General features: G+C 42.7%; 2 protein-coding genes and 1 non-coding gene across 4 annotated transcripts; 2 read left to right on the forward strand and 1 right to left on the reverse strand.

The window, feature by feature from the left end:
- Window positions 1-2,397: 2,397 nt before the first annotated feature.
- Window positions 2,398-50,394, forward strand: TWSG1 (twisted gastrulation BMP signaling modulator 1). 2 transcript variants are annotated; one of them, XM_049770144.1, is made up of 5 exons: window positions 2,398-2,556; window positions 5,877-6,028; window positions 35,919-36,018; window positions 45,355-45,621; window positions 49,720-50,394. In XM_049770144.1, exons 2-5 carry the CDS (start codon window positions 5,906-5,908, stop codon window positions 49,899-49,901), a joined length of 672 nt encoding a protein of 223 aa, XP_049626101.1. In that variant the 5' UTR covers window positions 2,398-2,556; window positions 5,877-5,905; the 3' UTR covers window positions 49,902-50,394. The 2 variants fall into 2 exon arrangements, with proteins under 2 accessions (XP_049626101.1, XP_049626103.1); XM_049770146.1 differs by lacking the exon at window positions 2,398-2,556 and adding an exon at window positions 2,738-2,794.
- Window positions 2,404-4,763, reverse strand: LOC126004469 (uncharacterized). The gene is made up of 2 exons (XM_049770893.1): window positions 4,749-4,763; window positions 2,404-3,429 (listed from the first exon to the last, which is right to left on the reverse strand). The coding sequence occupies exons 1-2, from the start codon at window positions 4,761-4,763 to the stop codon at window positions 2,404-2,406; spliced, it is 1,041 nt and encodes a 346-aa protein (XP_049626850.1).
- A 3,939-nt stretch (window positions 50,395-54,333) lies between the features above and the next one.
- Window positions 54,334-54,492, forward strand: LOC126005276 (U1 spliceosomal RNA). The gene has a single exon (XR_007494435.1). It is a non-coding gene; the product is annotated as a U1 spliceosomal RNA (small nuclear RNA).
- Window positions 54,493-71,658: the final 17,166 nt, after the last annotated feature.

A 71,658-nucleotide genomic window follows, 5' to 3' on the forward strand; every position in this document is an offset into this window, starting at 1 on the left:
GGCCCAAAAACCAAAAAAAAAAAAAAAAAAAAAAGAAAAAGAAACTAGTTTGCAATATTGTTACTGAAGGGGTATCATGAAGAGCACTTTATCTCCTTTCAGTGCCCAGTTCTTGTCCAAAATGATCATTCTCCATTGTCATGGTGGTCCCTCTGTGCCCTCACTCTTTGTGAGGAATCATCAATAATTTGCAAGATTGAAAAACGTGTCCCTGGGGGCCGGAGAGATAGCATGGAGTTAAGTCCTTTGCCTTGCTAGCAGAAGGTTGGTGGTTCGAATCCCGGCACCCTCATATGGTCCCCTGAGTCTGCCAGGAGCAATTTTTGAGCATAGAGCTAGGAGTAACCCCTGAGCGCTGCTGGGTGTGACCCAAAAACCAAAAAAAAAATGTGTCCCTGAAACCAAAACATTTGAGAACCTTTGGTCTACAATATTTTTAAGAGCTGATTTAATTAGTTGCACTGGAATGTCACAAACAGTATGTAATGCTGAGAGTAAGATCATTAAAATTAAAATTGAATGTCCTCATTTCTTTTATTGAAGCTTTTGTTTTGGGGCCACACCCAATTTGCTCAGTGGTTACTACTGGCTCTGTATTCAGAGCATCCCATATCACTCTACTATCACTCTGGCCCCAGATGCCCTCATTTCTATAGAAAATCTTCACAGAATATTTTATGACATACTTATCTGTTTATTGTACAAAAAATGTACTAACATTATAATATAGCTCACTCAATCAACCAATCTTTTTGTTTGTTTGTTTGTTGCTTTTAGGTTATGATAGGGCTATTTCCAGTCTCACTCAGTCACTCCTGACAAGTGCTCAGGATGGAATCAGGGCCTTCCTCTTCTTGCAGAGCCTATTCACAAACCCTTTGGATTAGCATCCCTCCTCAGTCCGTTTAACTACTAGCTTAATGCTATCAAACTGTAGAATCATTTCTAAGGGTTAAGTACTAAAGTTATCAGTGATCACCTATTCCAGTGGACCCCAAAAGAATCACTAGAATCTTTTTGTTTGTGTTTGTGTCTCACCTGGTGATGATGAGGACTGGTTGATTCTGCACGCTAAAATCAGTCCTGGTGTTCTCAGGGGACCATTTGGGATGCCAAGGATTGAACCAGGGTGGCAGCTTGCAAGACAGGTGCCTTATCCATTGTACTATTTCTCTAGCTCTAATCACTGGAATATTTTATGAGGTAGGGTCACAGTGGGCAGTGCTCAAGGCTATTCCTGGCTCTGGAGTGATCCTTGAATGCTAGGTACCCATATATTCTAATCAGAGTTGTAGGGTGCAAGGCAAGTATCTCAAATCCCATACTATCCCTCCAAGCCCCTAGAATCTTTGTTTTGTTTTCGTTTAATTTGGAAATCACACTTGGCAATGCTTAGGGCCTACCTTCTAGTTCTGTGCTCAGGGATCACTCCTGATGATGTTTGGCAAACCATATTTAGTAGTAAGGTCAGTGATATACAGTACATATAGTGACATACTAAGGTCAATGACATACAGTACCTTACCCCTGTACTTTCAGACCCCTAACCTCTTTTTAAGAAACAAATTCTAGGCCTGAGCTATATAGTACAGAGAGTAGGTTGCTTGCCTTGCACGGGGCTGCTCTGGGTTTGATCCCAGGCACTCCATATAATTCCCTGAATACTGCCAGAAGTAATTCCAGAGTGCAGAATTAGGAGTAAGTCCTGAGCTCTGCCAGGTGTAACCTCAAAACAACAGCAGTAAATGCAAATTCCCATGGTGTGGGAAAGCTCAGTTTAATTCCCAGTTGGCTTTTTCTATATGTTATTGATAAGAGGAACCTATTTTTCTCTAATACAGCGTAAATGAATCGTGCTTAGGTCATCTTCCCCTACCAAGACTGCAAAAGTGGCATACTGTAACCATTTGTCTAGCTGTCCATTTATTTCCTCCTCCCACTAATGAGCTTTCTGGCCAGGTCTAACTCTTCCTGCCCTCCATTCCTAGTTCTAAGCACAATGCTCTCTTGTACTCATTCGTTCGGGGGCACCAGATTTTAATGAACTGCTAAACAAAGATTAGAAAAAAAAAGACTCCATTATTGGGGATTCCAATTCAGGTCCTGAAAAATCTCGATCAAATAAAGCCTCTTGCCGAGATCAAATAACAAGGACTCAAGTGTCAGCTCTACTGGGAAACCTGAGTGATCCCTGGGAGTGCTGGGGCCCCCTATATTCTCCATCATCTTAAGCCTGCCTTGTTTCTCCAATACCTAATGAACCAGCATCTTGCAGGCAAGGAGCACGGGTCTAAAGAAGCTGCTATTTTGCTAGATTCTCGGTTCTGCTGCTTTGCAAGAGAAACCTTGAACGACCAAAGTTGCCCAAATGCAAGTGACAGTGGGGTCAGGTGGAAAGCAAGGTTAGCTGACAAAAGAAATGGCAAAGCGATGTGGCTTGGAGAGATGGGGCTGGGGGTCTGTTAGAAGGGTTTGACTTGCATTGGGTTCCCTGGATTCCATCTCTGGACACCCCAGACCCGCCAGAAGCCGGGGGGAACCGTTAAGCACCGCCAGGTACGGCAAGTAAACAGACAAACAAGCAAGCAAGCGAACAGGACGGAAGGCCAGGAGCGTAGACGGGAGTTGCAGCGGGCGGAGCGGCTGGGAGGGCGCGGCTAGGTCTGGGGTGTGGCGTGGGCCGGGCGGGCCGGGCCGGGCCGGGCCGGGGGCGTGTGCTGACCCGAGCGCGGGCGGACGGAGCGGCGCGAGCGGCTGCGGGACCCGAGCGAGGGAGGCCGGGCAGAGGCGGCAGGTGGGCTCCTGTCCGGGGAGGTGCCCGGGGCTCGCGGAGCGGCCGGCCGGCCGGGGCGTAGCGGCCCGCGCGCAGAGGGCTCTTCCCGGCCCGGCCCGGCCCGGCCGCCTCGGCGGGGAGCGAGATGATGCTGGCTCGGGCCCAAAGGCCAGCAGCGCCGCCTGCGAGGCCGAGGCCGGGGCCGGGGCGCGGGCGGCTGGGCGCAGCTCGGTGGAATGCAGGGTTGGGGTGGGGGGCCGGGGCCGGGCACAAAGGCGTCTGTCCGGGCATCGCCCTGTCCGACCCAAGGCCGAGGCTTTTGTTGCGCTGCCCGGCCCTGCCTGCACCCCGGTTCCCGCTTGGTGCGGAACAGCCAGCCTCTCTCCGGCTGGGGAAGGTTGGGGGGCGGTGTGGGTGGAGAGGCGGCCTGGAAAGAGCCCTGTTAGGCGCTGCAGGATGGAAACTTGGTCTGGAAAAAATCCGTTTCCAGATGCTTTCTTGGGCCTCGGAGGACAGGACGATGCAGCTGGACTCGGGGTGTTCCGTAGAGGAGAAGGGAAGAAATAGTTGGGGCGCCTCGGTGTGGGTGAGATGGCCTGGCCGGGAATTCGCTCCCTGGCTGCAAAAGGCACTTTCTCTTCACTTTCTTGTTGCTCCTGTTTTATTGTATTTAGCAAGACTTAAGGGTTTAAGGCTCCATAAACCCATCTTTTATTTCTCTTGGATAACCACTTGTTTCTTCTCTTCCTTAATTCTCTTTCTTTTTTGGGGAGGGGTGTAGAGATGTAAGTTTTAACGCCAAGAAGTTCTTTTATACTAAATAAATTGGGTTGATCACTGTAATCCCTTTGAGCTGGGCTTTTTGAGATTTTTTTTTTTGGGGGGGGGGAACCGTAATATCTTGGAATAATCTGTGGTACCAATAAAATTAAAATAATATCTCCACATTTTAATAAATTAATCAGTTTCTTAATGCAGTTAGCAGCTTATTGTTTTCTGTGTTAGTTGCAAAGGGATTTAAGAAATAATAGTCCATTCTTTGAGCTACTTTATTCTGGCATTTTTAGATTAAGAGGCAAGATGAAATCGTCATGAAACACACTAGAATACCGTGCATTTTGTATTGTCTGGGAAACTGCTTCAGGTACTAGGGTCCACAGGGTAGCTCTCCCTGGTAGGGGTGGGGGGTCAGAGCAGCTAGAATCCAGCCCAGGACTCACACATAAAAGGCACAGCTGAGCCACGTGTGACCCACTAGACTAATGTGCAGTTTGCTTTGTTAAATTTTTAGCTCACACCACGGGCTGTTCAGGGACTCCTCCTGGATCGTTGCTCTTTTAGGTGTTTGCAGTGGCAACGTAGGTCCAGGAATTGAACCTGGCTTCCTTTATGCAAAGCATGAGCCCAGCCCATCAGCTATTGTGTATTTTTTATGCTAAGAATTAAAATAGTCTTGTTTTGAAGCTATAATGCTGCAGTAGTGGTTTTTTGTGGATCTACTTTTAGTACACCTAAAAGTAGACTTGAATAGTAGCAATGAAATATTGAAATCTTATTGCAGTGCCCTCAGGTTACTAGTGGTCTATACATAACATATAATATCAATATTTGTAAAGTTAATAGATAACATTCGCTAATTTTCTTAGTGTTTCTGGGTAGTTTGAGGAGCTTTAATAGTCTTATCTTTGAAAATGGTTAAGACATAATCATATAAAATTGTAGTTTGTTTTTTTTTGTTTTGAGTACTTAATTTTTCACTGAGGATCTTTTGGTTTTGTTTTGTTTTGTTTTGTTGGGGAGCCACATCCAGTAGTGCTCAGGGGTTATTCTTGGCTCTGCGCTCATGAATTGATTCTAGCAGGCTCAGAGGACTACTATATTGGGATGCTGAGGGTCCTGCATGGATTATCCATGTGCCAGGTGACCTACCCACTAAAAATCTAAGGATTTTTTTAAATTTAATTTTGGGGTTCACCAATTTGGGGGTCATAGGGGGTTACCAACATGCAAGTCAAGTGCCTTAATCCTTATGTTATCCCCTCAGCTCTGAGATTTATCTTTTTTGTTTGTTTGTTTGTTTGTTTGTTTTTGGGCCACACACAGCCGTGCTCAGGAGTCTGAGAAGTCACTCCTGGCAGGCTCAATGCCAGGTTTTGAACCCGGGTCCTTCCTGGGTTGGCTACATGGAAGGCAAATGCTATTGCTTCAGCCCCCCTGAGAATTGTCTTTAAATGTTCACTCAAGTCTTTTTTTTTTTTTTTTAATGGTTTTTGGGCCACACCCGGTGACGCTCAGGGGTTACTCCTGGCTATGCGCTCAGAAGTCGCTGCTGGCTTGGGGGACCATATGGGACGCCGGGGGATCGAACCGTGGTCCTTCCTAGGCTAGCGCAGACAAAGCAGGCACCTTACCGCGCCACCGCACCGGCCCCTACTCAAGTCTTTTAATACAAAAAGTCTTTGCTTGTTGCTTGTTGCTGTTACTTTTGTTTATGTACATTACGTGGCTTCAGATACACATTCGCATCTAAATTGATGTGTTCCTACGGGATGATAGTATTAAAAAATTCGAGGTTTCTCAATGCAGTCACAGAGTCCAGGAATTCCAAGGTTATTGCTAACACCACAGCGCGCCGCGTGTGTGTGTGTGTGTGTGTGTGTGTGTGTGTGTGTGTGTGTGTGTATAGCTGTGTGGAACTTACTAAGTCTTCTGACAATGACTTAATGAAGGTTATTGCTAATACAACAGCGTGCGCGCGCGCGCGCGCGCGTGTGTGTGTGTGTGTGTGTGTGTGTGTAGCTGTGTGGAACTTACTAAGTCTTCTGACAATGACTTAATGACCTCATTGCAAGATACAATGATTTTCACAAATTTTCTTGTTGCTGTACTTTCTTCTTTTTTTCTTTTTTAATAAATTCACTACCACTTACCTGGAAACAAATGAATTATGATCAACTATAACAATTCTGTGATACTTGGTCTTTAAGCAAAGTAATTTATATTTTTAAAAAAATCTTGGCTTATTTTGCTGCTCACTTTTGCATTTATTTTTGCTTTAGCATTTGGGGTTAAAGTCTTTCTTCTTCTCTTTCTATTTATTTAGGTTCCTGGGAGTTGCTTATTTGAAGAACAATGAAGTCATACTGTGCTGTTATGCTTACTCTAGCTGTCCTGGTGTTCCTGCCATGGGTTCCTCTGTCACTGAGTTGTAACAAAGCACTCTGTGCTAGTGATGTGAGCAAGTGTCTCATTCAGGTAAGTTTGAATACTTTTAAAATTAATATTAAAGTATGTTTTAGAGTAGCTACAGAGCACATACATATAGATATGGTATGCATGTGTGGTCTAGGGCAGGGGTTCTCAAACTACGGCCCATGTGCCACAAGCAGCCTGCCAAGAACATTCATCCATCTCATGGAGTGTTTTTGTCACCTGATGCCTGTCCTGCTTTGCAGGACTTCTCCCAGGCCTGCAGTGCGCATGTGTGGGTTGTGCATTCCCAGTCTCCAACTCCCCTCTTTTTCTCTGCCTCTTGACTCCTCCTCTCACTCTGAGGCTGGGGTCCTCAAATTACTGCCCTTAGGCTGCTATTGTTCATAGTTGATTTTTTTTTTAAACTATAGTCCAGCCCTCCAGCAATCTGAGGGACAGTGAACTGACACACTTTAAAAAGTTTTGAGAACCCCTGGTCTAGGGCCTCAGTTTTAGATCAGGGACTGGGATATTAAGTTATGTGACTGTCTGGTCTAAATTGTTGTTTGTGTTCTTTTGCATAAAGCAAAGTCAGATTTAAGAAAATCAGTATTGAACATAATACCCTGTTTCTAATCACATTTACAGTCACACAAAGTGATGAGCAAACTCTCTCCACATGAATTCACAAGTTTGCTTATATAACTCAATTTGTATAACAGGAGCTTAACCTCTGTATTTAGAAAAATGTAAGACAAATGTCACCTTTAGTGTAATCTACCAGTTTTCTTTTTTATGCATTAACAATGCCAGTAATTTAGTGCATTTAATATGTATTTAGTATTTGCAGTGGCATTTTTTATATCATTTTGAATTTCAGATTATAGCATTATAATGTGACATTGTTTACATTACATGATCATCACCAAAAGTCTAATTTCTGTCATTATAAAACTGATCCCATTTACTTACCTGTTTCTCCTTTCCACACCAACCCCTTTCCCTCTGATAACCACCAACCCATTTTCTTTGTCTAAGAATTTTCTGTTTTGAGAATTGCAAACCTGGTAGTACTTGAACTACTATGTAATTCTGGTTCAGGGTCCTTCACAAGCCTAAAGGCAAGGCATTAGCTTGAACCAAATATTCTGCTTTCAAGATTCCTGACAGTTGCCACTCTCCTAAGAAAGGCCAGTGAGGGTATGGAGAGATAGCACCCGGGACAGACTGGTTCGATTCCTGGCATCCCAGATGGTCCCCTGAGCTTGCCAGGAGTGATTTCTGAGCACAAAGCTAGGAGTAACTGCTGAATATTGCTAGGTGTGGCTGAAAACCAATCGATTAATAAATAAATAAAATTAAAAAAAAAAGAAAGAAAGGCCAGTGATGTAGCTGTCACTTTTCTGAGAAGTAATGAGGTTAAGTAAGTAATTTAGCAGTTCATGTAGCTAGTTAAATGGCTATGAACCAATGTCTGTGTTTGACTCAAAGCTTATAAGCCTTTCCATTAAACATACTGGTAATTATTTCCATAAAGTTGTTTTAATTAGTGGCAAATGTCATGTGTTATATAGCGGTGTTCTCTTCCCATCCTCTTAAATTGTCAGTAGTCTTACGCTTTTTGTATGTGTCTTTATTAGCTGCTGTTTTGGTTATTAGTTGTTGGACAAGAAATTCACTGACCACATATATTAGAATTCTGTGTAGCTCTGAGTCAACTGCCTCTTGGCTGTAAAATCCTGGCATGAGAAGTGATCAGAATCAATTTACTTGTGACATTTTGATTTCTCTATTAGTCAATGACATTTTAGAAAACTTAGCCCTGTGGAAGAGTTTGACACCATCTCTGACTATTTGTGTACCCATATTTTGCATTTCTAGCTGAAATTTTTGGTGGTTTGTTTGTTGTTGTTTATAATTTTTGTTTTACTATGGCTGTTTTCAAGTATATGTTGGAGAATAGGGTGTCCTTTCATTAACAGTCTCTCTCTTTCTCTCTCTCTCTTTTTTTTTTTTTTAGTTTTCGGGCCACACCCGGCTGTGCTCAGGGGTTACTCCTGGCTGTCTGCTCAGAAATAGCTCCTGGCAGGCACGGGGGACCATATGGGACACCGGGATTCGAACCAACCACCTTTGGTCCTGGATCGGCTGCTTGCAAGGCAAATGCTGCTGTGCTATCTCTCCGTCATTAGCAGTCTCTTACATTGTCCAGCCCAGCTCAGTTTGAATCTAAAGCAAATTCAGATACTATTTGCAAATTCTGATCTCTATCTGTTAAAGATAAGAACTCTTTAAAACATAGTTATAGGCTGGAGAGATAGCATGGAGGTAGGGCATTTGCCTTGCATGCAGAAGGATGGTGGTTCGCATCCCAGCATCCCATATGGTCCCCTGAGCCTGCCAGGGGTGATTTCTGAGCATAGAGCCAGGGGTGACCCCTGAGTGCTGCCAGGTGTGACCCAAAAACAAACAAACAAACAAAAAACCATAGTTATTAGTGATTTATAAAATAACAAGTATTTATCACATGGGGGTTTTATATATGGGGGGTTTGATGGCACATGTCTGCATAGGCTTGTATTGACTGTGGTTTTTATTCTATGTACATGAAGTCCAGCGCTGTACTGTGCTCAGGGAGAGAGAATCTATGCCTCCTCCCAAGTTGCTTCAGGATGCCTTTGTCTTTTATTACTAGGCATGAGTATCATCACAATTTTAAGTTCAGTTAAGTCTCAAAGTGTGAGTGTGTGTGTGTGTGTGTGTGTGTGTGTATGTTTCTATAGGAAGCAGGGCTTCCAATCAGTGCCTTAATGACCCAGAAGCCTTTCATGTCATTCTCTGCTAACTTAGCCAGTGGTTCCATGAAAATGCTGTGCTACACTGGCTCAGTGGTGCCATGGACCATGTGGACCACCCTGCAATGCTCAGAACACTCCAGAGCAACTCTTGGCAGTACCTGTGAGCCTTCAGCACTGTACCCAGTGATGTTTGGCTCTGTGCTGCCAGGGATTGAACTGTGGTCAGTCACATGTAAGACATGTGCTCTAACTTCTGTTCTCTCTCTCTGATCCTTAAGTTATTTTAAATAGGGCCATACCTGTTGGTGTTTGGGGTCGAACAGATCCGCACCATTATTGCTGTCTGGGAAGTGAGTAGTGCCTGGGATTATACCCAGGTGTGTGTATTACCACTTGAACTATCTCCGCAGGCCCCCCCCTCTCAAATTCTTTTGGCTGTCTGAGTATATATATTTAGACAATTAAATTTAGACTTTATTTTAAATAACTTGCTTTGGAGGCAGGAGCAGGAAGTACTAAAGAGATAATGTAGCAGTTAGGATGCTTGCCTTGCATGTGGTCAATCCTGCCAACTCCATGTGGCCTCTCAAACATTACTGGTAGTACCCCTAAGTGCAGAGCTAGGGTAAACCCTGCATACTCCTGGGTATGGTCCAAAAAACAAATAAGAAGGCTTGCTTTCTAAGTAACTATTTAAAAGAGAAACCTTTTCTAAGGAAAATTTAAATATTCTTTTTTTATGGGGGGGAAGGAGGCATAACCAGGAATTCTTAGGTTTCTCTTCGCTCTTCACTCATGAATTACTCCTAGCAGTGCTTGGAGGACCATATGGAATGCCTGGGATCAAACCCATGTCATCTGCATGCAGACAAGAGCTTTACCTGCTGTACTGTCACTCCAACCCCATGGATATTTAAAATTTCTATTTGAAAAGTTAAATTTTGATTAATTCTCTCAATATTTGTTTTACAACTTTTACTTTTTTATGAGGAGAGGGGTTGAGACCACACCCAGCAGTGCTCAGGGCTTACTCGGGCTTTCGTACTCAGGGGTCACTGCTGTTGGTGCGCACAACCATATGTGGCTCTGGGGATCAAACCAGGGTTGGCTGTGTGCAAGACAAGTGCCCTGTACTGCTCCCCAAGGCTTCTAGTTTTTTATTGTTCATGAAAAAATAAAGACTTAAAAAAAGTGCTTCAGAAAGTAGAGTGTTATTTTATAAAGATGAAAACCAGAAAATCAGGTAAAGCTTTGCCTAGTATTCTAAGTAGCAATTCTAGTAAACTCACTGAAAGAAGGTAGGTTTTGAATTTATTTGTTTAAGATAAAAAGTGAGATTGTGGCTCTTCCAGGCCCTTGTTTTCCTATAAACACATATCTCTTACTCTCTGTTTTTCACAACTCTAGAGGAACAGATTTTTTTTTTCTATTTTTTTTTTTTTTTGGTTTTTGGGCCACACCCACTGATGCTCAGGGGTTACTCCTGGCTATGCACTCAGAAGTCGCTCCTGGCTTGGGGGACCATATGGGACGCCAGGGGATGGAACCGAGGTCTGTCCTAGGCTAGCGCTGGCAAGGCAGACACCTTACTTCTAGCGGCACGGCGCCGGTCCCCTCTATTTTTACTTTGGTTTTTGGGCCACACCCAGCGGCTGTCAGGGCTTATTCCTGGCTCTGCACACAATTGCCCTGACAGGCTTGGGGACCATATGGGATGCCAGGAATTGAATTCAGGTCAGCCAAGTGCATGGCAAATGCCCTACATATTATGTTATCGCTCTAGCCCCCACAGATGTTCTCTCTTAAACACATATTCTATTTCTCTCCCCTCATGTCTAAGTAAATTCATTGAATAAAATACTATCTTGCTTCACTCAAAATACTGAGAGACTTATTAGGTGTATACACCCAAGACATATATGGATATTCTCAAGGAACAGTTTTTGTGTGTGTGTGTGTGTGTGTGTGTGTGTGTGTGTGTGTGTGTGTGTGTGTGTGTTGTATTTTGTTTGTTTATTTTGGGGGAATCACTTCTGGCTTTGCCCTCAGGAATCATTCCTGGCAGTACTCGGGGAAACCATATGGGATCATATGGAATGCTTGGTATCAAACCCAATTCGGGCACATACAATACTTTTCTGCTATATTATTTTTTAATCTCTCTTTTTTTATTGTTTTTTTGTTTATTTTGTTTTGTTTTGGGGGTCACAGCCAGCAATGCTCAGGGGTTATTCCTGGCTCAGTGCTCAGAAATGCTGGGAATTGAACCACTGTTGGTCCTGGGTTGTCTGCATACAAGGCAAACGTCCTACCACTGTGCTATCATTCCAGACCCCTATTTTTTAATCTCTAATGCCAACAGATGCTCATTTCTCAGATGCCTCGTCCTTCAGAGACAGACGTTATCTCATCTTTTCCTACAATAGTAGAGCAACTCCTTTGGTACATAATAGCAGAATACTTGAACTTAAAAATATCAAGGGTTCAAATATTGAAGATTTTCTTGTTTGTATATTTACAAGTGTTGAGCATTGTATGAAATGTGATTCATCCTACCGTTTGACCGGTTTGTAAACTCCAGAACTGCAGCAGATTCTTTCATGTTCAGAGCTGTACTTCACATTCTCTTACTGTAGCAGTATAAGAAACCATCTCAAAGTACAGTGGCTGAAACCATAACAGCTCTTAGATTGAGCAGGAATGTGCAAGGGGTGATGGGATTGCTTCCCATTCCCTTCACCAAATAGCATTAGCGGTAGTGCCTGCAAGGTCGGTGCTGAGATTTTCAGAAGCAGTGTTGTTCACTAGGATTTCTTACATTGAGGAAAATGGTCTATGTCTCACCTGTCCAGCATTACCATGTACACACAGCCATGTGTGTATCAAGCACTTTAATATGATTAATGTGATAGAGCAGAACAGAAAGCTAGAGTCCAGAATGGCAGCCCAGTAACAGAGTAAATGCAGAGTAGGTGTGAGGTCCAGATTGGATCTCTGACACACACCATACCTTTCCCCAACCCCCTCAAAACCCCCCCAAATCTCAAATTTCTACATTTTATTTCAGGTTAGATCCTCTTGTTGCAGTGCAGAGACAGAGCCCAGGGCCTCTCACATTCAAGGCTTGTTACCCAAGGGCAGCTCGTGTTCTCCCTTGAATGTGTATTGCTTGTCTGTGTACAGCTTTTGCTTTTCTCTTTTCACTTGGGAGAACTCTGTGCTCTTTCTCAAACACGCATTTCTCTCTTTCTTTCCCCTCACTGCTCCTGCTGCTCCTGGCAGTGCTCTAGGAACCGTATGGGATGCTGGGGATTGAATTTAAGTCAGTGTGTACAAAGCAAAATGCCCTATCCACTGGGCTGTTTCTGTGACACCCAGCACAGTTTTTTGTTTGTTTGTTTGTTTGTTTGTTTGTTTTTTAAAAAAACTAATTTTCCCCATTGAGTTTCTTGCTACCCTTGTGAAAATAATTTTACTATATTTATTTATTTAATTTTGTGTTTTCATTCTTTTCCTTTGGGTTGCTAGAGTAGCCATGATACTGGTATCTCATCAGTAGTGAATGAGAGTTTCTGTGTCTCTCTTGTCATTAACACTTGGTTGGTGATTTGAATTTTAGCCTTTCTAGTATTTTATTGTTTTATTTAAAATTTTCTAATAGCATGTTGAGCATCGTTTCATTTTTTGTTAGTGTATCTCTTTTTTTAAAACTTGATTTATTCATTTTTTACTGTTCAGTTTTTGTTTCTTTGGGTCTTTTGGGGGAGGGAGGACACACCCATTTGGTACTCAGAGCCAGGGGTTACTCCTGGTTCTGCACTCAGGAAATCACTTTTAGCATGCTCGGACCATATGGGACACCATGGATCGAACCTGGTTTGGCTAAGTTCAAGGCAAGTGCCCTACCTGCTGTACTATACCTCTAGCTCTTTACTGTTCAGTTTTAAGAGATTTCTATCAGAATTTTTTTTTTTTTTGGTTTTTGAGCCAAAAACCCATTTGACGCTCAGGGATTACTCCTGGCTATGCGCTCAGAAATCACTCCTGGCTTGGGGGGAACCACATGGGACGCAGGGGGGGGGGATCAAACCGTGGTGCGTCCTATGCTAGCGCTTGCAAGGCAGACACCTTACCTCTAGCACCACCTTCCCGGCCCCAGAATATTTTTTTTAATATTTTTTTTTCAGTCTGTGATTTGTTTTTTTTATTCTCTTAAAAGTCTTTTTTTGCAGGGGTCAGAATGATAGCATAGTGTAGGGTTTTTGCCTTGCTCTCAGCCGACCCAGGACAGACCCAGGACGGACCCAGGTTCAATTCCTGGATCCCATATGATCCTCCGAACCTGCCAGGAGTGATTTTTAAGTGCAGAGCCAGGAATAATTTCTGAGTGCAGCCAGGTGTGGCCCAAGAACAAACAAACAAAAAAGTATTGTTTTCAGGGCAGAAGTTTTTTATTTTTATTATTTATTGGGTTTTGGGTTTCATTCAGCAATGCTCAGGTCTTACTCCTCTCTCTGTGCTTAAGTTACTTTTTTCAGCCTCTGGGTTTTCTTTTTTTCCAAGATTACTTTTTTCCTCTTTTATGTGAAGGCCTTCCCTTAAGCATATAGCACTTCCTTGGTTTTTTTTTTTTTTTTTTTCCATTACACTTAAGTGTGAGGACTGACGTGGGACTAAAGAGATAATACAGTAGGTAGGATGTTTGCTTTGCATGTAGCTGACCCAGGCTCAATCCCTGGCATTCCATTTGGGTCCTCCCCTGAGCACTGCTAGGAGTGATTCCTGAGTGCAGAGCCAGGAGTAAACCTGAGCACCACAGGGTGTGGTGGTGGGTGGGGGGAGTGAAGAATTAGGCTACAAAAACCTGTGTGTCTCAGAGAGGACAAGCCGAGGATCTCTTGAAGGCAACGATGTCAGAATGCCAGAATGTGGTTTCTGAGAAACCAGTCACTTCCCTGAAAGGTTTTTGGTTCTTTGCTAGTTTGCTTGTTCTGACTGGTCCCTGGTCTTGCTGGGAGTGGTTTCATAGATGAATCTTCTTTTCTTTTTGCTGTCAGGAAGAGAGTGATGGTAGTGGGAGAGGAAATGAGAGTTACCATTTGGTAATAGAAACTTGAACTTTTGGGGGGTGGGTGATAGCACAGTGGATAGGGCATTTGCCTTGCATGAGGCCAACCCAGGTTTGATCCCCGGCATCCCATATGGTTCCCTGAGCCTGCCAGAAGTGACTTCTGGGTGCCTCTGGGCATGACCCAAAAGCAAACAAAAAGATGAACTTGAATTTTAATGCCTTTTCCTTTTTTTTTTTTTTATTGAGACCATTGTGAATTACAAGTCCTGAAAGTTGGATTTCAGGCATACAGTGACAGTGAATTAGGGCCATCCCCTCCACCAGAGTTCCCGGTGTGCATCTCATACCTCCACCTCAGTCCCCTGGCTTACCAGTGTAATAGGTACATTTTAAGTTTAGATTGTTATAGTTTGGGTTCTATTTTCATTGACTTTGGCTTGGGTATTTATTTCTAACCTTTTTTGTTTTTTCCATCAATGCACCTAAAACAACTTGGACCTGGTAATACCCATTATTTGAGCCCTGTTCTTTTCAGTTACAGAACAGATTGGCTGGGCTGGAGTGATAGCAAAGTGGTAGGGCATTTGCCTTGCACGTGGCCAACCCAGGATGGACCCCGGTTCAATTTCCAGCATCCCATATGGTCCTTTGAGCCTGCCAGGAGTGATTTCTGAGTGCAGAGCTAAGAGTAACCCCTGGGTGTCGCCTGGTATGGCCCATAAAACAAACAAAAAAAGGAAAGAGATTGGCTTAGCCAGAAATATGGCCTAGTGGTAGAGCACCTGTCTTGCATGTATGAGGCCCCCAACACAGCAGAATAAAATAAAGAAATAGATATAGATCAAACAGGTTGGCTGGGCTGGTGAAAGATAGCTCAAGTGTCGGAGCACATGCCTGGCATACATGAGACCCTGAGCTTGATCCTAGTGATTATGTTCCCCTCTCACCACCTATCTGGTATATGCTGGGTGTATTCCTATTAAAAAAAAATTTTTTTTTAAAGAATAGATGTTGGCTATTGATATTTCATATGTTATGAATTATTCACTGGGTCCTTGGTCCATTTAAGGACTTTAAAAGCCTTAAAAATTACATTAAAACTTGTTAATGTGGGGCCGGGCGGTGGCGCAAGAGGTAAGGTGCCTGCCTTACCTGCGCTAGCCTTGGACAGGACCGCGGTTCGATCCCCTGGCGTCCCATATGGTCCCCCAAGCCAGGAGCGACTTCTGAGCACATAGCCAGGAGTAACCCCTGAGCGTCACAGGGTGTGGCCCAAAAACCAAAAAGAAAAAAAAAAAAAAAAAAAAACTTGTTAATGTGCAGTTCTGGGGTTGGGGAGAGTTCATAGTTTTTAAGGGGCTCTCAAAGTGGTTGATGGCCCTGAAAAGACTATTGTTGGAGGTAGAACTGGGTGTAGCTCAATAATAGAGCACTTACCTTGTATGTGTGGGGTCCTGAGTTCAGTCACCAACACCACCAAAATAAAGGAGTTGCCAGGTTTCTCTTTGTAAATATTGTCACTAAAAATTGGGCTTTCATACAGCTGACCCCAGCTCAATCCCCTGTACCACATATTGCCCTCCAGGTACCCTCAGGAGTGATCTCTGAGCACAGAACCAGGAGGAGCCCTACACCCTAAGTAAATAAGAATAATCATGACAGACTTTAATTTTATTAATTAATTTTATTAATTTTCACTTTTAGAAAGTCGCTGAATTGCTTCTTCCTTGAATGGTGATTGCAATCATTCCATCTGGTAGTTTTCTTTAAATCTCCAAAAATTCTTCAAAAATCCATACCTATTTTAAAGCTTCAAAAGCTAATAATAAATATCTTGCTTTTGTTTAGTTAGTTATTGGGTTTTTGGTTGGTGGTTATTTGTTCGTTTGTTTTTGGAACCATACCCAGCCATGTTCTGGAGCTATTCAGGGCAGTACTCAAGGGATTATGCAGTGCCACAATTGAACCAGAACTTCTTTTTTTTTTTTTTTTAAATATAATCTTTATTTTGATCATAGTGGTTTACATGTTGTTGACAATATATTTTAGTTAAATATTTACATAACATCAGGGGGGATTCCCATCACCAAATTGTCCTCCCTACACCTCCGTTTTTGTTCTATCTCCCGTATCCTCTTCCCTCACCCCCAGGGCTGCTAGAATATGTGGTCCCCTATATACCTATCCTACTACATAGTAGTCTTGCATCTGATTGGTCTAGGTGCCTCCCTAATTTCCCCCTCTAACTGGGAGGCAGGCCTAGCTAGTTCAATTTGCGTGGTTTTGTTTGAAGAAGAGAAAAGTAGTAAACTGGGGTAAAAGTCTAATACTCCGAAAGTGGGCAGAGTCCTTCTAGAGGCTCTTATCATCGATTTGAGGGGTGAAGGAGAAAAAGAAAATGAAACATTCCATCAGTACAAAAAAAAAAGTGTCCAATATCCAGTGAGGACTCCAACAATAATGGTAAGCACCACACACGCACACACACACAAAAAAAAACCTGCCGTGGTCTTGAGATAAGAAACATGACATAGCCCATAAAGAAAGAAAAGAAGAGAAAAAAATAGGTATAACTGGGGACAACAGCTTCAATAACCACACCCAAACAGAGAAATCGACCAAAAATAGTTAGGTAAGTAAAAATAATAATAATAATAAATGAAGGTAAAAAATAATATATAAAAAGTAAACAATGTTTTGTGTTTTTTTTTTCCCCCTCCTGCCCTGGCACAGTAAATATTGGGGTCATTCGAAAAGGAATTCACTTGGCCTAAGAGTTATGGGTTTCTCTGTCCTTGGAGTATATTGTCATGGGATCAACTATAGACTCTGTTCAGGATCATTTACTCTCCTGGTGGTCTTTTGTCGTGTTTGGAAGACTTCTGTTCTGTTCTGGGTGGTACAATCAGACCTCTGAGTCTAGAGATCTCAGTATCTGCACAGATTCAGGGTTGGGACTTATGATGAAGTCAGTCTTTGTTGAACCAGAACTTCTATGTGCAAAGCACAGGCTCTGTTTTTTTGAACTTTTTTTGAACTACCTCTTCAGCTCATGATCTTTAAATAGAAACTTAAACCAAAAAAAACTATATATAAAAACATTTATACCATTGCCTTTTGGGGATAAAAGGAGCTGCCCCTGGCTCCTCATACAAAGGCCATACCCCCTCAACTATCTCTCTGGGACCCTTGACTCCTGATTTTTTGTGTATTTTTGTTTTGAGGTCACACTCAGGGGTTACTCCTGACTCTGTGTTTGGAAATCACTCCTGGCATGCTTGGGAGACCACATGGGAATGCTGGGATCAGCAACATGCAAGGCAAATGCACCACCAGCTGTGCTATTGCTCCTTTACTTCTGTTCTTTCTTTTTTTTTTTTTTTTTTTAGCTGTGCTATTGCTCCTTTACTTCTGTTCTTTTTTTTTTTTTTTTTTTTTGGTTTTTGGGTCACAACCGGCAGCGCTCAGGGGTTACTCCTGGCTCTATGCTCAGAAATCGCTCCTGGCAGGCTCACGGGACCATATGGGATGCCGGGATTTGAACCACCATCCTTCTGCATAAAAGGCTATAACGCCTTACTGCTGTGCTATCTCTCCGGCCCCCCATTCATTTCTGTTCCTATTTAAATGAATGTGTATAAGGGCTGAAGTTATAGCACAGTTGTAGGGCATTTGCCTGGCATGAAGACGACCCAGGACTGACCCAGGTTCAATTCCTGGCATCCCATATGGTCTCCCATACCTGCCAGGAGTGATTTTTGTTTGTTTGTTTTTGGTTTTTGGGTCACACCCGGAAGCACTCAGGAGTTACTCCTGACTCTGTGCTCAGAAATCGCTCCTTGCAGGCTCAGGTAACCAAATGGGATGCTGGGATTCGAACCACCATCCTTCTGCATGCTATGCAAACACCTTACCTTCATGTTATCTCTCTGGCCCCCCAAGAGCGATTTTTGTGCTCAGAACTACCAGTTGTGCACCCCACCAAAAAAAATCATTGCGTATACGTACATATTGCCTTCATATTTTTCTGTGTTTTTAGATGTGTTTTTTATGTCTTGCTTTTATTCTTTTTGACTTGTTTTTTATATGTATCCCCAAGATCTCTTCTGGGCTTCCAGAAACCAAAAGTATCATCACCACTTTTTTGTGAGATTATGTATAAAACTATCTCCCTTGGTTCTGAGACCCGATAAAGATCCTGAGATCTCAACCTTATTCTTCGAGTTGCCTTTCCCTCCCTGGAGAGGAGCTACAGTAGCAGCACTCAGCTGACACATCTGCTACAGCATATTGTTTGGAAGCGGGTCTGGAAAGGCTGGGAGGATCCGCTGCCAGTACCCAAGGGAGGAAGTGGTCCTTTTGATTCCTTGCTTTGGCTTTTGCCCGTCTGTCTCCCCATCTTACGCATCTTAACCCTGAAGGAGACCAAAGCATGCAGTCTTGCCCAGAGCTGCCTCAGCAATCTTGAACTGAAGTGCACAAAGAAAAAAATATATATATATAGAGAGAGAGATTGCTACTACCCTCTTGGAGCGTTTCATTGTTGTTGTGGGTTTGGTTTGGTTTGAACATCTGTTCTATTGAAATAATGTACTAAGAAGATAAATTAGAACATTTGTTTATGTTGAGCCCCCCCCCCCACTCATGAAATAACTAAGTATGAAAAGTTTTTCCTGGAAGCTCATAGTTAAGTAAATATTTTGGACCAGCATAGTTGCAAGGCAGCACAGCCAGTCATCCTTGCCACTCCTCCAGGTTGCTATGCATAAGGGTGGTCCTTATATAAATATTGATCTTGTGCTTCTGACAGGAAAGAAATCTAACTTTAAACACCAAGAAAGTAAAGTTGCCATTTTGGTCATCTCCCTGATTCATTTAGTAGACGGTTTGGCAGTACTATTTCAGAGGAAAACATTGCTTTTAACAAGATATTTACTAGGATTTTATTTTGCTTCTGCGAAAAGATCTTTTAAATTTTGAATCAGAACTACCTTCCCAAAAATTGACTCATTTTTGTATTAATAACTGAAAAACATCTTTTTAGGATGATAAATAAACATATCTTATGAAAATGTCCCACTTTAGAATCATAAATTTATTATTATAATACTTGACTGGGTATCTGAATATTTAGTACTTTTTATATAATAAATCAGTAGTTTATTTATCTAAAATCTAACTGAACTGTTAAATCTTAGAGTTTCTTTCTTTCTTTTTTTTTTTTTTTTTTTTTGGTGGTTGTTTTGTTTGGAGCTGTTCTTGGAGCAGCTTGGTGCTGCTCAGGGGTTATTACTGGTATCTGTTAAGGATTCCTCCTGCCAGGCTCGGGACCATGTAGAATACTGAATCTCGGGCTGGAGAGATAGCACAGCGGTAGGGCATTTGCCCTGCACACAACCAACCCAGGATGGACAGTGGTTTGATTCTCGGCATCCCATATGGTCCCCTGAGCCTGCCAGGGGTGATTTCTGAGTGCAGAGCCAGTAGTAAATCTTGAGTGCTGCCAGGTATAACCCCCCCCCAAAATAAGAATGTGGGGTATTGAACTCTGGCTGGCCACATGCAATGCAAAATCCCTACTTGTTTTTTCTAACATTTCGGATCCGAAATCTTAGATTTTTCTTAAATAAGTTGAGATTTTAAAAGTAATTTTTCTTGGGGATCAAGAGTAAAGGTCAGTGATTAAGCATTCACTCTCCGTATATGTGTGAGGCCCTGGGTTCAATCCTAAGCATGATAAAAAACAACAACAACGGGGGGGGGGGGTTTCTAGTTTTTAGAGTGTATTTTATCTTTTATCTGTCTATTTGTTTTATTTAGAAGTATATTTTGTCTTGGGGCCGGAGAGATAGCATGGGGGGTAGGCATTTGCCTTTCATGCAGAAGGTCATCAGTTTGGATCCTAGTGTCCCATATGGTCTCCCAACCTGCCAGGAGTGATTTCTGAGCATAGAGCCAGGAGTAACCCCTGAGCAATGCCGGGTGTGACCCAAAAACCAAAAAAAAAAAAAAAAAAGAAAAGAAAAGAAGTATATTTTGTCTTAACTTGAAAATATAAATAGCAAGCCCGGAGAGATAGCACAGCGGTGTTTGCCTTGCAAGCAGCCGATCCAGGACCAAAGGTGGTTGGTCCAAGTCCCGGTGTCCCATATGGTCCCCCGTGCCTGCCAGGAGCTATTTCTGAGCAGACAGCCAGGAGTAACCCCTGAGCACCGCCGGGTGTGGCCCAAAAACCAAAAACTGAAAAAAAAAAGAAAATATAAATAGCTCAAGTAACTCAGCTTTCTCAGTCATCCGTATCTAAAAATTAATTTCTCTTTTTTCTTAATATTAATTTTCAAATTAGCCATAGTTTTTAACTGTACTAATATTTTACTTTATAATACAGTGTTTTCTCGTCAGTCTTACAACTATTTCCTCTTCATTCTGCTCCTCAAAGTATGACTCTATCTTGTCCTGTTTTGATTTAGTTATTACCTCGTAAAAATCTTTGAAATGAATCACCAAAAATAATGAGTTTGACCATAATGTAATTTCAGGGGAGATTAAGTCATAGTTAACCCTTTAAAGTCTTAATGCAATTAAAATAGCAGCTAAAATTTGTGACCAAAGACTAAACTTTTTCACAGGGGAAATTCACACAAGGAGATTTCATTGGAATACTTAGACTTTTTTTTGGGGGGTGGGGGGTACACCCGGCGGTGTTCAGGGTTTACTCCTGGCTATCTGCTCAGATATCACTCCTGACAGGCACGGGGGACCATATGGGATGCCGGGATTCGAACCAACCACCTTAGGTCCTGGGTCAGCTGCTTGCAAGGCAAACGCCACTGTACTATCTCTCCGGCCCCAAGAATACTTAGATACTTTTAATAATATATAAACTTAGGAGAATAATAAAATAAGTCTCTGTTTACCCACAACTTGATTGTTCACTGTGAACAGTCTGTGATCTGTCCAGTCTATTCCTCTATCTACCCCATTTCACCCAAGCTATGTTGTATTCTGCTGGACCTAGGATTGAGGTCAGGGCCTCAACACCAGAAGGTGTGAACTCTGTTACTTTAAAGGAAATATTGGGTACTAGTTTATATATTTATTTTAATTAATTGATTAGGGGGATCCCTTCTACGTACTCAAAGATCATGTCAGGGATGGAACCCAGAGCTGCTTCAGTCAGAGCATGTGTTTGTAACCCTTTGTTCCTCTGATCCTGTGCTTTTTTCCATGGTGAGGATGGATACTTTCAAAGAAAGACGAGTTAACATTCTTATTACTAAGTTTATATAAGAAATGGGTTTGATATATTTTGGTAGCACATATATATTTATACACTCTGTATGTATTACACACATTTATGTACTTGTATACTGATGAATTTTATCAGAAGGATAAATTGTTTTGGTTAGTCTTTTCACTCAAGTTTATTATTTCAGGAGGCAGAGGTTTACCCCCCAGAATTTGTAATTCTGCACCATGTTAATGCATTTTATTTTGTTTGGGGAGTCATATCTGTCAGTGCTCAGAGCTTACTCTAAGCTCTGTGCTCAGGGATCACTCCTGATGGGGCTTGGGAGGCCAACTCAGGTGCTAGGCTGGAGAGACTGTAAATAAAGTGGGTAAGGTATTCCATGCAAGGCAAGCACCTTACCCTCTCTGCTCTCTCTCCAGTTCCATCTTAGTTTTTTTTTGTTGTTGTTGTTGTTGTTGTTTTTGGGTCACACCTGGCAGCGCTCAGAGGTTACTCCTGGCTCTATGCTCAGAAATTGCCCCTGGCAGGCACAGGGGACCATATGGGATGCCGGGATTCGAACCACTGTCCTTCTGCATGAAAGGCAAACACCTTGCCTCCATGCTATCTCTCCGGTCCCATCCCATCTTAATTTTTCAATTGTGCATGGAAGTAGAGCAAGAAACAGTAATCAGTCTTATTTCCAAAGCACAGACTTTTCTTACTGTTCTTATTTTAAAGAAGATTTGGGGAACCATACCCAGTAGTGTTCAAGGCTTACACCTGGCTCTGTGCTCAGGGATTATTCCTGGCGGTGCTCAGGGGACCATTTGGGGTGGATGGGAGGGAATCCACATCAGCGTGTGCAAAGCAAATGCCCATTGTTCTTTTCTAGAATGTCACATAAATGGAACATACAGTCCATAATTTTCTATCTATGGATTCCTTTATTCAGATTCATACATATGATTATGTATATTCTTTCCTTGTACTACTGTTGAGTTCTTTGTGTGGTTTTACTGCAGTTTGTTTATCCATTCACTAGTGAATGGATGGTTGTTGGATTGTTTTTAGTTTATTATCTTATTTATAATTATGAATAAGGTTAATATTACTTCTCATATAGTTCTTTGTGTTGACATTTGTTTTCATTTCTCTTGAGTAAATACTTAGGGATCGGATTGCTGGGTCACCAAAATATTTTGATGGTCATTATTATCTTATTTGAATGCCAAATCTGTCAGGGAAACTCCAGGATTTCATCACCTCTTAATAACAGAGAAACTGAAACCTGTTTTTAAAAACCAAAGCTTATGAACTAGAACTTGAAACCAGATACTCTTGCATCCGAATCATTTACAGTCTTCAAGACTGTGCTACTGTTTCCGTTTCAACAATAGTGTTAATATCTCTTAGATCAATAATTAGGGCTTAGAGAGATAGCATTTGCCTTGCATGCAGAAGGACGGTGGTTCGAATCCCGGCATCCCATATGGTCCCTTGAGCCTGCCAGGAGTAGTGTCTGAGCGTAGAACCAGGAGGAACCCTGAACGATGCTGGGTGTGACCCAAAAACCAAAAAAAAAAAAAAAAAAAGAAAAGAAAAGAAAAGAAATACTTAATGATAACTAAGCAGCAAAATATTAGTAAAATTTATCTCATTACTAGTTTTCATGTCTGTCCTAGTAATTCAATAGTTTGGAGCTAAATTTTATTTGATTATATATAATTTTATTTTATATAATATATATTTATATAATAATATTAACATATAATATAATATATATTGTTTTTGGGGACCACTCCTGGTGGCACCCAAGGCTTACTCCTGGCACAGTGCTCAAAAATCGCTCCTGGCAGGCTCAGGGGACCATAGAGGATGCCAGGGATCAAACCCGGGTCCCTCACCTGCGTGTAAAGCAAATACCCTACTGCTGTCTCATCGCTCTGGCCCATGGATCTAAATTTTAATTTTTGTTGTTGTGCCATACCTAGTGGTGCTCAAGGCTTACTCCTGGCTCTTTACTCAAGGATCACTCCTGGCCTGGTTAAGGGGACCATATTGGATTATGGGGATCAAACCCTAGTTAGCTGAGTGCAAGGGAAGCATCCTCCATGCTGTATTATCTCTCCTTCCCCTATATTTTAATTCTTGTGGTCTAAATCTTAGTTTTAAAATATAAAGCCTCCCCCTCCCACTTATTTTGAATAGTAGCTTGAGATCTCACCAGAACCTGAGTTGCATAGGAAATAGAATTTTCTGGTAAAATTGGATAATAAAAAATTGTTCACAATTAGAAAATTGAAATCCTCTGTTTTATTTAAGATTTTCCTTAGTATAGATGTAAAATACATTAAAACCTACTGAACTTTCCCACAAAATTTTGCATCCTGGCAGTTTTTCATTTTATGTTAACTTTTAAAACATCAAATTGCCTCTTCCGTTTTCTGTTATTACCGTATTTTCCGGCGTATAAGACGACTTTTGAAACAAACAAAAAAAGTCAACCGAAAATCAGGGGTCGTCTTATACGCCAAGTATATCCCGAAAAATGTTTCAATATGCTGCTAAAGGAAAATTGTCTGAATATTGCCACAAAACGAATTTCCAACTCGATCCTGCACCAATCACTGCCAGGCTGCTCGGACCACCTCTCTAACTCAGCCAATCCAAGCAGGCTTTTGATGCATGCAAATTAGACAATGTCTGGACCCGAATCTACACTGTCAAAAGCCTGCTCAGATTGGCCAGAGTCAGAGAGGAAGTCTGTTACAGTATAACCGTTGAACCTTTGCTTGTTGTGATTGGCTCACTGTGGTACATACAGTTGCAGCACAGGAACGTTCTGTCTGATACAGTGAATGTAGGCCTAAACCTATGTTTTAACTGTAAAATTAGGGGGTCTTCTTATACGCCCATTCGTTTTATATGTCAGCAAATACGGTATGTATTTTTTTCTTGCCATCATAAAATTTTTTTGTTTTTGTTTTTTTGTTTTTTTTTGTTTTTGGGTCACTCCCGGTGTTTGTTTTTTTGTTTTTTTGTTTTTGGGTCACTCCCGGTGGTGCTCAGGGGTTACTCCTGGCTGTCTGCTCAGAAATAGCTCCTGGCAGGCATGGGGGACCATATGGGACACCAGGATTCGAGCCAACCACCTTTGGTCCTGGATCGGCTGCTTGCAAGGCAAATGCCGCTGTGCTATCTCTCCGGGCCCAGCCATCATAAAATTATTGAGCAATGTGATCAGTAGACTTTCAGAACATGCCACAAAGTGTTTCACAGAATACAGGTGAATAATTTTCCATTACCCTGGTCTAACAGGTAGCTTAGGGATGGTGTGAATTAGAAAACCTGATGGCGAAGCTCCTTTTGTGTGAACTCAGACAAATCACTAACCCAGTTATTCTCAGTCTCTTATCCAAACCATGAGTAACACCCACACTTTCTCTGAGCTTTGGAGACTAGGAAAGCAGATAAAATGGTTATTAAATGGGTGAAGCAACAAAAGAATTAAACATTAAATTCCAGCTCACTGGTCTTACATCTCTTGGCCAATGAGATTTATTTTTTTCTTTTACAAACAATGATTAAACTTGGGCAATAGAACTTCTAATTGTATTCAGGTACTAAGAGTGAAAGAGATAATGATACCTTTGATGAACCAACCTGAAGGATTATCTGGGTTTTAAGTATAGGTTCATTCTCTCTAAGAAAGTAATAACTATAATCACTGACAGGCTAAATTAATAATAAATAAGCTTTATACTTCTCATTTCAGTGTTTAAGAAGCCAAGATATATGGCCAAAACTAGAGTCACATCTTAACCACTTATCAGCTGAATGATGTGCAAATTTTATGGCCTTATTTGAGAAATGAAGATAGTAATTACTTCGAGGCTTTATGAGATTTAAGATAGTGTTAAGGTTAAGCAAAACCCATTTATGAATGTTGAGGGAGGGGTAGCAATAAATAAATGAAATAATCAAGGTAGTATATTTATTGGTATTTGGTATATTTATTGGTATTTTTATTTTTATGGTGCCTGCTTTCAGACCCAGGGGATTTACATAGGCAGGGCTTGAGTTTTGCTTCTATGCCATATCCTTGAGCCCTTGACTATGTTGGACTGCCATTAGCATCTGTGTTGGTTTGAGATCGTTTGTTCCATTCAACTCAACAGTAGTATTCAAATTTAGTCATACCTGGTTAGTAAAACATAAAAATAGCTGTATGGTTCCCTGAACATCATCAGGCGTGATTCTGAACACTGAACCAAGAGTAAGCTCAGAGCCAAAGAGATAGTGTTTACCTTGCATGCAGCCTATCTGAGAGGAACCCAATTCGATTCCTGGCATCCCATGTGCTCCCCCGAGTCTGCCAGGAGTGATTTCTGAGTGTAGAGCCAGGAGTGGCCCCTGAGCGCTGCTGGGTGTGGCCCCAAAACCAATAAATAAATTAATTAAAAAAAAAAAGAGTAAGCCCTGAGCACAGCTAGGTGTGGCATAAAAACCACATGGAGAGATAGCATGAAGGTAAGGCGTTTGCCTTTCATGCAGAAGGATGGTGGTTCAAATCCCAGCATCCCATATGGTCCCCTGTGCCTGCCAGGGGTGATTTCTGAGTATAGAGCCAGGAATAACCTCTGAGAACTGCCGGGCGTGACCCAAAAACCAAAACCAAACCAAACCAAAACAAAACAAACAAAAAAACCCACACAGTCAAGGGGCCAGAACAATAACGCAGGGGTATGGCATTTGCCTTGCACACACTCAGTTCCATCCCCAGCATCCCATATGGTCTCCCAAGCCAGGAGCAATAGCGCATAGCCAGTAGTAACCCCTGAGCATCATCAGGTGTGGCCCCAAAACAAACAAAAACCACACAGTCAAAACAGAAAATTCTGTATCTCAACATTATTTCCTATTTAAGTAATAAAGACTTTCTCATAATAGTAAGGGCTGGAGCAATAGTACAGCAGGCAAAATAGTTGCTTCGTATTTGGCCAACCAAAGTTTGATCCTTAGCACCATATATGATTCCCCAAACCCATCAGGAATTCTTAATTCTTAATTCTTGAGGAATTAAGGTTTTTTTCCCCCTTTTATTCTAGTAGATAATATTCACAGCATTGTGGGGGGAGTTGTCAGGATCATCTGTGTTGGAGGTGGCTTGATGCTGAGGGGTCACTTCTGGAGTTGCTGCAGTGAGGTAGGATATCAACCCAAACAACCTCCCTTTGGAGGAGGTAAAACCCCATTGAGTGCTTTATCCATTGCACCATCTTTTTTTTTTTTTTTAGTTTTTGGGCTACACCTGCCAGTGCTCAGGGGTCACTCCTGGCTGTCTGCTCAGAAATAGCTCCTGGCAGGCACGGGGGACCATATGGGACACCGGGGTTCGAACCAACCACCTTTGGTCCTGGATCGGCTGCTTGCAAGGCAAACGCCACTATGCTATCTCTCCGGTCCCTGCACCATCTTTTATTAGAATTAAAAGCTATGCTTTGTTGGGGCCGGCGAGATAGCATGGAAGTAAAGGCATTTGCCTTGCATGCAGAAGGTCAGTGGCTTGAATCCCGGCATCCCATATGGTCCTCCAAGTCTGCCAGGAGCGATTTCTGAGCATAGAGCCAGGAGTAACCCGTGAGCACTACCGGGTATGACCTAAAAACAAAACAAAACAAACAAACAAAAAAGCTATGTTTTATTATTGCCTAGGAATTATTAAGAACTACTTTCCAGGAGAGAGAGTACTGGGGCAGTGCACTTGCCTTGCATGGCCAGCCCTGTTCAAAACCTAGTACCACAATATGGTCCCCCAAGAAGCACCATGCAAGATCCCTGAACACAGAGAACAAAGAGCCAAGAGTAAGCCCTGAACACAACAGGCTGGGCCTCCTGCTCTTCCCTTCCCCAATAAAAACTAAAGGATTGGAGTGGCAGTTCAGTTCACTTAAAGTTTTTTTAGCTGTTGTTCTGTGATTCTTTTTTTTTTTTTTTTTTTAAGGTATGGGATGGTTGTTGTTGTTGGTGGTGGTGGTGATGGTGAGTTCTGTGATTCTTTATTCAGTACAGATTTGCATTTTGAGTAGTATTTTCTTTTGTATTTCTTGTACTTTTAAGTTCAAAGGACTTTAGAAATTATTTTTAATGAAAAAATTCATCTTAAAAGTTTGCTTGCTGTCAAAAAAATTAAAGCATACATTTTCAAATATGCTTACAACCAAATATTCAATAATGAGATTTTGAAAATCATGTACAGTGACTAGAAAAGAATGAATTATTTGATGAGCTATCTAAAACTCATATTCATAATCATTTACATTTGGAAATTAGTGTTGTCTTTCTTTTTTTTCTACTTTTTTATGTTTTTGGACCACACCCATCAAGTACTTAATAGTTATTTCTGGCTCTACACTCAGGAATCATTCCTGGCGAACTCAGGGATTGAACCCAAGTCAGCCACATGTGATTAGGACAAGTACCTGACCTACTATACTATCTCTTTAGTCCTGTTTCCAGTTTTACTTGACTTAGAAGTAGTAGTCAGAGTGATCTCCTTATGTTTTTGTTCTTCATTTGCAGTGAAGTTTTTTGTTTGTTTGTTTGGGTCATACTAGGCAATATTCAGGGGTTACTCCTAGCTCTGTGCTAAAAAATTGTTCCTGTCTGGATGGGGGAACCCAGGTTGAGCGCATGCAATGCAAACATCGTACCACTGTGCTATCACTAGCTCTGCAGTGAGTTTTGGTTTTTGTTGTTTTTTTTTGGTTTTTGGGTCACACTTGGCAGCGCTCAGGGGTTGCTCTTGGCTCTACACTCAGAAATTGCTCCTGGCAGGCTCGGGGGACCATATGGGATGCTGGGATTCGAACCACCATCCCTCTGCATGCAAGGCAAACACCCTAACCCCATGATATCTCTCTGGCCCCTGCAGTGACGTTTTTGAGAGCTTTTATGCCATCTATTAAATTTGCATCTATGGGGGCCGCCGAGGTGGCGCTAGAGGTAAGGTGTCTGCCTTGCAAGTGCTAGCCAAGGATCAGGACCGCAGTTCGATCCCCCGGCGTCCCATATGGTCCCCCCAAGCCAGGGGCAATTTCTGAGTGCTTAGCCAGGAGTAACCCCTGAGCATCAAACGGGTGTGGCCGAAAAACAAAAACAAAAACAAAAACAAATTTGCATCTATGCCATCTTTGTCTTGGACAGTGTGAAGTTAAGTGTGCTTTTAAGAATTAAAAGGGGGAGGGGCTGGAGAGATAGCACAGCAGAGTGTTTGCCTTGCAAACAGCCGACCCAGAACCTAAGGTGGTTGGTTCGAATTCCGGCATCCCATTTGGTCCCCTGTGCCTGCCTGGAGCAATTTCTGAGCAGATAGCCAGGAGTAACCCCTGAGCACTGGGGTGTGGCCCCAAAACAACAACAACAAAAAGAATTAAAAAGGCATGAAAAATGCTGAGTAAAAGAATGTTAACATCTTTGCTGGAATCATTTACATCCTGGATTCATTCTGTATACTTACTGAACCCGAGGGCAGGTTGCTTAAGAGAGTTCCACTTACCTCAGGCTAACAGTTGACTGTGTGCTGAGAGACAGTTATCAGTCCTTTCTCCTGGCAGACTTAAACTCAGCCCTGGCTAGTCCATATCTGACTGTTGATAAGCCAGGCACACCCCTGCAGACTGAAAATACTTTGGAGGGACATGCCAAAGCCTAGCTACTTTGCCAGGAGATGCCCTGTGCACTCACCATGCCCTCACCAGCTTTGGGCTTATTGCTCTCTCACCAACTCCTTTGAGCCTCTTCTTTGTTTTTTCGGGTTTTTTTTTGGGGGGGTGCTCAGGGGTTACCCCTGGCTCTGTGCTCAGAAATTGCTCCTGGCAGGCTCAGGGGATATGGGGTGTCAGAATTCGAACCACCATTCATCCTGGATTGGCTGCTTGCAAGGCAAAAGCCCTACCACTGTGCTATCTCTCTGGGCTCCCTTTTAGCCTCTTTTAGTCTACCCAACCCTGAGTTCTCCAGGTACTACCCAAGTATTTATGACCTAGAGGTTGCTGGAGACTGGTGACCCTGAACCTCTTGCCTAGGGTCAATACCCATACCTTCCAAACTCAAGACATAGCTGCTCCAGCATGCTCATGACCTTGATCACCTGCCTGACCTACTAGAACATGATATGGTGGGATTAAATTAATCTGTCTCTTTTTTTTTTTTTTTTTGAGTCACACCCAGCAGCGCTCAAGGGTTACTCCTGGCTCTATGCTCAGAAATCACTCCTGGCAGGCCTGGGGGACCATATGAGACGCTGGGATTCGAACCACCATCCTTCTGCATGCAAGGCAAACACCCTGCCTTCATGCTATCTCTCCGGCCCCAGTCTGTCATTTTTGAGCTCACTATCTCAAAAGGTGTCCAATCAAGAATTGATAAAGGGACGAGTGGGTGGGAAATAATAGCAGATAAAAGGAAGCCCTGGCCAAAAAGAAGAAAAACAATAAAAGTGAGAAAAAGAAAAGTTCGCATTCTATCTCAGTCTCTCTTCCTTTTTCTCTCACACTCCCTGTTCTCACCTATGCCTGGACAGGCAGCAGAACCAGGAAGGGATCTCACAAATATCCTGTACAGTAATCTCACGTATGCCCATGTGGCCATGGCCAGAAACTCAGGAAAGCCAGGATGACGGGTACAGTCCTAGAGAGGCCCAGCAGCAGAGGAGCAAGCCCCAACAAGAAGACACACACGGAGATGGAATTACTCTTGCATCTGAGTTTTGTATGCAAATTTTTCATTCAATTCTCAAGAACATAGTAAATCAGGAAAAATCTCTTTCAGGTTCATGAACATACCTTACCCCTTGCCCAGTCTTGTGTGAAGCAGCAGATAATGGGGAGGTAGAGGAATTCACCACTCACATGATGAATCAGAACCAATGTCTGGAAAAAGAACTCTTAATACATCAGAGCTATGCCAGCTAACTTGGAGAAGACTTCACAACTACAGTCCTAAAGATACTTACCAGAATGAAGAGAGCAACAGAAAAGAACTTTAGCAAAGAAAGAGATACTATAGAAGAGATTTGGAGGAGCTGGAGAGAGCATACAATGGTTAAAATGCTTGCTTTGCATGTAGCCTACCCTAGTTCAGTCCCCAGCACCTCGTGGTCACTCTGCACTCATGGGAGTGGCCTCCAAGCCCTTTGCTAGATGTGACCCAAATCCTCAATACATAAACTGAGGTGACTGGGTTTTGGGCTATACCCAGCATTTACTGGTATTGTTCCTGGCTCTGTGCTCAGGCATCACTCTTCTGGTGGTGCACAGACCACATGTAATGCTGGGAATCAAACCCAGGTCAACTGTGTGAAAGGCAAATGCCTTTCCTGCATAAACTCTTTTTGGTCTCAATAAGTAAAATCAAAAACTTGAATTAGGGGCTGAAGCAATAGCATAGTGGATAGGGCATTTGCCTTGCATGTGGCCAACCCAGGTTTGAACCCCGACATCCCATATGGTCCCCTGAGCCTGCCAGGAGTAATTTCTCATCATAGAGCCAGGAATAACCCCTGTACAGCACAGGGTGTGGCCCCAAAACTTAAAAAAAAATTGAATAAGTAAGAAAAAGTTGGAGAAAACTCCAAGCAGAAACCATAGAAATAAAGAATGTGATAATTGAGCTAGAATGCAGTAGAGGGGAATGGAGGAGCAGAATGGAAGAAACTGAAAACAGAATCAGCAAGCTCCAAGGTAAAGTAGGAAATCACCCACATAAAACAATGAGGATAAGAGCATAAGAGCTATAAGGGAATTTTCACCAAATAGAGGAAGTGGTTAGAAACTCAGGTACAGGATGGATGGAAACACAAACAATTCCAAACAAAATAAGCCTGAGTAGATACATACTAAAACACAATTAAAAAATGATCAGGGCTGGAGAGATTTACAGTACTTGTGTTACACCTAGCCAACCTGGGTTTGATCCCTGCCACCTTGTATGGTCCCTGGACTCCTGATAGGCAGGTTCACAGGGCTCAGAGCCAGGAGTAAGCTCTACATACATCCAGTTGCTAGGCCTTCTGAGCACCATTTGAAAAGCTAAATAAAATAAAGTAAAATGACACAAATCAAAGATGAGGAGAAAAATCTTAAAAGTAGCAAAAGTTAAAAAAAATCAACTATTGGAAGAGCCCAATCAGCCCCAATGTAGGCTGATACCTCTGGAGCGAATATTCTCAGACTCCCTTTCTTCGTGAACCATAGCAAGCCAGCCCCATACCCTACACTTTCACACAGAAATGGCCCAACTCCTCGACTTAACTTTATCAAATTGCCAAGCCACCATTTTTTTTTTTTTTTTTAGTTTTTTGGGTCACACCCAGTGGTGCTCAGGGGTTACTCCTGGCTGTCTGCTCAGAAATAGCTCCTGGCAGGCACGGGGGACCATATGGGACACCGGGATTTGAACCAACCACCTTTGGTCCTGGATCGGCTGCTTGCAAGGCAAACACCGCTGTGCTATCTCTCCGGGCCCGCCAAGCCACCATATTACTTCAGATCTATAAATCCTGAACTGTGCGACATTCAGTATCAGTATAGTAGTACTTTAGTAACACAATGGAGAGATATTGAAGTTATTTCAAGTTGACCTTTGTTGGCCTAAATTTTAATAATTTCATCTGTCTTTGTGTTATAACAAACAATAAGAAGTAAATTTGCTTGTATATGCATACAGGCAGGCTATGGTGGTGGGTGGGAAAATTGATGACAACAGTGAAGGAAGGGTCACACTGTTAGTGGCATTGGTGTCTGAACATGTAATGCCTGCAATGACTATACTATGAACACCTTGGAAAATCACAGTGTCATAACAAAAATTAAAGAAAAAAAAAGAGGGCGGTAGCAGTAGCACAAGCGATAGGGCATTTGTCTTGCACGCAATAACCTAGGGCAGACCATGGTTCAATTCCCCGGCATCCCATTTGGTCCCTCAAGCCAGGAGTGATTTCTGAGCACATAGCCAGGAGTAACCCCTGAGCATCACCGGGTGTCACCCCAAAAAAAGCAAAAAAAAAAATGAGTATCAGCAGATTTCCCCAGAGAAACTACATGCTAGAAGAGAGTGGTATTTCTATACAGTGCTTAGTGGAAAAGCTCTCCAGCCAAGAATAGGATACCCTTGGGACTAGAAGCAATAGCACAACAGGTAAGGTATTTGCCTTGCACACAGCTGACCGTGTTTGATCTTCCACATCCGATATGTCCTCCGAGCTGGCCAGGAGTAATTTCTGAGCACAGAGCCAGGATTAACCTTTGAGAGCCACTGAGTGTGGTACCCCCCCCCAAGAAAATGAGTAGCTACCCAACAAAATTATTCAAATTTGAGAAAGATAATTAAAAGATGATTGAGGGCTGGAGTGAGCAAAGCAGTAGGGTGTTTGCCTTGCACATGTCCAACCTTATGGACCCAGGTTCGATTCCTGGCATCTCATATGGCCCCCCCAAACCTGCCAGGACCTATTTCTGAGCGCAGAGCCAGGAGTAATCCCTGAGCACCACCCGATGTGACCCAAAATCCAAAAAAAATTTTTTTAATTACAGCAGCAGTTTATAATTGCCAGTAAAATCAGCAATCAGCAATAAAGTTTTCTTTCTTTTTTTTTTTTTTTTTTGGTTTTTGGGTCTCACCCGGCAGTGCTCAGGAGTTACTCCTGGCTCCATGCTCAGAAGTCGCTCCTGGCGAGCACGGGGGACCATATGGGACGCCGGGATTCGAACCGATGACCTTTTGCATGAGAGGCAAACGCCTTACCTCCATGCTATCTCTCCGGCCCCAAAGTTTTCTTTATGAACTTCTATAAAAGGAAAAGAAACCCCACTTGTAAATAATAGATTAAAATAACCTCAAAATATGGGAAAAGAAGATTATAACAGGGACTCTTCTTGTTTACTGATTATTTCTTGTTACCTCCACTCTGTTCAGAAAAATTTTAAGATACTGTATTTTTTCTGTTCTAACATTTTATTTGATTTGCAGAAAGACCAAATAAATTTTATTTCTCTTTCTTTATATATCATATATATATATATAAAGCATATTTTCCATACCATCGTTGAATAGTTATAATTGATGTTTGGTGGTTTTTTAAAACTCAGCATTTGGTTTAAGTCAGGGTTGGTCTATATTAATTTTCTTCTAAGAATGAATTATGTTTTACTAATTCTTTTCTTAAGTAATTTTGAATTATGTCCCAGATGTTTCATATCTTTTATTCTGAATCTGGGTTCTATTTTATTTCTCAGGAAGGGGGGTTATAGAGCAGATAGTTGGCTATCACCCGTTTTTAAGTGGTGATGCTTGAGAGCAGTCTTCTTCCTCTACCCTTTCCTTGCCTGTAGAGCTGTGATGAGCAGCACTGTATTTGGCTGTGGTGCTCAGAAATCTTGTCCATAGGGTTAAGCGTACATGCTCAACTGCATTGCAGGCTGGGCAATACACTCTGTTTCAGCTGCTGTGTTCATCCATGTTCCTTTGGGGGAGAGGGTGTTTCTGGACCACAGCCAATGGTGCTCGGGTTAATCCTGCTTCTATGGTCAGAACTATCACTCCTGGCAAAAGTCGGAGCAGTGGCACAAGCAGTAAGGCATCTGCCTTGCATTCACTAACCTAGGATGGACCACGGTTCGATTCCCGGTGTCCCATATGGTCCCCCAAGTCAGGAGCGATTCCTGAGCATCACTGGGTATGGCCCAAAAAGCAAAAAAAAAGAAAGGAAGGAAGGAAGGAAGGAAGGAAGGAAGGAAGGAAGGAAGGAAGGAAGGAAGGAAGGAAGGAAGGAAGGAAGGAAGGAAGGAGGGAAGGAGGGAGGGAGGGAGGGAGGGAGGAAGGGGAAGGGAAGGGAAGGAGGGAGGGAGGGAGGAAGGGAGGAATCATTCCTGACAGGCTCAGGGTACCATATGAGATATCAGGGATCAAACCTGGGTTGGCTGCATGCAAGGCAAACACCCTACCCACTCTGCTCTCTCTCTGGCCACTCAGGAATGTTCTTATTAGAGGTTAAGACTATGAAAGCAAGCAGAAACCTCTGGCTTTTTTTTTTTTTTTTTTTTTTTTGGTTTTTGGGTCACACCCACTCAGGGGTTACTCCTGGCTCTATGCTCAGAAATCACTCCTGGCAGGCTCGGGGGACCATATGGGATGCCGGGATTCGAACCAATGACCTCCTGCATGAAAGGCAAACGCACTACCTTCATGCTATCTCTCCACCCCAAACTTCTGGGGGGGGGGTTTAAATATAGTCTGGAGAAAATTCCTTTTTGTTTGTTTTGGGGCCATACTCTGTGATGCTTTCATGGAGTCTCAAACCTCTGCAAAAGTTAGTGTCTTAGTAAGTTACCATTTGTTCAGCTCTTTCATAAGCTAGCCTTTTGTGCCCATCACCCTTTGTCGAACTCTTTTGTTGGTTAGCTGTTCAGACTCATATCCACAGGGTGGTTTTTCTAGGTTCATTTCTGAGTCAATCAGCTACAGCTTTATGGGGATGCAGCTGTTCACGTGACCTTCTTCAAGGCATTTTGTCACAGCTGGGCAACTTTAAAAGGGTTCAGGCTTCCTAAAACCTGAACTCGGGACAGAGGTGATGTGTCTTCTTCTGAATTTTATGAACCCCAGCGAGTCTTGAGATCTCCTACAGTTCAGGGGCCTAGGAAGGTACCTCGTCTCTTATCACAGAGCTCTGAAGTTCCTTAAGCAGTGACGGGGGAAGTAATCACTACCTTCTTTGAGAGTACTGAATCTATTACAGAAGGCACACTGTATATGCAGGTTAGTGAAGAACAGTGTTTATTTTATTTTGTTAGACAGGGAAATCAAATCTTTACTCTTGAAACCAAGACTTACATCTGAATAGCAGTTTTTAAAAGACACTTTTATTGGGGCCGGAGAGATAGCATGGAGGTAGGGCATTTGCCTTGCATGCATAAGGACATTGGTTCGAATCCTGGCATCTCATATGGTACCCCGAGCCTGCCAGGAGCGATTTCTGAGCGTAGAGCCAGGAGTAACCCCTGAGCACTGCCAGGTGTAACCCGAAAACCAAAAAAAAAAGAAAAGATACTTTTATGGGGGCAGGACCCAGTAGGGTGGGTGCTTGTCTAGCACCCAAAACTTGGGTTTGATCCTTTGCATCCCATATGGTTTCCCAAGCACCATCAGGCATAATTTCTGAATAAAACACCAGGAGTAATCCCTGAGCACTGCCCAAAATCAAAAATAAAAAGATATTTTTATTTACCCTTTACATATCAAGAAACTGGAGTTTCCTATTACAGATGATCTCTTTTTTTTTTTTTTTTTTTGGTTTTTGGTTTTTGGGCCACACCCAGCAGTGCTCAGGGGTTACTCCTGGCTGTCTGCTCAGAAATAGCTCCTGGCAGGCACGGGGGACCATATGGGACACCGGGATTCGAACCAACCACCTTAGGTCCTGCTTGCAAGGCAAATGCCGCTTGCTATCTCTCTGGGCCCACAGATGATCTCTTATATTAATTTGGTAACTTACTGAGTCTACAAGCTGAAAAGTTTTTTTTTTCTGTACCGAATTATTTTCTAGAGGAGGGGTACAATTTTGCGTGTTAAATGGTATCTTTGTTGAAAATAAGCTAAAAGTAGTATCCAAGATGCCTTTACTGAATGTGCCCCATAAAAGTATTGTGTTGTAGATACTGATATTCCATCAAATTGGTTGTGCCACTGAGTGAAAACTATTTCAGGTAAATTACTAGAAATGCCAATAGTGCAAGGTTTTCGCTGTAAGTACAGTTGTTGAGAATCTAAATCCAGCCTCTGTCGTTCCAGGAGCTCTGCCAGTGCCGGCCGGGAGAAGGAAACTGCTCGTGCTGCAAGGAGTGCATGCTGTGCCTGGGGACGCTGTGGGACGAGTGCTGCGACTGTGTGGGTGAGCACGCGTGGGAAGCCAGGCAGCCTCTAGTGTGGCAATTGCCTTTGCTTCTGGCGAATAGTGGGCATGTGGAAAATTGGAAGTACTTGCTCTTGGGAGGGATTCTTTTACTTTTTTTGGTTTGTTTTTGGGTCACACCCGGCAGCGCTCAGGGATTACTCCTGGCTCTATGCTCAGAAATTGCCGTGGCAGGCTTGGGGACCATATGGGATACCAGAATTCTAACCACCATCCTTCTGCACACAAGTTTTTTTGTTTTTTTTTTTTTGGTTTTTGGTTTTTGGGCCATACCCGGCAGTGCTCAGAGGTTACTCCTGGCTGTCTGCTCAGAAATAGCTCCTGGCAGGCATGGGGGACCATATGGGACACCTGGATTCGAACCAACCACCTTAGGTCCTGAATCATCTGCTTGCAAGGCAAACACCACTGTGCTGTCTCTCCGGGCCTACCATCCTTCTGCACACAAGACAAACACTCTACCTTCATGCTATCTCTCTGGCCCCTGATTCTTCTACCTTTTTTTTTTTTTTTTTTAAATACTAAGTTCTTTGGTTGAGAAGTGTGCTTGAGATAGGGACCAAAGTGAGATTTGCCTTGCACATAGCTGACCTGGGTTTGATCCCAGCACCCCTTATGGTCCCTTGAGCCTGCCAAGAGTGATTCCTGAGCATAGAGACCAGAGTAAATCCTGAGCACAGCCAGGTATGGTACAAAACAAAACAAAACAAAAAGGGGCCAGAGAGATAGCTTGAAGGTAAGGCGTTTGCTTTGCATGCAGAAGGTCATTGGTTCAAATCCCGGTGTCCCATATGGTCCCTCGAGCCTGCCAGGAGCGATTTCTGAGCATAGAGCCAGGAGTGACCCCTGAGCGCTACTGGGTGTGACCCCCAAAAAAAATAAAAAAAGAAGAATGCATTGTATTATGGTTTTAAGTAAAACAAAAAAAAAGGTACCTAGTATATTCAAAAATATGTTCTTTCCTTTATAAAAGTCTTCTATAAGCACACGGGGAGGGAGGCATGAGGTATGATTTTGCCATCTCTCTGGTATCAGCTCTGGCCCGTCAAACTAACAAATTACATCAAACAGAATAGTAGGGAAAAAAAGAATGAATTGAATTCATGGAATCTATGGAAAATTTAATTTATAAAGCTATGAAGGTGACAATAAATAGAACAGACTGAGCAGAACTATCTTGAGCTAAGGAATGTGACAGGTACCTAGGACCTAAGGGGAGAGGCCTGCACCTGAAAGCTTTAGCTGTATGGAGGGCCAGACGACATGCCCAGTATGTATGAGACCTTAAGCTCAATCCCTGGAACTGCATGGCTTCCTTCCCTGAACACTGCTAACTGAGATCTGGTGGCCCCTGACTTGTCAGCTGGGCACTGCCAGGACAGCCATCTCTTGGAGTGGCCCTGACTTACCTCCTCACCCCCACTAGCCGCACATGTGGGTAGCTGGACTTTAATGATAATCATTTCTCTGGATGACCACAGGATCCGTTTATCTTAGTTTTTTGTTCCTTTTGTTTTTTTTTGGTTTTTGGTTTTTGGGTCATACCCAGCAGCGCTCAGGGGTTACTCCTGGCTCTACACTCAGAAATCTCCCCAGGCAGGCTCGGGGGACCATACGGGATGCCAGGATTCAAACCACCAACCTTCTGCATGCAAGGCAAATGCCTTAACTCCATGCTATCTCTTTGGCCTCGAGTTTACCTTAGTTTTTTTTATATCAAGGTGACTCAGATGGGTAAAAGCCAACTGAACATCTTGTAAAAGGCTACTTAAACAGTTTTTGGGAGACCTCTCACTAAAAAAGATCCTTGAGAAACTAAAAGCTCTTTTCAAGGTCATTCTAGGAGCAGACTTTAAGATGTATTAAGTAGGAAAAGCAAAGTACAAAGTGTATTTATAAAATATCATTTTGGACTGAAGCAATAACACAGTGGATAGACATAAGCATAGGCAATCCAGTTCAATCTCTGATATCCCAATATGGTCACCCAAGCCACCATGATTAATTTCTGAGGGCAAAGCCAGAAGTAAGCCCTGTGTGCTGCTGGTGTGGCCCAAAAACAAAACCAAAAAACTATCATTTGTGTTGATTTATTCACTTGCATATTTTTTGGGTTTTGACCCATACCAGAGGCACTTAGGGACTATTCCTGCTCAGGAGCAACACCTGCTGGTGCTTGGGAGACCATATGTGTTGCTGGGGATTGAACCAGGACCTGCAGGGTACCAGGCAAGTGCCTTACCTTCTCAGGCTTCATAACATACGTACTTTCTAACTTTAAAAATGTACTTGTGGGGCCGGGCGGTGGCGCAAGAGGTAAGGTGCCTGCCTTGCCTGTGCTAGCCTTGGACGGACCACAGTTCGATCCCCCGGCGTCCCATATGGTCCCCCAAGCCAGGAACAACTTCTGAGCGCATAGCCAGGAGTAACCCCTGAGCGTTACTGGGTGTGGCCCAAAAACCAAAAAAAAAAAAATGTACTTGTGGGCCGGCGAGGTGGTAAGGTGTCAGCCTTGCAAGCACTAGCCAAGGAAGGACCGCAGTTCGATCCCCGGCATCCCATATGGTCCCCCCAAGCCAGGAGCAATTTCTGAGCACTTAGCCAGGAGTAACCCCTGAGCATCAAATGGGTGTGGCCCAAAAAATAGAAAAAAAAAGTACTTGTACACTGCTGGTGGTGATTGTTGACTGATCCACCCATTTTGGAAAACAATATGTACACACTCAGACAAACTAGGAATAGAGCTTCATATGACCCAGCAGTTCTATTTCTTAGCATCAACTCTGGCAGTCCAAAAACTATTCAGAAAAGACATCTGCACTCCTGTGTTCATTGCAGCACTGTTCAAAATAGCCAAAATCTGGAAACAGCACATGTCCGAGGACAGGTGAATGGATAAGGAAACTGGTATAAATATACAATGAAATACTATTTGGCTATAAGAAATAATGAAATTATGCAGTTGGGGTGTGTTGTCAAAATTATGTGCAGAGGAAACCCCTGTTAATAGTACTGTAAACCACAGAATTTTTTTTTTTGGGCCACACCCGGCGGTGCTCAGGGGTTACTCCTGGCTGTCTGCTCAGAAATAGCTCCTGGCGGGCCCGGAGAGATAGCACAGCGGCATTTGCCTTGCAAGCAGCCGATCTAGGACCAAAAGGTGGTTGGTTCAAATCCCGATGTCCCATATGGTCCCCTGTGCCTGCCAGGAGCTATTTCTGAGCAGACAGCCAGGAGTAACCCCTGAGCACCGCAGGGTGTGGCCCAAAAACCAAAAAAAAAAAAAAAAAAGAAAGAAAGAAAGAAAGAAATAGCTCCTGGCAGGCACAGGGGACCATATGGGGCACCGGGATTCGAACCAACCACCTTTGGCCCTGGATCGGCTGCTTACAAGGCAAACACCGCTGTGCTGTTTCTCCAGGCCCAAACCACAGAATTTTAATAAAATGTTTTTAATAAAATAAAAATTAAAAGCATAGTCTAAATGTAAAAAAATAATGCAATTTGCTGTCATGTGATGGATCTAGAGTATCAAGTATCATGCTGCATGAAGTTAGTAAGATAAGGGCCAGATACAGAATGATCTTTCATATGTGCAATGTGAAAAGACATTGTAGGAGTATAACAAGTACCCAAAGGAAACAGAAACCAAGAATTTAGGTAGGAACCTTAAATCAGGGAACGGATGGAGAATTAGGATGAAGCCAGGACACTGGAACAAGTAGTGGAGGGAAATGATCATGCTCAGGGAGGTGGTGAAGGATTGTGCTCTGCAAGAAACCCTGCCATCAACAGTTTTATAAACCATGGTACCTAAAGTAGAATTGGAAAAAAATGTTTGTTTGTTTTTTTGTTTTTGTTTTTGTTTTTGGGCCACACCCTGTGACGCTCAGGGGTTACTCCTGGCTATGCGCTCAGAAGTTGCTCCTGGCTTCTTGGGGGACCATATGGGGCACCGGGGGATCGAACCGCGGTCCGTCCTAGGCTAGCGCAGGCAAGGCAGGCACCTTACCTCCAGCGCCACCGCCCGGCCCCGGAAAAAAATGTTTTAAAATAAAATCAATATGGGCTGGAGATAGTACAGCAGGTAGGCTACTACACTGTAGTCGACATGCTACATATTGTCCCCTGAGTCTTGCCAGAGTGATTCCTGAGAGCAGAGCCAGGAGTAAGTCCTGTGTATGACCAGATGTGCCCCTCCCACCAAAAAAAAAAAATACCCACAAAACTAAAAACAAAAAGTACCAGTAATTCAGCATAATAAGTATTTATTCTAAGCCCCAATGAAAGGACCAAGTGATGACATACTGAACATGTGCTCTAGAAGCAGGAGGCCCTGGTCAGGTCTCCAGCGCTACCTGATCCCTTGAGCACTGCTGGAAGGGACTGAATTCCCAGGCACCAATCTGGGAGTAGTCCCTGAGCCTATCAGGTATGACCCAAAAACAAAGAGCCAAGGCCCTAATGATGATCATAATTTTCCAGACTTTTTCCTTGAAAATAGTTTTTCTCTTAAGGGATAGTCTTCTCAAACTTAACCATTGTAAATGTTATATTTGGCTGAATATGTATGTCAGACTTGATAAGACAAAGGATATGTTTTTGTTTGTTGAGTTTTCATTTGCTAAATATGTTTGATTAATACAAATGTTTGTGATAGTTCTCCAAAAAGTACCTAAGGACATAAGAAACAAGAGTTGGGGCCGGGCGGTGGCGCTAAAGGTAAGGTGCCTGCCTTGCCTGCGCTAGCCTTGGACGGACTGCGGTTCGATCCCCCGGTGTCCCATATGGTCCCCCAAGCCAGGAGCAACTTCTGAGCACATAGCCAGGAAGTAACCCCTGAGTGTTACCGGGTGTGGCCCAAAAACCAAAAAAAAAAAAAAAAAAAAAGAAACAAGAGTTATTCATGCCTGTTTGGGGCTTACTTTTTTTTCCTGTTTTGTTTTGTTTTGTTTTGTTTTTTTCTTTCCATTTTTGGGACACACTCAGTGGCACTCAGAGGTTACTCCTGGCTCTGCACTCAGAAATTACTCCTGGCAGGCTCGAGGGACCATATTGGATGTTAAGGATTGAACCCAGGTTAACTATGTGCAAGACAGAAGCCCTGCCCACTGTGTTATTGCTCTGTGTTATTGCTCCAGCCCCCTTGGGCTTACTTGTAAAGCTGATGGTTTAATTTAGAAACATGATCAAATTGAGTTTAATTTATTCATTTGGTCAGATATCCAGTATTTAGTCCCAAAATGACCCGATTACAAATGCTTTCTACTACTAATAGTAGCTTTATTTCTTTTCCTTTTTCTTCCTCTTCCTTTGTTTCTTGTTTTTTTGGCCCACCCTGACTGCAGTCATGGCTTATTCCTGGCTCTGCCCTAAAGGATCACTCCTGACAGGACTCAGATTGCCATATGGGGTGCTGGAGATTGAATCTAGGTCAGATGTGTGCAGGGCACAGGCCTTACTCACTCTGCTATTCTCTGTAGCCCTAGTAGCTGCTTCTTTAGAGTGAATTTTCCTCAAGGACAATCAAAGAATCATGAAATTCCTTTTTTAAACATCCAAACTCTGTTATGTAAAATATGAGTCACAGCATAATGTTTAGGAACAATTCCAATAACCTTTTTCCCCATTTCAAACTATTAAGTAAGCTACATAGCTTAAATAGCATCCTTGTTTTTAAAAAAAAAACAACAGTATATTTGGTTTTAGGACCATACTTAACTATGATCACGGGAATACTTTTGGCTCAGTGCTCAGGGAGCACTCCTGGTGGAATTCTTTGGACCATATGTGGTGCTAGGATTGAACCTTGATCAGCCTTACACAGTACAAGCACTTAAACCCCTGTACTATCTCTCCAGTCCAGCAACTTTTAAGTTCTAAGGATTTTCACATATTAACCCATTAAGTCCTGATCATGAACTTAAGGAGTATAAAGATTTTATATCCGCCTGATAAGAAACTGAGGCATAAAGTTTGAACAACCTAGGACCGGCGAGATAGCATGTCCTCCGTGCCTGCCAGGGACGATTTCTGAGCGTAGAGCCAGGAGTAACCCCTGAGTGCTGCCCGGTATGACCCCCCCCCCAAAAAAAAAAAAGTTTGAACAACTTCCCTCAGCACCAACTTTTCAAGGAAATTCAGAACTCAAAAGCAGGCAGTCTGGCTTTTTAGGATCTTACATTGCCTCTGGCTCAGCTCTTTTTGACATTCTGCATCTACTCTGCTTTGAAAGGCTTTGTATAATGAGAATCACTCCAGAGAGGGCAGGTGGGAATGAGGTTTTTAGATTTGTGAAAACCGGCTGTGGGCTTTCAAAAAGGAAGGCAAAGCTGCTCTGGCTGGCTCTGTTTCTCAGTAAAAAGCTGTTATTTATCCCAGCAGTACTTCCTACCTCACTGCAGCTTCTACAGATTAGCAGAGGAATTGTCTCCTTTATTTTTGTTGGTAATTTATAGTTTAAAAATAATGGGAATTGTCTTGTTTCTTTCTCGATAAATTTTTGAGAGGGTGTAGGGGTGCCCACACCTGAGAATGCTCATGAATTACTCCTGGTAGTAGGATGAGGCTTGGGGTACCATATAGGGTGTTGGGGATCAAAACCAAGTCGGCTTGTATAGGACAAGCACCCTATTCCCTGTATTCTCTCCAACCCCTGTATTTATTTTAATGACCTTTTCAGATTGTGTATATTGTTTTTTGCTACTGCATCAAAACGGACAAGTGGTAGTTTCTTAAAAAGTCCCATTTAAGTAGAATTAAAACTAGATGAAATTCTTCATACTACTATGAACTATTTGATACCCTGTTACATAAGAATTGATTGGTGCAGGATGCCTGTCTGCAATACCTTCTGTCTATCCTCTGCCTTCCACCAGCTCTTCAAATTGGGAGCCATGCACCTGTACCCTCCAGAGCCAGCCCTCCATTCAGGGCCAGCGGGGGGGGGGGTCGGGGGGGGTACCAGAGACAAAGAAACATGCAGAGCTCAACTGACATACAGAGCTCAAAGTGAACAACCCGTTCCTGACTTATCCTCAGGTGTCTGCAGAGTACATGGCAGCTGGCCTCAGACCTGCACCTTGAAGCAGAGGGGAGGGGAGGGGAATACTTGTCTTGCAAGGTGAGGCTGTGAGCTTCATTCTCAGTGCCGCCCCTTGTGGCAGGACTTTGTTCTGTGACTGCAGGACCACTCAGGGCTGCAACAAAGCCTGAGGTCTCCAAGGGAACCATAGTTAGATGTGTTCGAGCATTGAGACTCTGATGTGGGGCCGGCGAGGTGGCGCTAGAGGTAAGGTGTCTGCCTTGCAAGCGCTAGCCAAGGAAAGAACCACGGTTCGATCCCCCAGCGTCCCACATGGTCCCCCCAAGCCAGGGGCAATTTCTGAGCGCGTAGCCAGGAGTAATCCCAAACGGGTGTGGCCTGAAAAACCAAAAAAAAGAAAAAAGAAAAAAGAGACTCTGATGTGTGATCCCCAACCAGCACTGAAACCACAATGACAAACACCTAACAAATGTGTGTGTGACATCTAACCACTGCAACAATAACAGTGCAAAGGAGACAATGAATAAATAGAACAATAAAATCCAGTACTGATAATGAAAATGACTCAAAAGGAATCTTGGGCTGGAAAGGCAATACAGTGGGAAAAGGTCACAAGTCTGACCCAGGTTAAATCCCCAGCACCACACATAGTGTCCTAAGACTCACCAGGAATGATTCCTGAGCACAGAGCCATAAGTAAGACTTGAGCACTATGAGGTATGCCCCACACAAGGGAACCTCAAAATTAAAACTTCCTGTCTTTCTGAGCTCTAGGAGGAGCAGAGAGGAAGCCACAGCCAGAATGTGGTTATGGGTGAGAATTGGGCAGGCAGCAGCACAGACCCATAAATCATCTCTGGGCTCCATCTTTGCTAGGCCGCTGCTGCAGCCCCAGCAAGGCTGGCAATAGGTAGAACTATAGAGGCTGTTCAGTGTCTCATCAAGTCATTTGTAGACCATGAACAGATGTATGCAAATGGGGGCCGGAGCGATAGTGCAGTGGATAGAATGTTTGTCTTGCAGTCAGCTGACCTGGGTTTGATTCCCAGCATCCCATGGCAGAAATAATTTCCAAACTCAGAGCCAGGAGTAAGTAACTGCTAAGTGCTGCTGTCCGGTGTGACCCAAAAATAAACAAACTAAAAAGAAACTTATACAGAATGAATAAACCAAACAAACCTTTAGCCCTTCCTGATTGTCAGAGAGGAAGACAAAGGGGTTGCTTGGTTGGTGTGTATTATGGTGATTTTCAGGTGTACAATTTGAAATCACAGTGTTGGAAGCCAATAGAAACTTGCTAAACTAGATGTGTAAATGTAAAAGAAGAAAGATAAAGTATAAAATAAATAGTTTATGTATATGGAATTCATACATTTGACTTACTTTCAGATTTTTTATTTTGGGGAAAATTATATTAAATGAGTAAATGCTAAAATAAAAATTAAATGAGTAGGGGTCAGAGCGGTGGCCCAAGAAGCAGAGCATTTGCCTTGCGTGTGCTAACCTAGGACAGAGCATGGTTCAATTCCCTGGCATCACATATGGTCCCCCAAGTCAGGAGCAATTTCTGAGCTCATAGCCAGGAGTAACCCTTGAATGTCACCAGGTGTGGCCCCAAGCCCCCCCTCCCAAATTAAATGAGTAGCTTTTAAAACTATTGTGCTAGATAGTAGCTCAAAAGAGTAGTATAGAGGCTTTGCATGTGGGAGTCCCGGTTACAATCCCTGAGCACCACTGGGAGTGATCCCCACTGGGTGTGGCCCAAAAAGGTAAGCAAACAAAGAAAACATACTGTTAAAATAAACCAAGGGAACACACAAAAGTATGGTTAAAAAGTTTAACACACAAAGCTTCTGGAAGTTCAGGGACTCTGTTTCAGTTATTGTCACTACTAAATAGGCTATATCCTTAAACCTGGTGATTTAAACAGTCACTAGCATCTCCTTGGCTTATGAACCTGAATTGGGAGTAGATGCTCTCTGTTCCATACTAGAATAATTAGCCTCTTCTCCCATGAGCCCTGGTTTCTCTCAGTGGAAGAGAGTGTTTAGGAAACAGAACCTGGGCTCTTGCAATGCTTCCTGCTACTATGAAATCACTTCACGTCCCTCTTAGCAGGGAATCTTGGGGAAATACCACCCTGAACTGTCAAAGCCACAGAATCTTACTTAACAGGTTGGTGCCGTGATGCTGGCAGTTGCTCTCAGTAACCTGTGATATTACAGTAAGAAAATGAAGTGTCATATCTTTGCCCTTTCTCCTTGCCTAAGGTATGTGCAATCCTCGGAACTACAGTGACACACCTCCGACATCTAAGAGCACCGTGGAGGAGCTCCATGAGCCGATCCCGTCCCTCTTCCGGGCGCTCACAGAAGGAGACACGCAGTTGAACTGGAACATCGTTTCCTTCCCAGTTGCAGAAGAACTCTCCCACCATGAGAATCTGGTGTCCTTTCTAGAAACTGTGAACCAGCCACACCACCAGAATGTGTCTGTTCCCAGCAATAACGTGCATGCACCTTATTCCAGTGACAAAGGTAAATGCTACCAGTTGGCTTTCTCCAGGTTCTGTGAAACCTGTATCAAGATTATCTTTCAGGGGCCGGAGAGATAGCATGGAGGTAAGGCGTTTGCCTTTCATGCAGGAGGTCATCGGATCGAATCCTGGCGCCCCATATGGTCCCCCGTGCCTGCCAGGAGCAATTTCTGAGCCTGGAGCCAGGAATAACCCCTGAGCACTGCCGGGTGTGACCCAAAATAAAGGATACAACTGCTAAAAAAAAAAAAAAAAAAAAAAGATTATCTTTCAGAACAGCTGTGGGTTTTAAGTTTGGGAAGGTCCCAAGTACAGTTTGGACTTTAATTACTTTAACCCCTAAACTGGCAAAGAGCCATGTCACCCATGCCATCACCATACTTCATATTTCTGGCAATAGAGCTATTTTGTAAAATAGGTGGTCTGCTTCCAAGTTTGATACTCACCTCTGATTGTTCTTTAGTTAAGAAATCAGCTGCAAGGGCTGGAGAGATGGCACAGCAGTAGAGCATTTGCCTTGCCTTGCACGCGGCTGACCCGGGACAAACCCAGGTTTGATTTCTAGCATCCCATATGATGCCCCCCCAAGTCTGTTAGGATCAATTCCTGAGCGCAGAGCCAGGAGTAACCCCTGAGTGCTGCTGGGTGTGGGCCAAAACCCCAAAAGGGAAGAAGAGAGGAAGGGAAGGAGGAAGGGAGGGAGGGAGAGAAGGAAGGAAAATATGTGAAAATCTGTGCTTTTTCAAACAGAAGATGTATTATACTGTGGAAAGAGTGAGACAGGAAAATTTATTTCTTAAAATATGAGGTGAATTATACATAAATATTATGGAATGATAATCATTTTATTGGACTTTTTTTTTGTTCTCTCCATCATTAATTACTTCTACCTGTCCAAAATAGTGTAAACTTTCGACATGAGTAAAAGCAATGGCCAGAGAATTAGTACAGCTGGTTGGGTGCTTTCTTTGCACATAGCTGACCCCCATTTGATTCCTGGCACTGCATATGGTTCCTTGAGCCCAAAAGAAGTGATCCCTGAGCACAGAAATAGGACTAGGCCTTAAGCATCACCAGATGTGACCACAGACCTTGCCCGCCCTCCTACCCCCAACCTCTCCAAAGAGAGTAAAAGCAACTTTTGTTCAGGAGTCCTCAAACTTTTTAAACAGGGGCCAGTTCACTGTCCCTCAGACCAGTGGAGGGTCTGACTATAGTAAAAACAAAACTTATGAACGAATTCTTATGCACACTGCATATATCTTATTTTGCAATGAAGAAACAAAACAGATACAAATACAATATGTGGCCCGTGGGCCATAATTTGAGGACCACTGCTTTTGTTACTAAGACTCAGAGTAAAATTTTGTATTTCCTTTTAGGTCAAAGTACTTGATTAAAATTCTTCATTTGAGGAGGTAGGATTGGGGCCACACTCGGTGATACACAGGATTACTCCTGGCTCTACATTCAGGAATTACTCCTGGCTCTGCACTCAGGAATTACTCCTGGAGGTCTTGGGAAACTGTATAGGATGCTGGGAATCGAACCTGGGTCAGTCTCATCCAAGCCCCATACAGCCTTCTATCTACTGTATTGTCACTCTAGCCCCAAATTCTAGATTTTTCTAAAACACCAAAAGTACATAAAATATGAATAAAGTGGTTTGTCTCTTTTTCTCCCCTCTAGTTAATACTGGTTTTTGCTTTTGTTTGTTTGTTTATGGGCTATTCCCTATATGCTCTAGTATCAATCTGGAAGGACTCAGGAGAGGAACCATAGAGGACACCAAGGATAAAACCTGGGTCACCCATGAGCAAGATGAACACCCTATCCACTGTACTCAGCCTCCAAAATGTATATATTTAATGTTAAATAATTCCTAAATTTTGCTCAAATGATTATTTAAATTCATGAACTGATTAATTAGGAGGGCGATCATTCCTAGAAACATCTGTTATCTACAGCAGATTGAACTTTTTCCCCCTCTAAATCTTTTTATTTTGGGTTTTTGGGTCACACCCGGCAGCGCTCAGGGGTTACTCCTGGCTCTACACTCAGAAATCACCCCTGGCAGGCACGGGGGACAATATGGGATGCTAGGATTCAAACCACCGTCCTTCTGCATGAAAGGCAAACGCCTTACCTACATGCTATCTCTCCGGCCCGGATCCCCTGTAAATCTTGCTCTGTGTTTATTTCTGCCAGATGCCAGACTGGATTACTTCCTACTCTTTCCTATGAGAACTAAAATTTAAAACAATAAAATGTGGGGGCCAGAGTGATAATAGCACAGCAGTATGGCATTTGCCTTGCATGCTGCCAACCTGGGACAGACCTGGGTTCCATTCCCAGCATTCCATATGGTCCCCAGAGCCTGCCAGGAGCGATTCCTGAGCACAGAGCCAGGAATAACCCCTGAGCATTGCTGGGTATGGTCCAAAATACAAACAAACAAACAAACAAAAAATAAAATGTGACGACAGGACAATAAGTCTCTTTTAATCAGTATAATAGTTTCTAATAGCAAATGTTCATTTAGTCCAAGCAATTTCACATTGACATCATTTGAATTATCTCTTTGTTTTATTTTATTATAAATTCTTTTTCTTTTTTTTTTTTTGGTTTTGGGGCCACACCCGGCGATGCTCAGGGGTTACTCCTGGCTGTCTGCTCAGAAATAGCTCCTGGCAGGCATAGGGGACCATATGGGACACCAGGATTCGAACCAACCACCTTTGGTCCTGGATCGGCTGCTTGCGAGGCAAACACTGCTGTGCTTTCTCTCCGGACCCTATAAATTATTTTTCAAACAATTTATTTATTTATTTGGTTTTTGGACCACAGCTGGCAGTGCTTAGGAGTTACTCCTGGCTCTGCATTCAAAACTGCTCCTGGCAGGCTCGGGGAACCACAGGGAATGCCAGGAATCTAATCAGGTCCCTTCCAGGCTCGGCCTCGTGGCTCCTTACCACTGTGCTATCTCTCTGGCCCTATTATAAATTCTTAGTAAAACCTTAGTTCAGGATTTTTAGACAGCTTTTGTTTGGGGGCTACACCTAACAATGCTCAGAGTTTACTCCTAGATCTGCACTGAGGGTTTATTCCTGGTGGGCTCAGGAGACACCAGGTTTTAGGGATTGAACGTAGGTTGGCCACATGCAAGACAAGCACCCTAACTGCTATCTCTCTGGTCCTAAGATTTATAGACAATTTTCAGCTGTAGAATTCTCTACCCATAGAAAATCTAACCAAAAAATGTCCAGTTTAAAAAGCACAACTTGGGAGCCAGAGAGCAGCAGAAAGGGCTCTTGTTTTGCATGCACCCAACCCAGTTCAATCCTTGGTACTCCATAGGGTTCCAGAGCACTGCCAGAAGTTATTTCTGAGTGGAGAGACAGAAATAACCCATAAGTATCACCAGGTATGGCCAAAAAAACAAAAAGGTAAAACTAAACAAAACAAAAAAAAAAAGCACATCTTGGAATCAGAGACCAGCACCATATGAAATTCTACCAGAACTGATCCCTAAGAGCCAATCCAGGAATAAGCCCTGAGTATAGCTAAGTGTGGCCAAAAATTAATTGATTATGATGATTAAAAAAAAAAAAAAAAAGCACAGCTCTTCAGATAGCAAATGTTGTTTTTTTGTTTTGTTTTGTTTTGGTTTTTTGGGGCCACACCCGGTAACGCTCAGGGGTTACTCCTGGCTATGTGCTCAGAAGTTGCTCCTGGCTTGGGAGACCATATGGGATGCCGGGGGATTGAACCATGGTCCGTCCAAGGCTAGCGCAGGCAAGGCAGGCACCTTACCTCTAGCGCCACCGCCCAGCCCCGCAAATGTTGTTAAACTCAGTCATCTAACTTTAAGAGTAAAAGTAAAAGTTAATAGTGTAACCTAGGAAATCCTTGGTTTTCTTCAGCTGGCTTCCTTTGAATTCAACTAACAAATGTAGTAAATTGCCTTTATTTCCTCCGTTGTCATGTGCATTCTATCAATAAAAGAATTTAAGTAAATATGAATCATACTCATCTTCATCTTAACTACATTTCTGCTTTTCCTTTTTTAACTCTAGAGTCTTAACTTTTTGTCTTGCAGAACACATGTGCACTGTGGTCTACTTTGATGATTGTATGTCCATTCATCAGTGCAAAATATCCTGTGAGTCCATGGGGGCATCCAAATATCGCTGGTTCCATAATGCCTGCTGCGAGTGCATTGGTCCAGAATGTATCGACTATGGAAGTAAAACTGTCAAATGTATGAACTGCATGTTTTAAAGAAGAAAAAAAAGACTAGTAAACCAAAGAATTCAAATCAAGAAAGGTATGAAATGCCAATAGTAAGGTCTAGATCTACAGGTTGCTTGAGAATGCTAGCAGGTTAAGAAGATGAAAGCATTTGGGCTGGGCTCCTTTTACAGTATGACATATAATAAGTTGCTAAATAGTGATTTATAAGATCAAAAAGATCTTTCTGGTTTCACTGCTTGTCAGCAATATGTCCTTTCCCTTACCCCCATGTAGGATTTTGGTCAGATGGGTATTCAGTGCACAGAGAATCCCTTAAAAGATCTAATGTTTCTAACATAAAGCCTTTTGTCATGTTCTAGCTTTCCAAAGGCTTCCGTTTGAAGCACGCTGTCATAAGTTATGGCTCCTTTATGTATTGCTCCTATGACATTAAGTTTTTACAAATGTATGCCATTCTTCATGCTGCTTTTTATTTTTGTCTGTTCCATCAATGGAATAGCCATTCAGATATATCACCTGAGAAGTCACATAAAAATAACTACAGAGAGCTTCATTTCAAACACTGTTAGAAAGGAAATGCCCGCTGCATTCACATCTAAGACTTACCTAGTAAGTACTGTTGTCTGCTACAGAGGCTGACCAAGGTTTCAGGAGTCTCTTTTCTTGCATCCTCCCGCCACTGCCTCTGCTGCGCAGGAGGTCATGATAAGACTCTTCATCAAGAATTCCACAGCCCAAGTAGGAGATTGAGGGAGACACATGACTGGGACACATAGTAAGAACATCAAAGCTTTTCCTGACGTAAGGTACCAGTTTAAAGAGCTCTAAGAAAGGAAACTCACTGCCAAAGTAGAAGCCACTCAAAGCACTAGGGGAGTAGCATGACCCTTGTTTGTCAGTGATAACACTGAAAAGTAAAAATTGCTTGCCAGAGGGAGAGAATGGCCTCCTCTGCCTCAGTGCAGATAGAGCCTGTTCTCAGGAGACAGACATTCTTCTGAGGAACACAAGTGTGTGGGTGGGGCAGTAAAGGAAGAGGATTTACTAGTATGGTCATGGAAAGCTCCAAGTGCCATGCATACAAATAGGAAACAGGCCTAAAACTATTTACATTAATGTTATTATTTTATACTCTTTACTTTAACTTAAAACCTGGATCAGATGTTTTCGTTAAACAAGTATAATCATATAGCAAACACGTACAGCAGGTTAATATAATGAGATCCAAAAAAAAGTTCTGTGAAGATGATATTAATTCCAAGAATAATTTAACAAAATTGTAACTTTCTCTAGTGCACATTTGAATTACAAGTAATTTTTAGGAATACCTTTTTATATAGCTAAATATCTTAGTTTATAAAAATAGTTAATGCTTTTAGACATTTTTGTACTCATTATTTTGAAGAACAATTAGTTATGAAATCAATTGTAATAATAATAATTAACTACAAAATATAGAGAACTTTTGTTCTTTTTGATAATCTAATATTTAAGGTACTTTAGCCTTTTTTTCAGTTAAAATTTAGGTCGTGTAAAAAAAATTTAGATCATGTATATATTTGTTAAAGTAGAAAAATTGGGACAAACTTTTCTTGTACAGAGAATTCCTACGTTTAAAAGTGCCTTGGAAACATTTTAGCTTCCCTTTTTATTAATGAAGCTTTGAAAGTTCTTTTGAACATAAAAAATTTAAAAGAATCTGCAGCCAGTTGGTTTATTTCATTCTTGCTATTTTACAAAATAATTTCAAATAAGAACTATAAAATATTTTTGTGCTTTTGACAACATGTTTGATGTTTTCTTATATATATCAGCATTTACTAAAATGCAATTGTTAACCTTTATAGGTCTTCACTATTGAATTTTGAAATGAAGCCCCTCTTACAGTATCTGTCCCCTTGCCCCTGCATGAGGAGGACTACTTCTTGAACTATATTGTTTCAAATCTTTTTTCTTACCTCTACCCGCTCCTTAGAAATGGCCCTTCATGTTCAAATTTAGTTTAATTTTTCTGGCTTGTGAAGGTGCTAAAGAAGTAATTCGTTTATTTTCAGTTTTATACGTATTTCCATTTTTGAATGACAATTATTTTTTTTTTTTTTTTTTTTTTGGTTTTTGGGCCACACCCTGTGACGCTCAGGGGTTACTCCTGGCTATGCGCTCAGAAGTTGCTCCTGGCTTCTTGGGGGACCATATGGGACGCCGGGAATGACAATTATTTTAAAGTACAACATTTCATGATCGTAGAGGAGTTAATTAAGACTCATCTTGCGGGGCCGGAGAAATAGCATGGAGGTAAGGCAATTGCCTTGCATGCAAAAGATCAGTGGTTCGAATCCGGGCATCCCATGTGGTCCACTGAGCCTGCCAGGAGTGATTTCTGAGCATAGAGCCAGGAGTAACCCCTGAGTGCTACTAGGTGTGACCACCCCCCCAAAAAAAGACTTATCTTGCATGTGGCTGCCCAGTTATATCCCTGGCACTGCATATGGTTCTCTGAGCAATGTCAGTAGTAACCCTTTACCATAAATCAAGGAGTAACCCCTGAACACTGCCAGATGTGGCCTAAGAACTCCAAAACCAAAGAATTAAAAAGTACATTTGGGGGGCCAAAGTGATAGCACAGCAGATAAGGCATTTGCCTTGTATACCACTGACCTGATTTGATCCCCAGCATCTCATAATCCCATGTGGTCCCCCCGAGCCTGCCAGCTGTAATTTTGAGTGCAGAGCCAGGAATAACCCCTGAGCGGGCATGGCTCAAAAAAAAAAAAAAAAAAAAAAAAGGGGCCGGGCGGTGGCGCTGGAGGTAAGGTGCCTGCCTTACCTGCGCTAGCCTAGGAGACGGACCGCGGTTCGATCCCCCGGCGTCCCATATGGTCCCCCAAGCCAGGAGCGACTTCTGAGCACATAGCCAGGAGTAACCCCTGAGCGTTACCGGGTGTGGCCCAAAAACCAAAAAAAAAAAAAAAAAAAAAAAAAAAAAAAAGACATTTGGGAAATCAGCAGCTCCACTAAAATTTAAGCCTTCTATTACTATTCTAAGCACATTTCACTTTAAAATTAAGGTTATGGTTCTTTAAAAACACACACAGACAACTTTTTTTTTCTTTCTCCCTGGTGCTGGGTATTGAACCCAGGGCATTGTACTTAAGGAAAGGTTTCTGTTGAGTTACTTTTTCACCTTCTGCCCCCACCTCCCCACCCCATTTTGTTATCAGAGACTAAAATTGTTGCCTTTCCATTCTTTTTTGTTGGTTTGTTTGTTTTTGGGTCACATCTGGTAATTCTCAGGGGTTACTCCTGACTCTGTGCTCAGAAGCCACTCCTGCAGGCCGGAGAGAGAGCACAGCGGTGTTTGCCTTGCAAGCAACTGACCCAGGACCTAAGGTGGTTGGTTCGAATCCCAGCATCCCATATGGTCCCCGTGCCTGCCAGGAGCTATTTCTGAGCAGATATGGAGTAACCCCTGAGCACCACCAGGTGTGGCCCAAAAACAAAAACAAAAACAAAGAAGCCGCTCCTGGCAGGCTCAGGGGACCATATGGGAAACCAGTATTCTAACCAGGGTCCATCCTGTGTTGGCTGCATGCAAGGCAAACACCTTACTGCTGTGCTATCACTCCAGCCCCTGCCTTTCCATTCTTCTGCTCAAGCAAGCTCACCAAAGGGCCCCTCCAGGTGATATTCAGCCCTGCCTGGCAGCCTCACAGTTCAATACTTAGCCACCAGGGCTTCCCCCAGGCCTGCTGTTGGGAGCCAGGTGGTTCAGGACTGGCATTCATGCCCTTAGAGCTTAGCTCTCTGTCCTGTCACTTTTATCTATAACCAGGTCAAAAAGACACGAAATTTAAATTAGTAGATAGTAAAAGGTCCTCTCCCATAGGAAGATTTGTTCTTGCTCTCAGCTTCTTCTGTCCAGTGCCTATACTTACAATATCTCTCACTAGAACTATACGCATAATAGTGACACCAGATTTATAATTCAAAAAGAGTTAAGTCTTTGTTTACATGGGATATATAAAAGGTCTGCCTTCATTTAGAACATGATTTCTGAGACTTTTGAAATTAAACTAAGTTATTAGAATATTTGAACAGTTTGAACAATTACATTGTAAATCAGAGTAACATCAGAATGGAGAAAAGCTAAAGTTGTCTAAATTGAGGTAAATGTAAATAAGCCATATAACTGTTTTCATAAAAAGTTCTTTGAAGGTACTTTTAATGTATTCTGCATTTGCAAGAGTCTGTTTATTGTATTTTATGTGATCCTACAACATACATGTTTATATGTTTTCTTTGTTTTCCCTATATACAAGAAAGTATTTTAATAAAAAATGAAAAGGAGCATGCGTATTCTTGTTATTTTCTTTTTCTGTTTTTTTTTTTGGGGGGGCCGCACCTAGTGGGCTCAAAAACTTTCAGAGATTACTCCTGGCTCTGCTCAAGAATCACTCCTATACTTACCTGGCAGGGGAGATACCATGATCACGAAGGTGGTTTTCCCAGGGTGAGGCTTATCCATTGCACTCCAGATGTGCTGACCCTGTGATTTCCCCAAATATGGGAAACTCAATTGCATAATTTTTTTTTTTTTGGTTTTTGGGCCACACCCGGCGGTGCTCAGGGGTTACTCTTGGCTGTCTGCTCAGAAATAGCTCCTGGCAGGCACGGGGGACCATATGGGACACCGGGATTCGAACCACCACCATTGGTCCTGGATCGGCTGCTTGCAAGGCAAACGTCGCTGTGCTATCTCTCCAGGTCCTCGACTGCACAATTTGTGGTAGTGGGGGACTGCGTTTGCGCTCTCCCCTGAAAAAAAAAAAAGAATCACTCCTGGTGGCTTGGGATGCTGGGAATCCAATCTGGGTAAATGCCTTACTCGCTATATTGTCACTCTGGTGATATGGGTTTCTTGTTATTTTAGTCATTAAATAACAAAATTCACATTTATTATGAAGCTCTTGTTGAAGAGATCATTACTGTACATTCTTTTATGTTGGAGATGCTACAGATTCTGTTGAAACAAGGTTATCTTCAACAGTTATCTTCAAAGCTCTCTGCTTTTCATATGCAGCATATTGGTCAGTATTCTTTGAAATGAAATACTTAATACTTAAGCAGTCTCCTTCCTTTTTTGGACCATCTTCATGCCAGCTACCCTCACAAGAATTGTGTGATTAGAAGGAGCCATAGAAAGATTGAGGCCCCAAAATAGCAGTCCTGACCCCACATGTGATCCCTGCTGTCATGAAAAACGAGAGATGGTATGTGTGTGGTTTATCATTCCACAGGACCTGTGTTTTTTCTAGCTGCTGTAAATGGGAGGATTTAGAGGGGGAGAAATCCAGACCTGGAGAGATAGTACAGTGGGTAGAGCGCTTGCCTTGTGCATAGCTGACCCGGGTTTTCTATTTTTTTTTGTTGTTGTTGTTGTTTTTGTTTTTGGGTCACACCCAGCAGTGCTCACGGGTTTCTCCTGGCTCCATGCACAGAAATCGCTCCTCGCAGGCTCAGGGGCCATATGGGATGCCGGAATTCGAACCAATGACCTTCTGCATGAAAGGCAAATGCCTTCCTCCAGGCTATCTCTCCAGCCATGACCTGGGTTTTCAATCCCTTCTACTGCATAGGGTCTCCTGAGCACTGGCCAGATTAATCCCTGAGCACAGATCTAGAAGCCAGCCATGAATACAGCTAGGTGTGGCCCAAAAAAAAAAAACGGAAAAAAGGATGAAATTTATCAAGTACAGCTTGATGGCTTGACTTAAGGAGTTGATAGGATCTGAGTTGGGAAAAGAAATTACTTTCAGGAATCTACATTTTTATGACAGTGCTGAAGGTGTCTCTTGGCACTTAGTCATGTATAGCTTGAGGCAGAGTTGGGAGGGAATTTTCCTAAACCATGAAGTCAGCAGAGTGCAGACAACATGGCTCAGCTCGTCCCACCACACCTCACCACACCCACCACACCCTGGCGCACACCCAGCTGGCCAGATACACCTGTGGCTTTTGGGTACAAGGATCTTAAGCCTTTTCACTTTTTCCCAAATGAGAAATCAATCAATTGGCAACCTTATACTTTGAATTTGGTGTGCGAAGGATACACCACCAGCCATTCCAAATATCAGGTCTCTGAGATGAGAATTTTCGGCGTAGAAGTGAAGAGAAGATATTTCAGTCCTCCTACACTTGTACTGTGACTCCAGGGAGCGAAGTCTGGAAAAGTACAGAGTCCCTGCCCACAGAGACACAGTCCTTCTGAGGGAAGAGAACCTCAGAGCTTCTGCCCACAGTTCCCCCACGAGCCAATCTGAAATTATAAGGCAGTACTGGCCTTGCAGCTCTGCAGCTAGAAGACGATGCCCACAGAAGGGCTGGGGACTAAGATGCCGTGGCTGAAAAGGAAATAGGAAGTGTTTCCAGGTAGTAATTCCTGGTGCCAAGCCAAATGGTACGGTGGCGTTTGCCTTGCAATCAGCCGATCTAGGACCTAAGGTGGTTGGTTCGAATCCCAGTGTCCCATATGGTTCCCCCGTGCCTGCCAGGAGCTATTTCTGAGCAGACAGCCAGGAGTAACCCCTGAGCACCACGGGTGTGGCCCAAAAACCAAAAAAAAAAAAAAAAAAAAAAAAAAGAATATGCCTCCTCTGGAGTACAAGTGCAAGCACCAAAGCTGAAAAGGAGTACTCCCGCAAATAGTACTTTAGCTGAGTGTATAAGTGCTGCAGCCTGAGGTGCAAGATTCACAGTGAGAGGGGTGTATGTGTGTGTGTGTGTGTGTGTGTGTGTGAGAGAGAGAGAGAGAGAGAGAGAGAGAGAGAGAGAGAGAGAGAGAGAGAGAGAGAGAGAGAGAGAGAGAGAGAGGAGAGATCCATTGTCACAAGACTGACAATGAAATGAAGTTGTGGTGAAAAAAGCAAAGATGTAGACCCTGGGCTACATATGTGACTCTCCACATTATCAGAAAATAACGTCTTGCAGGTGTCGGCAACCTGCGGCTCCGGAGCCGCATGCGGCTCTTTTGAAGGCTTGCCGCGGCTCCGGAGCCGATGTCAGAAAAAAAAAATACTGCTTTAATCTCAGCTCCGCTTCTCTCCGCTATATCTATAGCAGTGAGGCGGAGCTGAGGAGCGGAGCCAATGGAGGCAGCCGTACCTGGTGACGTATATAGCATTAAGGTAAGAAACAATATATGCAGTGTTATATTTGTTTTAAATGTTGCAATGGTTTTGCGGCTCCCAGTTTCCTTCGGAAACGGGTCCAAGTGGCTCTTTATGTCTGAAAGGTTGCAGACCCCTGGTCTTGGGGTTGGAGAGATGGTGCAGCATTAGGGTGTCTGCCTTGCACACACTAACCTAGGATGGACTGCGGTTCGATCCCCCAGCGTCCCATATGGTCCCCCAAGCCAGGAGCAATTTCTGAGCACATTGCCAGGAGTAACTCCTAAACGTCACCGGGTGTGGCCCAAAAAGAAAAGAAAAGAACGTCTTTTGGGGCTAGAGTGATACAGCAGGTAGGGCATTTGCCTTGCAAGTGGCTGACCTGGGTTCAATTACCAACATCCCATGTGGTCCCCTGAGCCTGCCAGGAGTGATTCCTGAGCGCAAAGCCAAGGGTAACCTCTGAGTACAGCCAGCTATAAAATAAATAACAAAATAAATGAAAAATGGACTTTTTAGTTATCATGCCTGCATTTGACCAGCTCTATAAACTCACTGTATTCTTGAAAGAGATGTAAATCAAGCTATAAAAATTATAGGTACAGGGGGCTAGAGCTGTGGCACAGCAGTAGGGCATTTGCCTTGTATGCAGCTGACCCAGGACAGACCACAGTTCAGTACCCTGGCGTCTCAAATGGTCCCCAAGCCAGGAGGATTTCTGAGCGCATAGCCAGGAATAACCCCTGAGCCCCAAAATGTATGGGTACACTTGCCATGCAGCTGAAAGCTAGCAATCTTGGGAAGGCCAAGTCCCCACTCTGCTGAACACATGCCTTTTACACTCACCACACACAATCATCACTTTGCCAGTGGCCTACCTTCACCACTCAACCATGGATCACAGCAGACACCAAACTGACCAGAACTCCAGGTATGCTGGTATTTTGGAGTGAGAATGCCTTCCTTCCTACTATTTCGTACTTCTAGAAGGCCTGGCAGCCAAAAACACACACACACACACACACACACACACACACACACACACACACACAAAAGCTGCAGAATCAGCCACAGAGCTTGGTGTTCTAGGACCACACAACAACTTCAAATTTTTCAATATTCTCATCCCAGTAGGAACACGCCAATTTAGATGTCAACACGGATTCTGTCACCTAATTTGAGAAATAAAATAATGAAGAGATTAACTAGCAGCAAGGACTTTGTAAATCTTCTAATAATGACTGAATAACCTCATTGCAAGATACAATGATTTTCACTAATTTTCTTTTTTGTGTGTAAGATAATTTTTTATTAATATTTTTATTTAAACATCTTGATTACAAATATGATTGTAGTTGGGTTTCAGTCATGTAAAGAACACCCCCCCTTCACCAGTGCAACATTCCCATCACCAATGTCCCATATCTCCCTCCTCCCCACCCCACCTCTGCCTGTACTCTAGACAGGATTTCCACTTCCCTCATTCCTTCACATTGTTATGATAGTTTTCAATGTAGTTATTTCTCTAACTGCACTTATCACTCTTTGTGGTGAGCTTCATGTAGTGAGCTGGACCTTCCAGCCCTTCTCTTTTTTGTCTCTGATTATTATTGCAAAAATGTCTTTTATTGCTCTTGCTTTTCTGGACTTTCTCTCTCCTCTCTCCCCTCCTCTCTCTCTCTCTCTCTCTCTCTCTCTCTCTCTCTCTCTCTCTCTCTCTGTCTATCTCTCTCTTGCATCTCTCCTTCTCTTCTCTCACTCTTCTCTCTCCTCTCTCCTTTCTCCTCTCTTCTCTTTTTCCTCTCCTCTCTCCTCCCTCATCTCTCCTTTCTCTTCTCTCCCCTCCTCTCTCCTTTCTCCTCTCTCTCCTTTCTCTCCTCTCCTCTCCTCTCTCTCCTTCTTCATCTCTCCTTTCTTCTCTCTCTCATTATTTTTCAGACCATCATTTCCTTCCAGATCCGCATCTCTCCAGTGTTTTGGTTTTAGAATCCGAGAATTTAATTATATACAGAGTGATAATACAACAGGTGAAAAAAATGTGAAAAAAAAGTCTTTTATTTTTCTTAAAATCCATAGATGAGTGAGACTATTCTGCATCTATGTCTCTCCTTCTGACTTATTTCACTCAGCCAATATTCTTTTTTGTTTGTTTGTTTGTTTTTGTTTTTGGGTCACACCCAGCAGCGCTCAGGGGTTACTCCTGGCTCCATGCTCAGACACTGCTCCTGGCAGACTCGGGGGACCATATGGGATGCCGGGATTCGAACCAATGAGCTTCTGCATGAAAGGCAGGTGACTTACCTCCATGCTATCTTTCCGGTCCTAGCCAGCCAATATTCTTGTTGCTATACTTTTACTTTTTCTTTCTTGCTTACTTGCTCTTTTTAATAATTTCATTACCACTTACTATAAACAAGTGTATTGTGAACAACTATGAAATATGTGGTTTTTAAATAAAAATAATATTTTTAAAAAATAGTTTTCTTGTGCTTGGTCATTCTCATGTTTGTCTCATAGTCTCGAGATTCTTCTAAACTTCCAACCACCGTTTTCCTTATAGGTGAAGGAAGCAGATTAGTGCACAAGAGCTATACTTCAAGCCAAGTCAACCTTGTCAGTAAGCTCAACCAACAGCTTCTGTTTGCATTTCATTGGCAATCACTGATGGCAAAACTCACTAGAAAATACCATCCTGGTGGGAATAATGTGATTCTGATAGTAGTATAACTCTGGGGAGAGTGGTAAACATCAGGCAGTATCTGCTATGCAAGCGGGAGGGGTGGGAGGGCTACCCAGATCTTAATATTTTCTTTTGTAATTTAGTGTTTGGTGATAGAATTGTATTTTCACTTTGCTATTCCTTCCTCCCCAGAATGGTGGTATAGATCTAACTTAAAAATATAAAATGGGGCCGGGCGGTGGCGCTGGAGGTAAGGTGCCTGCCTTGCCTGCGCTAGCCTAGGACGGACCGCGGTTCGATCCCCCGGCGTCCCATATGGTCCCCCAAGAAGCCAGGAGCAACTTCTGAGCACATAGCCAGGAGTAACCCCTGAGCGTCACAGGGTGTGGCCCAAAAACCAAAAAAAAAAATATAAAATGGCTGGGGCCAGAGAGATAGCATGGAGGTAAGGCATTTGCCTTGCATGCAGAAGGTCAGTGGTTCGAATCCTGGCATCCTATATGGTCCCCCGAGCCTGCCAGGAGCAGTTTCTGAGCATAGAGCCAGGAGTAACCCCTGAGCACTGCCGACCTATAAACCAAAAATATAAAATAAAATAAAAAGGTAAAATGTAGCAATAGATAATATAGCAGATAGGGTGTTTACCTTACACACAGCTAGTCTGGATTTGATCCCCAGCATCCCATGTGGTCCCTTGAGCACTGCCTAGAATAATTTCTGAGTTCAGAATCAAGAGTAACCCCTGAGCATCATTGGATGTAGCCTAAAAACAGAAAAACAAAACAAAATTAAAACATAAAACTAGCCCCTGACCCTGCTAGGAGAACTTTGGTTCTAGATAGAACCAGAATAGCAAGCAAAACAGGGTGAGGTTGTTAGACTTGTCAACAGAGGCATGGCTTAGAATAAGCTAGGTCAAGTCAGCAAGTAGGAATTCCTGAGTAAGCTTGTTTTCCTGAGGTAAATATAAATTTGATAAGCTTTCTTGAGAGTTAACAGTGACCTTTTAAACAGAGTTTCTTATTTGATAAATTTTCTCTAGTTTCAAATCTCTAGAAAAGATTGGTATTCTTATTTTCTCTACTCTTTTAGGAGCTGAAATTAATTTTTTTAAGCCAAGGAAAATTTGTAATCTGCAATTGAACCAGTTTGTTAAGTTTTGTTGATTTTTTTAATCCTAAATAAGAGAGCCCAGCTTCAAATTTTTTCTGCATAAAGATCATGGACCAAGGACTCCCCTGTGTTTCTGAAATAGCAATGCAGGACCATGCTATTAGAGTAGTGTTGCTTCACAGCAATATGCAAACACAAATATGTCACACATGTAATAAAATGTTTTCTTTAATTCAGCATGACCAAATGAGCATTTCAACATAAATCATATGAATAAGATTCACATGAAAATTATTAGTGGCAGACTTTACATTTCTTTTTAATTTGCTTAAATGTTTTATTGTTAACATACATCCCAATTTGTGAAATCAAAGTGATATATGCAGCAACTAGGGAACTTGCCTTGCACATTCTGGCTCAGGTTCGATCACTGGCGTTCCACACTAGGAGTAATTCCTTCCGCAGTCAGAATTATATGAACATCACAGAGTATGGACCAAAAACAAACACACAAACAAACAAACAGAAAAACATCCAAATTTAGAATAGCCACATTCCAAGAGCTTAGAAGCTGCATGTGGCTCAGGATTACCATACTGACAGCAGAGATCTGAAGGATTTACTCCTTGTTAACACATTCTGTCACTTGTGTCCAGGGGCTCCATGCATCAGTGAAAATGAACTATTGTCCTTTTTTCCTTTCAAGTCTGTCATGCTGAGTGTATTTGGCCCATGTTGGAGGTGTGGATCTATCGTTTGTGGGTGGACTGACCTTGATCTCTTCTTATTAGCTAACATTCCCTTCACTGCCCTCTATTCCACTTCACTGCTTTACTTCTAACCTGGGCAGCAGGAAGAGATGTTCTATACATCAGCAATGCTCCAGGTATGGCTCGACAAAACAAGAGGGGGAAAGTATGTATATGTTTTGCTAGAGTACACTTAAAATATCTATGATTATTCCCAAGAAAATGAAAACACTGGCCTACTCCAGGGATGGAAAATGAGAGGTCGAGGTCAAAAGTAGATGAGATTTTCACCTCAAAACTGACTCAAGGGGCTGGTGAGATAGCCTGAAGGTAGAGCATTTGCCTTGCATGCAGAAGGACGGTGGTTCGAATTCCAGCATCCTATATGGTCCCCCGAGCCTGCCAGGAGCTATTTCTGAGCATAGAGCCAGGAGTAACCCCTGAGTGCTGCTGGGTGTGACCCAAAAAACAAACAAAAAAATGACTCAAAATGATTTGATGTTTTGTGGGTGCCATGCTGACATATGCCAGAGGCATCTTGGTCATCACTGGAAACTCCTTGCTCTAGTTCTGTTTTCTTTTGGGGGCAGGGAGTGGGGAGAACATACAGCTATGAGAACCGTAATTGGTGCTGAGGATGGAACCAGGTGGGCCACTGTGCCAACCAAGTGCCCTTTTTGCTACACTGTCTCTCCAGCCCCTCACGCCAGGGTCTTGCTGGACAAGAACATTAACTGAGTTCTCAATTTCTAGTAGATAGTTTCCCAGATGAATCTTATACCAGAATGACTAACCAGCGTTAGTCCTGTGGTTTATGTTGCTTGCAGTTCTACTTGCATGGAATGTACTGCCATGTGGGACTCTGAGAATATTCTTCAGTCTCTGGTTTTCCTTTAAACTGCTGTGTTCAACTTCCTTAAACAAATCAGAACATTGTTAAACAAGAATACTAACAAGAATTAGCAAACTTTGATGCTTAAACTCTAGGGGAATTATTTTAAAGAATTGTTGATAGTCATATAAAACACACTTGGCAAGGCAAGTGCCTAACCCTGTACCGTCTTTCTGTCACTGTTGCTTTTTTTTTTTGTAAATCTATGATCTTCCTTCCTTCCTTTTTCCTTCCCTCCTTCCTTTCTCCCTCCCTCTCTTCCTTCCTACTTTCCTTTCTTCTTTATTTTCTTTCTTCCTCTCTTCCTTTGGGTTTCTTCTTTTTCTTTCTGTTTTTTTCTTTTTTTCTCTCCTTTCTCTTTCCTTTTTCTTTCTTTCTCTCTTTCTTTATCTTTTGTTATTTATCTTTCTTCTTTCTTTCTTTCTTTCTCTTTCTTTCTTTCTTTCTTTCTTTTCCTTCTTTCTTTCCTTCTTTCTTTCTTTCTTTCTTTCTTTCTTTCTTTCTTTCTTTCTTTCTTTCTTCTTTCTTCCTTCCTTCCTTTCTTTCTTTCGTTCTTTCTTTCTTTCTTCTTTCTTTCCTTCTTTCTTTCTTTCTTTCTTTCTTTCTTTCTTTCTTTCTCTTTCCTTCTTCCATTCTTTCTTTCTTTTCTTTCTTTCTTTGTAAATTTCTTTCTTTCTTTCCTTCTTTCTTTTTTTCCTTTTCATTCTTTCTTCTTTTTTCTTTCTTTCTTTCTTTCTTTCTTTCTTTTCCTTCTTTCTTCTCTCTCACACCCAACAGTACTTAGGGCTTACTCCTAGCTAACATTAAGAAGTCACTCTCAGCAGAATTCAGGGGTCATATGGGATGCTAGGTATTAAGGCCCAGTTGGCCACATTTACCCACTCTGGCACTCTGGCCCAACTCTCATATTTCTTTTTTTTGTTTGTTTTTGGGTCACACCTAGCGGCGCTCAGGAGTTACTCCTGGCTCTGTGCTCAGAAGTCACTCCTGGCAGGCTTGGGAGACCATATGGGATGCCAGGATTCGAATCAGGGTCTGTCCTGTGTTGGCCGCGTACAAGGCAAATTTACTGCTGTGCTATCACTCCAGCCCTCCATTCTCATATTTCTGAGTCTCCTTCTCCTTTTGCCCCTCTAAAGGCCTTTCTTACATTCTTGATATGGAATTTTATGCTGTTGCAATTTTATAGAAGCCTGGGCCATGTGGCTGGACCTAATGTTAATAAAGTGTGAAGGAGGAAGCCCAGTGTTAGTGTTTAAAGAAAACTATTTTAATAGTTTGGACAAATCTTGTCCAACAGGGTTTATATCTCTCCCCTGGGGAGTTGTTCTGAATAGTCATATCAAATTTCCCTTGAGGGACTCAGAACTAAACGCTGCTTCTGAAGAGTCCAGAGCAGGGATGATGCCAGGGATGAGTCATTCTTAGACGCAATTCAAGCAGAATGATGTGGAGTCAGGTTCAAGGAACAGAGACGATCTCTTGCAAGAACACTTTCTCCTCTTGGTTAAGAATCTCTTTTGAAGGCCACATCTGCGCATACTCAGGGATTACTCCTAGCTCTCTGCTCAGAACTCACTTCTGGAAGGGTTCAGAGGACCATATATGGTGTTGGGATTGAACTGGGTGACAGCTATGTGCAAGGCAACTCATACCCATGGTGTGAGCACAGTGTGGCCCTCTCTGATATGGAGCATCCCTGTCTTCTTATCAAATACTTTCCCATTCTTTTCTTTGATGTCTAGATAAAAAGAAACTTGGGGTCTGGGACTTGGCTTAGTGGTAGAGAACTTGTCTGCATGAGTGAGGCCATGGGTTCAAAACCTAGCACTTCTAATGATGATGATGTTGATAAATGATGAAGTATCACAAAGAAAGTAAACATCTATAAAGTGGGGAAATAGGAAACAAATGTATATGTAGTATTTAATTTTCTTTCCAATAACATTGGGTTTATGAAAGAGAAAAAATCAGATCACCAATCACTTATTTATTTCCAAATTCAGCTATTTCCATGTGCAAACTGAGCTCTGAGCAGACAGGCCTGAAAATCAGGTACTAAGAGTACTCAGGTTACTCAGGCCCAAGATAGAGAGGAAGGGAAGTTTTGCTGCACATTGTCATATTGCTGATGTGGAAACTCCTCTGTCATCTGTGGTTCAGTTAAGTTGACATGTGTCTGATCTATTCAGCTACACCTTCAATGCCTCACAGGCCACAGGACTGAAGTGCTGAGTCCAAGTAACCCATGTTACCTACTCATTGGCCCAGAAGCAAGGTCATATCTGACCATAGCCTAATCTTCACACCTGGGTGGGCAATGTAGCTGGGCTTGAACATAGGTAAATTCTGCTAGCTCTGGGGTTCTGAATTATGGAATTGTTGAGAGAGGGTGACTGGTAGAGGGGACCTGGCAGAAAAAATGTATTAGGAAGCCCCAACAGCCATGCTGGACCCTGCATAACTGGCATTGTGAAGGGACAAATGATCAAAAGAGAAACTGGTAAAGATGACAAGTTGAATAGGAAGAGATAATAGAGGAAATTGCACACAGCCAACCTACTATAATAGCCCTCACACACCACCAGAAATGATCCCTGAGTATAGCCAGTGTGATCCAAAATACAAAAATTAAAATAAAAAATAAAGAGGTATAAGGAAGTGGATCCATCACAACTGCAGTGCAAATTTGGGCAGCATAGAGATTCTCTAGATCTTCCTTGATTCCAGGATAATCCTCATTATGATAGTTCCTTGTATTTTCTTACAATGAAATCTTTCTTTGTGAAAGTTGTCAACAAGTCTGCAGTCTTTTTTTTTCCTGTATCCCAAGTATACTCATTTACTTTGTCTTATGAAAAGGAATCAGAGTAAAATGCTATTATTTATTTATTTTTGCCAACTAAAGACTTTTTTAAAAAAATTAATCATTCATGTTTTTATATAAATTCTCAAAGCAATTGATTTAGAATTAAAGTATAATTATATGGGCAGTGATGGTGGTGTGCCACAACATGCTTTGAAGAGGTGTGAAATTGTACTCCTAAAACAAAAAGGAAGCATATGAGCTGTCAGTGTGAACGACTCTTAAAAGTATAAAGACAGGGAAATTGAGCAAGATGATTTACAATAATCATGCAGCATATCATCCTAAATTGGAATTGCATGACCTTTTGTTTAAAATGATCTGCTTTTTAATGCCTGGCAATGAAGGATACTACACTTTGCGCTCTTTATTGAAATTCACAAATTTGGTGTTTTTTTTTATATTTTCCCTTAAAAGTTTTTATTTTTTAACTTTTGTTATAGCATAGTGAGTTACCAAGTTGTTTTAAGCCTTAAATGTTCAAACACCAATCCCATCACTTGTATGACTCTCTCTTCATCAGTGCCCCCAATTTCCTACCCACCACCATAGACTACCTCTATGCAGGCACAAATTCACTTCCTTTTATTTGTTACAACACAAAGGCAAATGGAATTACCAAAACTTAGCTCAACAAGGGTCAATTTGAAATAATTATTACATATCTCCATCCTGTTACTAAAGTCAGTGTCTAAGGATTTACTGGGCTGTGGCTGATACTAGTTGAGCTTTCCATGTTGCTGTTTGGGTTCACTGAGTTTGATGGATTACTACGTCATTTTCATGATACTACTGAGCTGACACTGCTATGAAATTTAAGGTGTCTTGTGGCCACTTGTTCAGTTTCAAATCAATAGATTTGAAATTTGGGGGCTTGGCAATTTGATAAGGTTACATTGTGGAGCTGGGTGGTTTTTATTAGAGAGTGTCTGGGCTACCTGGGCTGCTGTGGTTTCAGGCCCAAAGGGAAACTGCCTGCAGCAATTCTGAGAAGGCCACAGAGATATCAGCCTGGACCAGACTACTGGGAAGCATCAGAAGCCATTATTTTCTTCTGGAGCTTTGTAGATGAGCCTGGCCATTTTGCTCTTCTTTTGTTTTTGTTTGGTTTGGTTTGGTTTTGGTTTCTGGGCCACACCCAGCAGTGCTCAGGGGTTACTCCTGGCTTTGTACTCAGAAATCACTCCTGGGGGACCATATAGGATGCTGGGGATTGAACTCTGGTCGGCCGTGTGCAAGGCCAACGCCTACCCACTGTGCTATCTCTCTGACTCTGTGGGACGTTTTTCTTTTCTTTTTTTATTTTGGTTTTTGGATCACACCCGGTGATGCTCAGAGGTTACTCCTCGTTCTGCTCTTACAAGTTGCTCCTGGATGCCTCGGGGGACCATATGGGATGCCGGGAATCAAACCGGGGTCTTTCCTGGGTTGGCCACATGCATGGCAAATGCCCTACCATTGTGCTATCACTCCAGACCCAGTGGGCAGTTTTTCTGCTGAGATGATAGAGGGTGTGGGTAGAGGCTGCATGTTTTTTTTTCCTGAGGGGAGGGGGAATTGCCCCCAAAAAATGTCTCTGTTTTCAGCCTTATAATTAGTTTGGTCCAATCTGAGGAGATTGAGCTGCTCATATGCTCATATTATTTGGGTTAAGTCACAGAGCACAAACATGTTTTGTTTTGTTTTAAACAAATTATTGTGTGAGGTTAGTCTGTAAGCCTATTTTTCCAAGGGCATGTGCTCACTTTGTATTGCTGTGTCAGATTTAACTAAGGTATGCACATTTTTATTTTGTTTTATTTGGGGGAGGGTGTTGGGCCACTTTCAGTTGTGTTCAAAGATTGTTTCTGACTTGGTACTCAGAAGTGACCTCCCAGCAATGCTCAAGAGACCATACTTGCAGCCAGGGATTCTGAAGGATGCAAAGCAAGTGTCTTAAATCCTATGTATACTCTCTCTCTCTCCAGTGTAGGCATTTGTTGTTGTTGTTGTTGTTGTTGTTGTTGTTGTTGTTTTGGAAGCATACCAAGCAGCCCTCAGAGATTACCCTTGGCTCTGTGTTCAGAAGTTACTCCTGGGCCGGGCGGTGGCGCTGGAGGTAAGGTGCCTGCCTTGCCTGCGCTAGCCTAGGACGGACCGAGGTTCGATCCTCCGGCTTCCCATGTGGTCCCCCAAGAAGCCAGGAGCAACTTCTGAGCGCATAGCCAGGAGTAACCCCTGAGCGTCACAGGGTGTGGCCCAAAAACCAAAAAAAAAAAAAAAAGAAGTTACTCCTGGCAGGCTTGGGAACCATCTGAGATGATGGGGACTGAACCTAGGTTGGCCATGTGCATAGGCATGTTTTGAGTTGCACATTTAACAGATACAACAGTGTGGGGGCTGAAACATAGAACAGCAGGTAAGATGTTTACCTTGCACTCAATTGACCAAGTTTGGTCCCCTATAGCCCAGAGCTCATCAGGAGTGATTCCTGAGCACAGAGCCAGGACTGTCACCTGAACATCAGTGGGTGTAACCCAAAACGAAAGATAAAACACACACACACACACACACACAAAAGATACAAGAGTGTAAACCTAACGCTTGTGTACTAGGAAGCCAAAACATATATGTGACTTGCTTTCTTGTTTTTAATTTAGGTTTTTAGGGGCCACAACAGTGGTGCAATGCCTGAGACGGAACTTGGGCCTTCTACATGCAAAGCAAGAACTCTTGTCCTTCAAGTTATTTCTCAGGCCCTGCCTTACCTGCTTTTTTGTTGCAGCTGTATACAAACTCTCTCCAAGTGCCTGCAAATTGTAAGTGCTCCCAAAATGTCTCTAAAATTCTGGGAATTTCTTCCCCAGGTGCATAAGCTTTGGAACAACTGTCATCAAAAAACCAAGTCCAGTTAGCTGCTGTTCTATTAAAAACATTCTATCGGGGCCGGGAAGGTGGCGCTAGAGGTAAAGTGTCTGCCTTGCAAGCGCTAGCGTAGGACGGACCGCAGTTCGATCCCGCGGCGTCCCATATGGTCCCCCCAAGCCAGGGGTGATTTCTGAGCGCATAGCCAGGAGTAACCCCTGAGCGTCAAACGGGTGTGACCCAAAAACCAAAAAAAAAAAAAAAGAAACATTCTATCTACAGCAGAAACTCACTCAAGAGCTGAGTGGGACTATTCCCCAGGCTGCCCACCCAGAACTCCTCCTTTCGTGCAGCGGGGGGGGGGGGGGGGGTTGTGGGGGGGGTGGGGGGTGGGGGGTGGGGGGGTGGGGGGTGGGGGTGGAGGAGTTATAACAAAGGTTTTCACTTGTTCAGTCCAAAAGCAATTTGTCACTAGCAGAAACATATTGAGCTGTCAAAAGTGCATGAAATGTGCCACTAAAATACACAAAGCCTAACTTAAAGTTCTGTTTGTTCTATGATATTTTAAAAATAGCAAATCTGTCATCAAGATGAGCAAAAAACACACCAGAAATAAAAGCTCTGAGCAAGGATCGAAGAGATAGTACAGTGGGTGAGCACTTGCCTTGCACACAGCTGACCTGGGTTTGATCCCCAGCAATGTATGGTCCCTGAGCACTGAGCCACGAGTAGACCCTGAGCCCGAGAGGGAAGGCCCCCCCCCAAAAAAGTGAAATAAAAATAAAAATACAGGGGCTGGAGAGATAGCATGGAGGTAAGGCGTTTGCCTTGCATGCAGAAGGACGGTGGTTCAAATCTTGGCATCCCATATGGTCCCCCGAGCCTGCCAGGAGCAATTTCTGAGCATAGAGCCAGGAGTAACCCCTGAGCACTGCCTGGTGTGACCCAAAAATACCAAAAAAAGAAACCCAAAAACAAAAAAAAAAAACCTTTCTAACAGCTAAACCTCTTCTGCCTCTCCAGCTTTTGTGCTATTTCTGAAACTTCCACCATGCAGCTGCAGCCTCAGATCTGGACTTGAATGCAGAGAAACCTGGCCCATTGAGGCCCTAGTTCTCCCTCATGCCCTTCCTGCCCATTATGGGCAGAGGCCATTCTCCAGTCTATCTCTGTGGTTAAGGACTGTGCTCTTTGAGTTTGTTTTCATGGCCCTTGCTCTGAATTCCTTTAGATGAGCCTGCATTAGGGACTTTCTGTTTGTTTGAGGTTACACCCAGCTGTGCTAAGGCCTTACTTCCAGTTCTGTGCTCTGGAATCACTCCTGGTATTGCTCTAGAGACCATAGACAGGAGCCCCTTCAATATATATACATACATATATATTATTATATTATATTATATTATATTATATTATATTAATTATATTATGTATGTATATATATATTGGTTTTTCTAACACACCCATGTCACTTGGGATATTCCTGACGCTGTGCTCTGAAACTACTTCTGGCAGGCTCAGAGAACCATATGGGATGCTGAGGATCAGATCTTGGTTAGCTTCTTACAAAGGCAAACGCCTTCCCAGTTATGCTATTGCTTTCCCCCTCACCCCCTAAATACTTTTAAATAAAAAGCTAACCGTGAAACAGTGCTACAGTCAGTGTTACGATGTTCAGGAGAGGGTGCAAATAAACATGCCTTTTCCTAGTGCTGTCAGAGTTAGGCCTGGGTACCATACCCTGTATCTGGGTACCATTCCCATATCTCTGTCTTTCTTGCCCTTTGTCCCTTCTGCCTCTGGTCCTATCCCCTGCAAACCAACTCCTCAGAACCACCTCGAATGATCTATGTCAAATGCAAATCACTTCCTATTGCTTCCACCTTAAAATTCTCAGCCATGTCCCATCTGCTAGCAAGAGGATCAGATTCATATTCTGCCTGTTGCCTGCCCCTCCCCTGCAGCAGGCCCACCAGCTCTGCTTCTGCTCCTTTTGCCTGACAGCGTCTCACGCTCCAGAAATAAAAACTGCTCCTCACCCCTCCTCTGTTCTCCTCAGTCAGAAATGTCCTTTCCAAAATGAGTAGATTAAGATTGTTGTCAGCACACACACACACACACACACACACACACACACACACACACACTTTTGCCTGTGGGCTTCAAAAAGTGATAGGTTCTTGCTCAACAAGGAAATGGACCCATTAAAAAGAGAAGAAATTTGTTTCAATTAATCTTATGATGGTATCCATTAATTGTATTAATATTCATATATTGATTAACTTAATGTTAATCTATTAATACTGCTTTTTATTTAATTAATATCACTTCTGTTCATACTCAAAGAGCATGCGGAGCTGAGGGTTAAAGCTGGGCCAATTACGGACAAAGCATGTGATTAGCCCTTTAGCCATTTCTCTGACCTCTGAGTTGACTTTATTTTTTACCATCCTATGTCTACCACCAAAGTGCCAAGATACCTAGAGAGGCAACACCTGTCGATATCCAGGGGCTGTGGGTGTTAGGGGTTAGGGATTGGCCCTATGTTCTACCATTTTAGCTATTTCCACAGATATCTTTAATTTTTTAAAAATGTTTCTGGTTGAGAGAGAGAGAGAGAGGAGAGAGAGAGAGAGAGAGAGAGAGAGAGAGAGAGAGAGAGAGAGAGAGAGAGCTAGCTCAATGCTTAAGTGAAAGATTTATTTGCATGAGGAAGGCTCAGGTTTATTATGATCCTCAGCACCACCAGGAGTACAAGTGGGCATCACCCCAAAACAAAACAGTAATCACATCATGATTACTGAGCGGAAAGTTTCCAGACACCACAAAAGGACCTAGTAGAGAGTAAAAGAACATGTACGGAGCCTGTAGTTATTCCCATGACAGTATACTTCAAGGGCAGAGAAACCCTGATTCTTTTAGGCCAAGGGAATTCCCTTTCTAATCTCCCCAATATTTACTGTGCCTATGCAAAAAAAAAAACAAAGAAGCACAATTTAATTTTATTTTTGGTTTGGTTATGTTATTTGTTTTTTCTTCCAGTTTTTATTTTTGTTTTTGTTTTTATGGGTTTTTTTGTGCTTTGTTTTGTTTTTATTTCAGGACTGTGGTTATTGTGTGGTTGTTGTCTTTATTGATGCGGTGCTTTTCGGGTTTTTTGTTTGATTTTTTTTGTATTGTTGTTTTTCTTCCTTTTTCCCTTTCTTTTTTGATATTTATAGCCTCTAGAAAGACTTTTCCCATTTTTTGCTTGTTTGATTTTTGCCCATTTTATTTTTTTTTTCCTTCAGACAGAACCACATAACTTGAGCCATCTTGTTCCACCTCACAAATTGAGGGGGAAATAATGGAGGCTACCAAGACCAAACAGTCGTATGAACATTAGGTAGAAATAAAAAATGATCAGACTTAAGCACCAAATCCAAAGCCAACAGCGACAGAATTGATACCGAATCTTCAACAAGCTAGTCACAGAGG

The sequence above is a fragment of the Suncus etruscus genome, chromosome 3, assembly GCF_024139225.1.
Source record: "Suncus etruscus isolate mSunEtr1 chromosome 3, mSunEtr1.pri.cur, whole genome shotgun sequence".
Taxonomy (NCBI): Eukaryota; Metazoa; Chordata; class Mammalia; order Eulipotyphla; family Soricidae; genus Suncus; species Suncus etruscus.

Coding starts and splice junctions, on each gene's coding strand:
- TWSG1 (XM_049770144.1), top strand. CDS start 5,906: ATGAAGTCATACTGTGCTGTTATGCTTACTCTAGCTGTCCTGGTGTTC. Junction 6,029..35,918: donor TGAGCAAGTGTCTCATTCAG/GTAAGTTTGAAT, acceptor CTGTCGTTCCAG/GAGCTCTGCCAGTGCCGGCC. Junction 36,019..45,354: donor CGAGTGCTGCGACTGTGTGG/GTGAGCACGCGT, acceptor TCCTTGCCTAAG/GTATGTGCAATCCTCGGAAC.